Source organism: Platalea leucorodia (genome assembly GCF_965183815.1).
Source record: "Platalea leucorodia genome assembly, chromosome: 4".
Lineage (NCBI taxonomy): Eukaryota > Metazoa > Chordata > Aves > Pelecaniformes > Threskiornithidae > Platalea > Platalea leucorodia.
This window is the reverse complement of record NC_138826.1, coordinates 17139114-17209118: the sequence shown is the minus strand read 5'-3', so window position 1 is coordinate 17209118 and position 70005 is coordinate 17139114. Positions and strand designations below refer to the sequence as shown.

General features: G+C 43.2%; 1 protein-coding gene across 1 annotated transcript; it reads left to right on the top strand.

Moving 5' to 3' along the window:
* Window positions 1-32791: 32791 nt before the first annotated feature.
* ENTPD1 (ectonucleoside triphosphate diphosphohydrolase 1) lies at window positions 32792-67966 on the top strand. Its single transcript, XM_082309093.1, has 10 exons — window positions 32792-32863; window positions 57231-57364; window positions 57754-57871; window positions 58881-59031; window positions 59896-60055; window positions 60689-60925; window positions 61463-61723; window positions 62803-62922; window positions 63121-63258; window positions 63414-67966. The coding sequence occupies exons 1-10, from the start codon at window positions 32848-32850 to the stop codon at window positions 63618-63620; spliced, it is 1542 nt and encodes a 513-aa protein (XP_082165219.1). The 5' UTR covers window positions 32792-32847; the 3' UTR covers window positions 63621-67966.
* The last annotated feature ends 2039 nt before the right edge of the window (window positions 67967-70005 follow it).

Sequence of the window (70005 nt, the reverse complement as noted above, 5' to 3'; positions counted from 1 at the left end):
TGCCTGAATTCCCATGGCTGCTGTTGCAGGCATCTAAAACTGCATGTAGAATTATCTTAAAAAGTCAATAGTAGCTTTATAGATAGTATAAGCTGAATTAGCATTGCAGTTACATTTGACTTCTGAATCCAAACCGTTGAATGACAGCGCCTTTAAGTGCTTGACTGAAAAGCAGCTAGAAGTTCAGGAGAGATTCAGCCAGAGTGCTGAAGAAGTATAACTACCTCCCCTGCTCTGCATTGTCCCCTACAACTGCGGCATAGCCAGTAAGTCTATGTATATATTCTTTACTCCATCCTCTGGTTGTTAGATTAATATGAACCAATTGGAGAGAAAATGATGGAAAATTGAAAATACTAAAGACCCAGTGGGAGAAAGGGAGTTGATACATGGAAGGCAGTCACAAGATATGATTCTGAAGTAGAGGGGCAGAGAGATAAAAAGGAGAAACTCCTACAGGATATGGCCCCAGAATGCCCCTGTCACTTCCAGATTCTTTATTTGTTCTTCACTCCCGCCCTTGCTTTTAGCAAATTGGCATTTGACACTATATTGCCATCTTCATTGGCTTCTCCAGTTCTTCTGGGCAGTCTTCCTTACTCTTCTTATTTCCAAGTTGCATAGGGAATAATTGTTTGCCTCCTTTCAGCTGTGCACAAGCAACAAGTGAAAATAAAGGGACAGTGAGTAACTTTTGCTTATCACTTGGAAAAGCCAACTGCACACAAATGATTGACAGTAGTCACTGAGAGAGAGCATTTTGTGGAATAAAGTGATGTGCTATCTGTCTTTGTATTAATCTGGATGCCTGTCTACAATAGCCCTAGTTTTATGATACTTTTTAAATCTCCCTAAAATACTTAGATCATGAAAGAGAAGAAAACGCAAAATTTTCACACATTAGGATTATTTTTCATGTTAAGATTGATTAATACTGCAGAGAGTGTGGCTTGAGTGAAAAGTCGCAAGAGCGGTTTTTTTATGGGGCAAATTAGAAAGAAGGAATAAAACCCAGCAGCAGCAAAACTCCAGGTCTAACTGGGGAATTGATTTATGAAAGTGGACCAATGCATGTGTCTGCATCCTATTATAACGGGCACCCTCTTATTGGCTGACAAGCTGGCTCTTGGCATACCAGCTAGCTTGTTTCTAAACCCTAGGCACATTTGATCTTGCCTAGCATGGACATAAACCATGCAGAGTCTCCTTGGGCAAGTAAGCAAAGTTAGATTTACTTGGTCCATGGAAAGTAGCTGTCTTGTCATGTTTTCTTTGCAGAGACAGGCATGCAGGGGCCATCTGTGGTGACAGTGCTATGTTAGCAATTGGATGGATGTTAAGTTTCTACTGTTGATGTATCTAGCAATAGTTCAAAGTGAAATACTGGATTCCAGTTATGCTCTGATGTTCTGATCAATACAGTTGTCACATGTGCCAGGTAATACAAATAATAGCTGAAAATGTCACTTTCTCACTGAAACACTCGGGAAGTTGCTCCAATCTGTACAACATCTTTCTCAAGTATTATGCTCTGAGATGTTTTTGTCTAAGACATTGTTCAACAGCAGAAGGTCATATTGTTAAAATAAGTAGAATGAATTTAAGATTCACCAGAAATGAAAATCTGCTTCTCTGGTGTAGCAAAATGAGCTGTAAGTGAAAATTCACAATTAAACATTGCTTATATATGTATAGGGTATTGCATGAGAGTGTTTAAAATGATCCTGAATAAATCTGTATGACAAACAGGTTCATTTTTTTAAAAAATATTTCAAATTAGCATGGCAAGATTTCAGACTGTATTAGCAACAACTCAGTGATATATTTCAATATCCTGAATAATATACAAGTTAACATGTGAAAATAACTGTCCTCGAAATACGCTGGAAGGTCATAAGCTAGGTCAAAGAAATCCATTGTTGCAGCCATTTTAATTTTTTTTAGTATTGGTACTTCTAACCACAAAAGGAGTAAAGACTAGCAATATGCTGCTAATACTTAAGTATATGAATACTGTCTAATTGTTAGAGACATTTGCTGTTCTAGATTGAGGTCTGTATTTCTCACCAAGTTCTCTGCATTATCAATTTCATAAATATCGAAGACTTAGAGTAACTTACATAACCTATAATAGGATTATTGTATATGTTTATCTGTTGTTGTTTTCACTCTGTGCTTTTTAAATAGATTAGTATGTATCTTGGATTAGCTGGGAAAGAAGTTAACTGGCAGAGATGTTAACGTTATACAGTTTTCCTGGAAAATTAATTTCAGATTTATAACAACTGGGTGTTTAGGATGGCAATAGAATTCTAGGAGCTACCTTCATGAACGAGTGTCAGATGTCCTACTTCCAACCAGCATAACACTGAACTGCAAGGTTTCAGCAATGTACAGAAATTGATGTAGTAATAAACACTCACAGAATAGGTTTTAATAAATGAATGTGTTCATGTGACTGCTTAAATATAGCACTCGTTACAAGCTCTGCTCATATTTATTGAAAAAATCTATAGGAAGTGTGCCACACAGGCTATTTTCTAGTAAGAAAGGCAATGGATTAAATAACTTATCTCCACCTTGCTCCTAAACATGCTTTTAGATAGCTGACTCTTAAAAGTCCAGTAGATCAGTGGTGTTTGAGTCATGGTTAATGATTACTGCCATTTGTAATTATCCAAATTAATTAGAAATTTGTGGGGTGGTTAATGGTTGTTTATATGTGTATATAGGCTTTTTTACTTAAACCTTTTGCTTTGTACATCCCAGTTCTGCTATCTGTGCAGCTGAACCTCTATATACATCTGCAGAATTTTGTCCTCTTGTACCAAACTACAGGTCTCTCAAATCTGAGACCTTTACTGGCTTTTTAAGGTGTATGTCAACACTGCAAGGTCCTCCCACACCCAATTCCACAGGGATCACCTTCTGCCACACCAGTTTGTGTTTGACAGTCACCAGTCAAAGCCCACCCATGTGGCTACACCAGAACAGCAAAGAGCAGAGGGGTGCTCAGTTTTCATGCAATTTAGAGAATGGATGTGTTTAAGTCAAAGAGGTAGGCAACCTTCAGAGTCTGCAAATGATGAATGAAACCTCAAAGGCACCTTAACAAAGGTTTTGACTTTGCAGGAAGGTGCAAACAGCTTTCACATGGCTGACACTGATGGCTTGGGTGGTCTTCCATCTCCCAGCTGAGACCTGACAGCTGCCTGGGTGAGCACTTCAGGTCACCAAGTTTCTAAAGGGCACCCACAAGTGGGGGTTGAAAGCAGATACAGTGCTCCTGCAGCATCGGTACCATACTTCACTATGACACAGACCAGGCTAAGTTGTTTCTATAGCCCGTAGCAAAATGGAGCCACAGCTTTGTTTGGGCACTATCAAAATAGATATGATTAATATAAATAGCTGAAAATAGAGAAAGTTGGACAGAATATGCTGGTTCAGATTAAGAAAGTAGCAACTTGATTTGAAAAGACAAGTCAAATCATATCTTTCTGATGCCAGCTTAAATTATCGTTCCTTATGAAAGTTAACAGAGCTAGAATCTTCTAGCTCTTAACCTGGAGGAGAGTCTCCCCACATAGTTCCTGATGTCTGTGAGCTTTGCTCAAGCATTCTCATGTTGTAGAAACTATCCAGGATCCAACTCATCTGCCCGTGGCTTACTTCCATGCAGCCTCTGGCATGGGAGAATGAGGGACATCTCGCTATATGTCACTGAACACATGCTCAAGGCTGTGAGGGAGAAATAATAGCCCTGCGGTAGCAGATTAGGCTTAATCATATCCATCTATCTCTCCTTGTTGAATACTTTGCAGCGTGCCTCTGAGATCTATGACAGAGAATCAGCCCCTTGGTTTGCAACTAATTTTCTTTGCAGTTGCAAGGGCTTGTTTGTTTGGGGGAAAGAAGGGAGGGAATATACCCCAGTGATGGCTTGTTTTCCATGCAAATTATGAATTAGAACCATAGATTATTCCTGTTTTGACTGTTCTTATGCATGCCTGTAAATCTCCAGAGAAAGTATAATTTTCCTTGGGACACTTAGTCACTAAACAACTACTTGTCAGTTGAGTCCGAGGTCTGTAATTCCTTGCTGAATTGCTAAGTGTCCTGTAACAGGAGATTTACAAACTAACCATTTTGAGCAGTTCAACAGGATGAAAGACTAGGAAGGAGAAAATCAGTTTTCAAAGCAGTTTAGTTTTTTTACAATTTAGGAAGCTTTTGCATTTGAAACAAACTGGCACAAATTAATGTAATTAAAATTACTCAATAGAAATGCATGTATTAGCAAATGATAGTCACAGCTTTAAACTGTACAGCCACACAAAAATGTGAATGTTCTCAAAGTTCAGTGTCCTGGGCTCAGCTGCACACTTTTGTACCTGCCAAGGCTGAAGTCAGAGGAGTTATTCTGACTGAGATGTGGAACTGAGCTCAAAGTCAGCAGGAATTCAGTCTAAGAGGAAATCACAAGCGGGGCTTTGAAAGCATGTGGCATTTTTCAATAAAACATGTCTTTCAGATTTTTTCCACTAATACAGATTTAACTAATCTTCCCCTGTGGTAAGTGTGTGACTGCTTCAGGATCTTCCTCTTCTTTAAGTACGTACTGCTTTAGCTTTATTCTATGACAGTCATTAGAATTACCTGGAGTTGTGTCATGAAGAGCAGCCTTTAAGAACCCTACTTACAAAGTCTGAATAGACATTGAAATTATGTATATAGGCAGGTGATTTTTTCATAATTAGAAAAAAGCCTGCTAGAGAAATAAAATGCTTTCATTTAATTCAAATATTCCCTTTCATCATGACTCAATACCCAACAACATGTTTAATCAACGTGATCTAATTTCATTCAAGTACTGTACACCTTTTTAAGTACTGGCACATTGTTCATCTCTGTATTCATTTGAGGTGAGATGTGCAGATTTGATAGGGAGTTGGGGGGAAAAATGGAAGCTGGCTTTTAAATTTTCTTTCTGTGAGAAGCTTCTCCATATGCCATTCACTGTTTTTGAAAACAAGTTTTTGCAGGCTTTTGAGGGGAACCTCACTTCTCAGATTTGACTTACTTCATTAATGGCAATTTGAGTTATGCTGTGATATCCAGCAGAATGCGCCTTAATAATACCTCAGGAAAAATTAACTTTTTTTTTAAAACAATTGAGCAGAAGGGGAGGAATGAGAAGGGAAGGCAAGAGTACCCCCAGGACAGGAGCAGTGCTGGGGACAGGCTCCCGGCGGGGAGGGTGCCGCGTTCCCCGAGGGCCAGCGCGCCTTACCTGCAGCCGGGGCCGCGGCCCCTCCGCGGCGGACGGAGCGCGGCGGCCGCCTCCGTGCAGCCTCGCAGCCGGCCGAGGACTGCGGGGGCGCTGGGCCGCGGGTTCGAGCCCGCCCACGGCCGGGGTGGGCGGCAGGGGGAGAAGACCCCCCCGCTCCTGCTAGCTGAAGCCCCCATAGGTGCCTCTAAGCAGCATTGTCCCTTCTCTGCCACTCCTCCTTTGCTCACTCTCACTTGCACTCCTTTACAGTTTCTAGTGTGTTTGGGGGAAAGGATGCTGGAGAGAGAAGTGGTGAGGGATCCCTGCCGGACAAAAACCAGTGGCAGCACTTCCCACCACTTCTTTTTTTGCCATGCCTCTGTAACAAAGCTTGCATAAAACTTCCTGCTTATTGCCTTGTTTTCCTTCTTGCAATTGTCACATCCCAGCTACCCTGGGTAGAAACATCCACCTTCATTCTCTATTTGATGTGCAAATGTTCTGGGCATCTTTAGGTAATACTGTTCAAGTCTTTCTAGGAGTGACTGGAAGAAAAATATTAGTTTTGCAGATGTTACTCTCCTGTTTGACCTTTCACTTCAGGAGCTGTCTGCAGCTTGCAGATAAATGAAAGTACCACTTTCTCTGGGGAAACACCATTCCACACAACACATGAAGAAAACCACTTAGGGAATATGATTCCCAACCCAGGCTGTGTTAGGGGAAGCAACTTCTGACAGAGTTTAAGATCTGCTGTCAGAAATCATTGTCTGTAGCTAAGATACAAGGAAAAGGAAAAAAATCCTTCCTGACAGGGTCACTATCACGAGTAATAAAATATAGTATTGCTGGTCCAAGCTGTGGAGGAGGAGAAAGAAGATGATTTTGACAATTTGTTTCAACTATTAATGCTGCTTTTTGGAATGAAATAGTTGACAACTGTTGAGGAAGGCAAAGGCTGAGAGGTGCCAACCCTGCATCTTCTAGCAGTAAGGACCCTCAGATTTTGCTTCCTAGCACATGCTAGTCTCAGTTCATGTCAGAAGTAAGCATGTGTTGTTTGCTTTTTCATAGAATCATAGAATAGTTTCGGTTGGAAGGGACCTTTAAAGGCCATCTAGTCCAACCCTCCCTGCAATGAGCAGGGACATCTTCAGCTAGATCAGGTTGCTCAGAGCCCCATCCAACCTGACCTTGAATGTTCCCAGGGATGGGGCATCTACTGCCTCTCTGGGAAACCTGTTCCAGTGTTTCACCACCCCCGTTGTAAAAAATTTCTTCCTTATATCTAGTCTGAATCTACCCTCTCTTAGTTTAAAACCAATACCTCTTGTCATTTTTCTTAACTTTATCTTTAAATTAGTTACTGATATGGTGTTGTAAGAGGTTATTTTAACATCATATGCCTGCTGTGACTCCACTGGAAGCTCCCCCCAGGCTACAGAACATGGGAAGGTCTGAGGCCCAAAATAGGAGATGAAAAACAGATCTCTCTGTGACAAAAAATGGAACATGTTTCCCTACTGTGGTGTGCCTTTCTGCTACTGTTATTGCCTAAAGCTCTTCTTTGTTACTGCATCTGTGGGCAGGAGAAATTAGAGAAATGTAAAATCCCATATTCCCTGCAAATGCTGAATGTTGATCCAGTTATAAGTCAAGAATACATGCTGAGTGTGTCTGCTCTGGGGTACTTCCCCCCCCATATCTTGTTTGAACAGTCTGTCTAACTGTGTAATATGTATAGTGTTTATCTTTCATTATCAGCCAAGCAGAAAGAAGCTTGAAACCCAGTGGAAAAAAGTCCCTGATTGTTTCTATTGCAGAACAGCTGCAAGTGGGAGAATCGGCAAGTTTGGTCTCATGTGGCATTTCATAGCATTAGAACTGAGAAAACAACTTTAAAGACAATTCTGCCAACTGGCATAGAAACAATGCTGATGTTTACTTATTATTCCAAATAGTACTCCAAGCACAGGTTATATCTAATGGGCAGTATCAGAAATCCTTAAATTTCTAAGGATCTCTTTCTACCTACTTCTTAAAACCTATTTCAAGTTTCCACTAATTGCAAGTCATAATTTTAAAAGAATGAAAATATTCTGTCTGAAAACTCAAAGCATCAGTGTGCTGTTGCCTGTTTCAGTTCACAGTGCTCAAATGGAGAACTCTGAAAAATGTCTTAAGAAACTGGGAATTCAGGACCTGTCTGAATTTCAAGGCTTCGAGACAGTTGAGATGCATTTGAAAATCTTGGGCAGTGTGCATCCTTCTCTCCGCACAAGAGCCCTGAGCAATGGCAGTCGCTGGGACTCCAGATCCCCTGAAATGGCACCTGGGCCATGGGCAGTGTCTGTTGGAGACAAGCAAGTAAAGGACAGTGCTAAAAATTAATTACCATGACCTGAAATATTAAGGCTGCCAGTAAAACATGTTGTTATAAAACTAAATCTTATGCTGGTTTCTGCTTCTAAAGCTTATACTGGTCCTTCAGAGTGCCTATGGTTCTCATTTTATTTTCTGTTGAGGCTATTGCATCCTCAGAAAGGGCTGTAGTAGTTTATCAGCAGCTGGCTAATGTGAGTCTGTGCCCGTGCACAGAAGCAGACCTGTCCCCCCGAGAGCCAGCTCCTGCCAAGCCCTTGTGCCCTTTGCACTCCCTGCAGCAGTGGGACCTCTGAGGCACTGAACCTGCCACCTGCCCTTGAGCCAGTCCCAGAAGGGGACAGCTCAATTATTAACCCAAAGCTTAAGTCTTTGAATAGAGCCATTCATCGATGGAAAATCAGCTGACTCCATCCTCAAGGCTGGTAAAGAGTAATGAAATTGTTTCAGAGAACAGCTTGCAGAAAAGACTCCTTGAACACACAAAATCTGGATGCCTGCGGTAAGAAATTATTTAACTCCTCTGTGCATTTATCCCTCTGCATCGGTATTGGAGCCCGTGTTGGGTAAGTTGGTTTTTTAGTAGATTTACCTTGCAGTTTGTAACCTCAGAGGGTTGTTACAACATCTGCAGCACTGATTGAACGACGTTGTAATCTGTAATGACTTTCAATAGCTGTAATGCCCTGAATAATAGAAAACATAGTGAACTTCTGGTATCCCAGGGATTCCTTGAGATATATTAAATTCTGATCAGCAGGCTGGCTGTGAGATTTTACGTGCTTGAACTGCTTGCCCAATAACACATAACTCTTATAAATAAGCCAATATTAGCATTATCACTTAAGTATCACATTGATACATAAAATACTTGGCAATGTGGTGTATCATAAACCAAAATGTCCCCATTTTTAATTTTATTACATTGACGTTTAACAGGCATTATTTTGGACATATAAATGTAAGTGCAAATGCTTGGCATACTGACCAAACAAGTTCTGAATAAAGGCAGTATTGAGTGAGGACCTGAAAATGAGACCAAATAATGCAATTTTGTATTTAAGCTAAATGCAAAGCCAAAAGTGAGAAAATACCCACTGATCTATAGATTTTTATTTAAATTTTCCCATTTTAATGAGGTAACAGGTAATACTGATGGTGAGGACTTTCAAAATCTGCTAATTGGAGAGTATCGATTTGAAATTACTATAAACAATTCTATTTCATTATTCAGTGTCCCAGTGAATGTAATGGAAAGGATGAAAATAACACCATAAAATGTGCTCCATCTTTAGAATTCTTTAGGAAAAAAAGTTTTCTGATTACTATAAATTATGTGGGAAGTAGAACACGAGGTAGTGTTGTAATACCTGGTAAGGTATATTCTCAAATAGGAATGCTTGTCCCTGACAATTTACATTCTTATACCTACTACAGACTGCATGAATAGTTACATTTTAAATTATTATAATAATACTCAATGACCTGAGGGCTACATATTCTGCAACCATTCCAGATTATCTGAGTGGAAAATAATGAAAACATAAGATGGCTCAAATTTAAGAGTTCATATCTTCCCTTTTTGTATCTTGGTGCCCACAATGAATTCTTTGAACATTACGTGTAGCAAGAGTCATACTTACATAAAACAAAATCATTTTTTATTAGTATTGGATGTCTTCATTTTGTTTTGGAACCATCTTGGTTTGAAATTTTTCTCCTCTTGGTAAGCTTTTACTTGCCAGGTGAACTTCTTATTTCACTACTTGCTGCTTTTTTTTTTTTTTTTTTTTTTTTTTACTGAAGTCACTGAGGCTTAATGGGTTATTTTAATGTTCATCTGACCTCTTGTAGGATTACTCATATGCTGAAATCAAAGCATGTTCTTACTGAAATTGCAGCCTCCTACCCCACCTCTGTCTGGAGTGCTATGGCTCTGTTACCTTGAGAGATGCTGCTACAGGCAGCCAGGGTGCATTTGCACCTGAACATCATCTGCTCGAATCACTGCTTTTGGGCACTATGCTAACCTTTACTCTTCCCACGTAGTGACAAAGCACTCTAGGGTGAAACCTTCCCAGGAGCAAGGCGCCTTCATCTGAAACCACTTTCTTTAAAGGTTGTTTTGAGAAGCACATATTTTTGGCTGTATCACTTGTCAGTTAATTCATAACAGCAAGGTTACATTTGTCATAGCTTTGTTAGCTCTTGCTACATGATTTAATATGTCCAGGTGCTGGCTTTAATGAAGTACTTATGTTTCCATTATGCCTGGAATAATGTCAATACTCAAGAATTACATTAAATTAATGAGAAAACTGAGATGAAGAGAGTGGATGTGATTATCTCAGGTAATTGATTTTCTTTGTACGATGCTGTCAATGCCTGAAAGGCCAGGTGGATTAACCGATTCTGTCAAAAACAGGCAAACTTGTGCTAGTCATGCATCACATACAATTTTCCAGTTTATTATCAGTAGGACAGTGGAAATGTGTAAGCCTCTGGCTGGGATGTCTCCTGCTGTTTTGAAAGACTTGGTATCATAGGTTTTCTGTTAAAAAAAAATTAAATGCTCACTTTTCATCATGAGCAGAATGTACCTGTTCAGCTATCAACAACAAAAAGCCTCCAAGAAGTGTGCTACTGAGACATCAAGAAGCAGTTTTCACAATCCCCATTAGCCCATGGAGCTGTACGGACATTAATGATATGCATTGTGAGCTCTCTGGCCTGGCCACGGGGTAAGAAAGATAAACAGGCTGGCGTATAGTTAGCCTCAATTGTAGCAGGGCTGGGAAGAGCTGTGAGGCACCAGGCTCACTCTAACTGTACAGTCAGACAAATTTGCTGAGTTGCTGTTGTGTAGTCCTAGAGGTAAAGCCAAATTGCTAGCAGAAGGTTGACTTGTCCTCACCAAAGAGAAGCTGGAGTGGTTACTGGGCCTTTCCTACACTTCCTCATGAAAGAAGTGGTCATTGGAAAAGTGCCACTTTCTGCACTTTCTCCTGTGCATGGTCAGTCTACCTAAAGGTGCTACCAGTGTTCATGAATGTAATGACCATCTTTTTATCATCAACACTGCACGAGGCATACTAAAAACTGTAAGAATACATTAGAGTTTCATTTCTTAAGCCCTACCTGCTATGTGATATGAGCAAGACTAAAACAACTGATGACATAATACTGAAACTCTACTTTCAAGGAAAAGATTTTTTTTTTTTTTTTTTCCCCCCCCCAGCCCAAATAGGATTGCACTTTGCTGTGAAACATGTACCACATGGCTTCATCTGTTTATGGTTTGGTTTATTCCACTACACTCTATATCAATGGCATTAGAGAGCCAAAGTTTAGGGAGACCTTGTGTAAAAAAAAAAAAAAAAAAAAAAACAGTACTATTAATGTACTCTTAACTGTTTTAAAAGCATAAAAGCATACTGAGGAAACTATTAAGACAAATTTTGTTTCTATAGTTGTCTGTGCGCTACCCCATAATCTAACTCCTACTTGTGTTGTTAAATGTAGACCTTAATGTGCTATTTATTATTAATGCTTAGTAGCTATGTATAAACACAAAAAGGATTCACCAATATTTCTTTTAAGAATTAGTTATGAATACAGAGAAAGTGTTTCTTATGGGTGCTTGTCAGGCTTTCACTTACTGTAAAATTATGAAAGGAGAATAATAGCAAGGCATAATAACCTCTTAAGTGTCACTTGGATTATGATCTCTTAAATTTATCAAATTAAAATGTAATGTTCACTTAAGTCTGTCTTATGAATACACTGTGTATGAACCCCCATTATGTAGAAATACTAACCCATAAGGAGTATTCAGGACGATAGCTGGTGAAGTTAAACTTTCCACAAGCTCATTTTAAGTAGGTGATGGCAACGTTATTTTTTGGTTGGGAACACCTCTTTGTAAGGCTGTCAATTTAGAGCAAAATTTCCAGAAAAAAATAATTTTTACTTGGAGTAACCATGGTCTCAGAAAACTATCTGCCTTTTTCTAGGAGCTTTGCTAGGGGAAAACTGGAAGTGTCCAGGCAAAGTTGGTGATGGACATTTTTCACCAGCTGCCTCGGTAGTCCTTTGGAGGACACAAGCAATCCATTCAGCATTAAATGGCTGCTACAGTTTGCAGTAAGCAGAGTGATATAGTCCAGGCAGAGTTAGAGGAACATAATGGGTGGAAAAATCTCCAGTGAGACCTGTCTTCACAAGACAAAACATAACACTTTTCATTTTTACCACTGGTGCATATTTAAATCCCTGCATTCCTGTAGGTATTTAGATTGATAGTTTCAGATCCCTATAAAGAAATGGGTATCCTGATGTTCTGGCCTTCCTCAGGCTGACTCACTTGTGTAACGGGTAGAGGTCATGTGCCTCAATGTCTGCGACTTTGTAATTGCAGATTGTAGAGCTAGTTGGCAAGAGAATGGGATAAATACAGAATATCGGACTAGGTTTCCAGTCCTACGCCTAAATATCCATGTTCTTAAAAACTTCACGAGAGGCTACCAGATTGCTGTCAGAGGTTAATGTATCTGAACTTTGCGTCATGAAAGAGGATTTCCTCATGTTCCAGTTTAAGTCAGGAATAAAACTTTACTCTGGTAACAGTGGACCTTATTTTCACAGAAAGTGTGTTATCTGTATTATTCTCAGGGTAAAGAGTTTTAAATTGAAAAAAAAAAAAAAAAACCACACAAAAACAAGAAGTGTGCAATTATGCTCAAATCATTTTTCATTTTCCTCAGGAGTGCATGCGGAGTTGTTTTCGTTCCAAAGAGATAATATCTGTCTGATCTATTAAACTCAAAGAAAAAAAATAATTCTGAGAACAGAAAATGCCAAAGGCAGTTTAAAGAGTTATATCTATACATGACATACGAAAATCTCCTAGTGAAAGTTAATGCAAGTCAACATCTGTGATCTTAATACAGTGATCTTAAATGCCACGTTGATTCAAAGTCACACAGTAATTGATTAAATGGGAATTAATTATCTGCAATGTCTCTTTTAATGAACTCAGCAAAGAATTTGGTTCAAAACTACTAAATGAACAGTTCTTGGGATGTGAAATGCTGAGGCTCAGAGCCTCAAAATAACACTGTTTTTTAAAAGTTTGTGTTTTTAGTGTATTCCAAATGCTAAACTTTTTTTAGCTTAGTTTTTATTATTTTGCTTTTTGTTATTCTATAACACTGCTTCTGTCCTGCATTCTTCTTCTCTTCTGCTCTCTAAGTACATTGTACTAAATATTTGGAATTTAGACTAGAAATCATCCTTCAATACTTCAAGTTATGCACTTATTATTAATCTCTTGGTCTGATTTACATTACTCTATGATAAAGCAGAGTAATACAGTTGTATGCAGTGAACTTTACAATCTCATTCCCAGGCCACGGGAGTACTGTGGCTCTGCATTGAAGGGGGAGCTTGAAAAACCAACGTAGCTGGGCAAAATGTTCTACCCTTGGGTCTGGGCTGACAGTAAACAGCTGGAAAATAGGCATTGTCTGTAATATTTAACTTCTGAGGAGCAAGACTATGAAAACAGAGTTCCTGTATTTGGCCCGTGGCTGCAATCTCTGGTGTCTAAAAAGGTGCCTGTGCTGGTGGTTTTTCCTGTGACTGGGGTGTCATCAACTTTCCCCTGAGCCTGGGCTCTTTAAGGGCCAGATAAGGTTAAGTTCAGGATTCTGCCTTTCTTCTCGGGAGACGGTAGATGGTCTGATCTAGACTAAAATAGATGATCTTTCCATGTTTATTTACATGAAACTTTGGACAATTCAATATATTTGAGACTAATTATCTATCAAACCTGAGAAATTAATAAACACATTCAAAAGTAATTAGTTGGGAACTTAAAAATGAAAAAGTAGAAAAAGTTATTACACTTTGTACAGCTAAAATTTAAAACAAGGGTAACTTTCTAATAGTTTTAGTTAATCAGTTCTGCAATAGATGTTCTTCTGTTGTTTAGTTACTGAAATATATATCCACTAAAAACATTTTGAGTAGCTATGAATGTAGAAACTTGAAATTTTGCCTCCTGGAGGTGAAACAGAATATGGAATACTGTCTGCTTTTTATGAATAAAAATTACTTAAATGAGTGCATCTACTGCCATCATGTAAAATAGAAAATTTTAAGGAAAGCATCATTTACAGTATATTAATATATTTTAGGTTTACAGTATAATACAAACATCAAATTGGAGGCGTTTGCCCCAAGCTGCACTGCTAGTTTACTCTGTTCTGCCCATATTCTTATGGGCTCTTATTTTTCTGATCAATTTGGAAGACGGAGATACAAAAAGAAAATTAAAATGTGAGTTTAGATGAAAAAAAATTAATATCACACTTTTGTTCATAGATTACACCTCTTTGACACTGCTACATATCTGCCTATGTCTTACTGAAGAGTCTCTAACGTTCATTACAGAGCAAAGCAGACCTAAGCATGAGCAGGAAATCAAGTCTGTGCAGGTGCTATTTTGTGCCCTGAAATTTAATAATTGATCAGAGAAATATACAGACTGCAGGGAGGAAAAAGGATCTGGGCTTGAAATAAGTGAAAGCTCTTCCTTAACCTTTCTGAAATTGCAGGTTCTGTACTTCTTTACAGATGTTGTCACTTACTTAAGTGAATGAGAAATCGCAGTTGATTCCAAGATTAATACTTTTTAATTAAAAACATGTGCTCTGCTGAACTGATTCAAGAGTTATCTTAAAAGTAACATTATATATGGTATTTAAAACACAGAGGATAATGATTTCTGAAGTGTACATATGTCAGCAAAACATCTAGTGTAATATTTTAATATCAAATATATACTATACAATATTGGTTGTCCTGGATGTACGTGTTTCCATATGTTTATACCATGGAAGAAGAAGAATCAGTCAGTTCTGACTTGCTTTCAATCACTGTATCTATGAAAAAGACTTATCAAAGCTGTTCGTTAGTAAGTAAGACAGGCTACTTACCACTGTAGTTGCTCATCAGTTCATCGGTACCTATTGTCTTCCCATATTCAAGAGGAGCCTGAGCAGAGCACAGCAAACTTTACTGATGCAGGTACTTCATCTTTTTATTTCCTAAAAGTGCAATGCTGTTCATGGTAGTGACACACACAGTGGATGGGAGATGGGTTTATTACTGAAAAGAAATTCAAGATCATTTGATCCTTTGCCTTTTGAAAGGAGGAAAATGTTTGTATTAATGATGATTTGCTGTTCCTGCTGAGGGTGGCAGTGTGGTACCATCCTCAAAGGCAGGGAAACCCTCTTCTGCCTCAGCAGCCTTTCTGATTTTGTAGGGCAAACGTGCATTCAGCCTGCAGTCTCCTAGCCTAGGATGTGGGCTCACGCTGGTCACAGACCAATATCACAAGGCCTGATTCAGGTGAGGTGCACACAGCAGTAACAGTAATTAACAATTTTTTTAAAAATTATTCATGAGAAAGATTGGCCAAAGCAAGTTGTGTGGGGATTATCATTACCAGGGATGATAATTCCAACTCCAGGAAAAGATAAATTGTTTTAGCTTTTAAGGTAAATGCCTTTCCTGAGGAGCTGGTGGGTATAAGGTTTTTGCTGACTTGGTAGCCATGAAGAGTCCAAGGCCAGCATGCTGGCACACGTAACCGGCTCATGTAATGTATACGGTTTATATAAAACACTGCCACACCTTTGTTTAAAATGGTTGATATAACCTGCAGGAGCAGGACAGATAAGCTACTGACGCAAAGTTGTTTACTAACTATGGACTGATGTTGAAAATATGTGGAGTAATGTAAAAATTGAATCTTTCTTTACAGTATTGACTGATGATGAGTTCAGTTTATAGCCAATGTTGCTTACAGGAGCTTTGTATTAGTATTTCCTTGTAGCTGTGTTTACATATTTCTTATCTAATCAGCTCTCTATTAAATGAATAATTCTGCTTGTTTGAATGTTGATGGGTGTTCGTGTAGTTCAGAGTGGGATTCCTGTCTTTGTAAACACTATAGGAAGCTCCGGCTTAGTTATGCAGTACAAGCAGTTAACTTGTTGTTAAAACTTTCTTTAACTTGGAATGCAAAAAATTGAAATTAACCTTTCTGCCTGTATTAATGAAAAGACTGCCAAACCTAGGGGAAAACTAATTCCATAGTTGAGATTTTAGTAGATATAACTTGAAATGAAACTACTAATTACAGGAGCTCCACCACAAAACTCATTTTATTAGAGAGTAATTTCCTTTCATGATAGCATCTCTATGATGTCATAAAATTAGGCTCTTTTCTAATATATTCTTGTGAAAGTTCACATTGAATGAAACAGTGCATTTGCATTTGTTTATTTTGAAGGGACTTGAGACAATTATTAATATTAAAAATAGGGAAATTATTGTAATAAACTTGAGAAGGCAAAATACAACACCCTGAGTGTTCAGGGCCTTGTATAGGCCATTTTATTCAGGGATTTAATGTAAGTGAAAATTCAAAGTAGCAGAACTGCAGCCTGGAAATACACCAAGAATTTTAATGCCTGCAAGGAAACTTACTAATGAAAGTCAGGGGAGCTATTTATTTGCTTAAATACTGTCAATTAAACATTAATTGAATTTTAAACAACTGCTGCTAAACCTTACATAGATATTTGCTTCAAGTTACATAGATTTTTTTAAGACTTTTGCCAAACTGGTCTAGTTTCATTACTGTGATAAAGATTTTTCTAAATATGAATTGAATTCAAACCCACAAGCAGTACATTACTACTGTATGTAAAGGTAAATACAGCATACTGGTGTAAAAAAAAAAAAAAGGAAGCTATATAGTAAAAATCTTCACAGGCTGAAGAGAACAGACTAGGAATAATAACATTAAAAAGAAATACTTGCATGTAATTAATATTTGCTTATATTGTTAGCTTTAAACCAGGTCTTTAGCAATATTTCTACATTTGTACACTACATAAGCAAAGTGTTGCAAGTGCCAATGCTGTTTATGCTGGCCAAGTTGTGTTTAAGCATGGGAATTATTGATACACCACATGCAGTCAAAAGACTGAAGATCTCAAAGCCTTCCCATTATGGTACTGCCAGAGTTGTGCCCAGTGCCACCATGCTGGGAGAGCTCTCTACTGGACGTTGGAGGGTTGCTAGCACTTCAGGAACAAGACTGAAATTACTTGCTGGAGCAAATGTTTTGATAAAACCTTACATTATTTAAATTAACATATTGCTAAAACAATTTTTTTGTTAAGCCAAAAAAATATGGCTGAAAAATTAATTTATGTGGAGTATTTATGATTTTAACTGACATGCTCAATGTCACTCAATGTCACCATGGCACTCTAAATCAGTGCCTCAATATTGACAGTCTCATATGAATATCTCTGGAGACTGTTACTTTAAATGAACTATGTTATTGTATTCAATCTGCAGTGTTCATATTCTAGTCTCTAGAAGGGAAAAAAGTTGAGAACTATGAACACTTACGTTCCTGTTTCTGCAGTGTGACGTAAATGCACATAGTTCAGTTTGATTACTTTTTCTATAGAGAACTAGTATTTGGCATTAAATACATGAGCTAAACAAATCTTGCAGCACACTGAGGGGTAAGTTAGTATTCAACTACCAACATGTTTTTTAAATATCTCAAAATACTGGGTTTCACTCTACTTAGAAATGCTTTACTTGGAAAAGTTTCTGCTAACCACCTCTCTCAAAGCCTTAAGTCACTCCAGATATTTAAGTTTGGATAGGTCAGGAAGCAGTTTCACCTGCAACAGCTTTTTGTTTACTTTTTACCTTCATCTCCTTAAAGAAAATAGGGTCATAGTTGCAGTAATATTCTTGAAATATTTCTAATTCGTTTGCATCTGCAGCTATATTTGCTTTACTTTCCATTCATTTGCTGTGGGAAGGGGGGGGGAAGCATCTACCACTTAGTTTCCTTTCAAATCAAACAGTGAGGCTTTTAAGCTTAAGAAGTAATTATATTTTTGAGGTACTTGAGGATAGTACAGTAAATAAGTAATTTCCAGTGTGTGACATAAAAGCAATAAGCCTTTTAGGAACTATCAAATGCAGCTCTGAAATGTGATAACAGTGAGAAATTCTATTGCAAATAAAAAGATTTTACAGGGTCGTGTAAACTTCATAGAATCCATGCAGGTTGCTTTCCACAAGTAAATCAAAGAAGGTGAAGCAAGTTTGTGTTTTGATTCCCTTTTATTTTACTGCTTAATTTCCACATTTGGACAACACCAAGCCCAATGTCACCCCTCCAGTTGGCCAGTTTTAACCTGCATCAACTTTAAGCGCTGAACTTCAGTGCAGGTTATTGCAGTGAACTAGACTGAAGCAGAGGCAGACCCAGAGTGTTTCCATAGCTCCCCCAGGGCCAAATCTAACTCAAAAAAGCCATGTAAAGGGGCAAGAGAGTCACGTCATCCCTGATGCTGCTGTGCTGGTGCTTACCGTGGTGATCAGCACTGAGGAAACTCTTGTTGCTTTGTCATGGGACTTACAGCAAGACTATATCAGATAGTGTTTACACATCAAAACATGTAGAGAATATTTATACAGGACAGTTCCTTTGGAAGCATGCAATGGCACAGACTAAGACAGACAAAATGTCTGGGTAGATCTCTCCCATGTGTTTCTGACCATTTGCAGTGCTTGTTTGGGCAGCCTGCAGGGCAGCCTTCAGCCCAGGAGGGTTTTGCAGCATGGAGCTGCCCAAGGACATGGACCAAACTGCTCCTGAGATGCTTTATGCTGTGTCAAGTCTGGGACTATACCCACATTGCACAAAACAAAGAGCTGTAACTGTCTATTAACCCACGGATGCTCATTGACCAAAGATGAGGTCTGGCTAGAGTCATTGGTTAGCAAGGGATACAGTGCTTGCAGTGGGTGAGCTGTACAACACTTGCATGCCCTCATCACTATAGCTCATATGGCTATGTTGCGTAGTTGCACTTACAGCTCTTTAGTGCGGACACTTGCACAGCCTTGGGCAAGCCCCGGTCTCTGAGTTTCCCCAAGAAGTGATTTAAATTCTGAAGGAACATTTTTTCCTTTCCAAGAAATTGCATAAATGCCACTCTGACAAAAACAAAGAATATTTTAGTGATGGTGAGGCCTTAAATGGCTGTGGATAACTGAAGGAGGTACGGGCAATCCTGGAAAGTGCTATGCTTTAGAGATGCTTCTCAAATACCATCCCACCTCCTCCTCAGTCTGAAAAAAAGACCACAGGCCTGATAGAGGCTTGTGCTCATGTCACAAGAAATTACAATATTCCTCTGCACCATCTGAGCCATGCTTTTTGTTTTCTGTGTGGTGGCACTCAAGGAGATGACTTGGCTGCCATTTGTTTCAAGTTTCCAACTCTAGCCTGAATGAGCAGTATTATTTTACTTTTGTGCTGGATTTTGGCCGAAGTCCCAAATTGCTGTTTTTTGTTTTGTTTTTTTTTTTTGTTTTTTTTTTTTGAATTGTGGTTGAGGGAGTAAGATCAGGACACAGTGAGAAGCGCCTGAGGGACGGCATTTGGATGCTTGGTATTAGGATTTAGTGTTGCAGGATTTCTTTGGTTGCTTGTCTGCTCCTTCATTTTTTCTTTTCATAGTCATGTGAACAGTTCCTTAGAGGGTAAGGTAGGTTTATAGATTTCCTTATTAAAAGGGCAATTAAGGGAAGGACTCAAGGAAGATGGTTTATTCAAGAGTTGCTTTGCTGATGGATTCATGGGGATGCTAAAGGTACAGAAGACTACATGGAAAGGGATACTGAAATGAGAGCAGGACAGTAAAAAAGGGATTGTGAGCAGAACTGAGTGAGTCTGGAGAGGTGATAGTCATTACTGGTGAGGGAACCTGTCCTTCCCTCTGATAAATTAATGGTAGGGGTGAAGTTGCCTTTATTAAATAAAACTTAAGGGGTGGATCATAAATATTCAACTTCCATTACGAAGAGGTAATGAAAATTACTTGGAAGACTTCTAGTAGAATGCTCATTTATTGGGACACTTGTACAGATGTGTGTTTATATAAATAATTTTAATGTTACGTGCTGCATTTTGCCATTCCTGTGCCCCAGGATTTCCAGACAGTCAGCTGGAAATAGGGTCAATCTGCAGAACTTTCAGATCCACACCTTGGGGTGAAAAAAGGATGAGGAAAAAGGTGAAAGAATATAAGAATCAACAGCTGCAATTGTCTCCTTCATATAAAGAATTAATTACTAGTGAGGATAAGAACAATATTCTATAGTTTAAACAAGTGCAATTATTGGAACATTATCAAATACTCTAAAAACTAAGTAAAGATGGGAAAGGCTAGCTTTCTGCAGGTGACCAATACCATTTCATCAAAGTAGCTTTTAAATGTATTTTATGTAAATCTTGCTATATAAGAAATGGAAGCAAACAACACTTCATAAATGAATGCATTATGCAGTAGATCTTCAGCTTGCCATAGCTGTCCATTGCTCCTATCATTATCATGTTTTGAAAGATAAGTATATTAAATATGTGCAAAATGCTTGCCATGTGTCAGTTATTGGCAGTCATTTAGAGCAGTGATGACAGACTGCTACATAAATTATGCAATGCTTTGATTAGTATACTGTAAATGCTGTCGTCTTTAGCTTATAGTCTTAGACTACATCTGGGAACAATTTAAAGCAACGTTATTACTGTTTTTCTGAAGTATAACACGTCTTTATGCTTTAAACTTAGTTTAGCAGCATTTCATTTGGAATTTCTTACACACAAAGGCACACCAACTGTAACAAATTGGAGGTGCCCAAATCCTCTCCAGAGAAAAGAAACAGATTAAAAACTAAAATGAAAAAGCCTTATGTAAAAATATGAAAAGAGAAAATATTTTTATTAAAAGGAGGACTACTAGGAAGTGAGAGAAGGGTGTAGTTAAAAGGGAAAGAGCAACCAGTAGATGGAGGAAGGGAGTAAAGGAAAGTGAAACATTGAAAAATGAAAGAAAAATTAATGCTGAGGCAGGAGCTGAAGGATGGCAATGGGAACTATGGTAAGAAAAGACTAACAGCTTGAGGTTGGCACTGTTCGTGTTTGTACATGCTAATGTAGCCCCCTGTCAGTTATTCCAGGAGTTCTGTAAGTTTAAATGAGAGGTTGCTTTGGGAAAATGCATTTTCCTATTTCATACTGCTAGGCAGGCCTGTGTCACAGTGGTAGGTAATGCTTTTCCCTGAATTCCAGACTATTCTTTAAAACAGAGTATAAAAAAAAAATAATGAAAAGCAGCCAGAGCAAAAGAGAAGCAGAATAGACTGGGGCTAATCTACCAGCACTCAGAGGAAAAAAACATTTTTCCCTGCCACAAAAAAACCCTATTGTTCCTATGTTAAGTATTTCATTTTTGCCTGCATTTAAACCAAGCTGTCTTAAAGTCCATTTTCTTACAATGGTAAAGCCTGTGCCAGTTACTGTGGCAATGTACAGTGGCACAGCTCCAGAGAGAAGCCAACCTGTCCCTTTTCCAGGGCTGTTCAGCTTTTTTTCAGCCTGCTTACATTGATTTTGGTGGAGGAGAGTGCGACCTGCCCTTTGCAGCTGGGAAGTCTCACCACGCATTCAGCACCTAAGAGTTGATGTTTCCCAGAAATAAGCCCATGAGAAATCTGAGCATCTGGGGAAATGTTGCATATTAATGACCGATATCCACATATGTCTTTCTGGTATATCTTATTAATGAATCTTCAGTGTATACGCTTTCATATAGGCTTTGTCACTAAGTGTTGAAACTCAAAATTTCATTTGCTCTGAGCTAGGAAACTTTTGTGTGCATGGGTTTCTTTTCATAGCTAACAAAAGTTAGGCAAGCATCACTATGTGGTACATTTCCCTGGTAGGGCATCAAGTCAGGGAGATTCTCTCCACCAATATTAGAAGAATTTCTCCTTTATTTAGCAGAAATGAAGCTGCTATTAATATAAGCAAGCTGTTATTAACAGATAACTACTCACATGGTACTTTCAATTATTTCCTCCTACAGTCACACATGCTTACACATTTGCACTCATTACCCAGCAAGGTTATAGAGAGGGCTGGCATGCTACTGTGTTTGCTCCAGCACACCAGCTTGGCATATTCATAAGAGAAGAAACCAAGAAAGGAGCATGGGGGGGCTGTCAGTACACAAACATGATTTAACAGGACCAAATAATGTGGATTTTTGATCCCATAACACTCTTGCTGAGACTATTTTTGCCTGTGACTAGAGCCTGAGGACTTTTAAGTTATGAGGAGTGTTCCAACAAACATGGGACCCCAGAGAAATTACTGTCATCTTCAGTTCAAGCTCAGACTGTCACTTGGGATTTCTGCTCTGAATATTGCAAATTAAATTTAAAACAGTGGATGGTTGCCTTGAAAGCAAGTGGAAAACTCCATTTTTGTTGAGTCAAGCTCCATTTGTAAAGACGGTATGCTTAAAGTTCCTGTACATCTTTGCATGTCTGTGTAGTTTCTTTATTTGGTCATATGGAGTACAAATCTGAAAAAAAAAAAAATGTTCCAAAGTAATATAGTTTAATACTACTGTAGTTTAGCCCATAAGAGGACGAAACATCTGAAATCTCCAAAGTGTACTGACCTGGTATATTTTTACACTGTGTGGTATTGTTGCTTGGAGAAGTTCCTTGATGCTAAAAATAATCATTTCTACACTGTTTTCTATCTCCAAGGCTACAAAATCTTTTTAACCTAGGCATAATTAAGATTATACCTACAGGATATATTTTTAGCATGTTAGATTTTCTGTGATGTAATGTTGTTTGAGTAGACACAGCTGAGTTCAGAGGAAGTCTGCTCCATGTAAGAGTGAACAGAAGTGAAATCAGTAACTGAATAGGCAGTTGTTTCCTCTTGCAGCTTTCAGTGTTGGTTCAAAAATTTTGCCTAATTACCCACAGGTCTTTAAAGACCAGCTATCAATTTAGAGAAAGAAGCTCCATGTGAGCATTAAATAAAAAATTTGAAATCTGAGTTAAGTAGTTGGAAATTTGATAATCCCTAACAGGTTTGAAACTAGAATTATTCCTTGAATTAGGTTTTTAGACTATCTTGTTGCTTCAAAGTCTTTTAAGTAGTAGACTGAACACCACAAAATGAATGGAACTGATGTGTCTCTCAGTTCAGATAGTTTCACAGAAGGCTAAAAACATGATTTTTTTTTTTTTTTTTTGCATGTTGTATTTTAATGTTTAACTATTTAATTCCGTAAGGGCTAGGTCACATGAAGGCCTGATGAAAGCCTCTGATCCAGATAACAGAACTGCTATCCCAAAAGTATGACAGTAAGACTTTGGCACATGTCAGATAATTGTTCTGCAGAGTTTTTAAATTAATATCTGCTCGCAAATTGCTCTTTTGATTGTCAGCCGTTATCCATCCCTCGCAGGGCCTTGCTGGGTGCAGCGGGGCTCGGGCTGCCCAGCGTGCAGCGCTGGCGAGGGCTGAGCTGGGAGGCGGCAGCTGATGCCCTGCCTCTCGCTCCACATCCCTTCATCAGCGGGGCTGCCCAGGTCGTGCTCCAGCTGTGCCACCCTCCTTACCTGAGTGGCACCCAGGGCTGCCAATAATGGTATAAGCTTTTTGCTTCGTGAATGCAATTACTGCCATAGAATGAAATATCTGCTGGAAATATCACCAGCAGGATCTGAATAGGTTGTTAATTCCTTATTCCAAGTGTAGCTAGCATGCTTGGGAAAGACTAGCACCATACAAATAGGGTCTTGTCTGCGAATGAGAACTGATTTCAGAGCCTTCTAATTTGTAACTAAGCTAGTGAAGGTACCTAATTTGTGAGTGCTAGAAAGTGGGTAGTGCAGGAGCATTTGAAATGTGATAGTTTCCTTGGAAGAGAAACTCTCGTGCAGGAATTCCTTAAAACGACAGTCCGGTGTATTTGTCTAGTCCTTCATGAATCTTTTCAGTTGGGAATATTTTTCAGACCTAAATCTTTCCTTCTCTATACCTATTCACAGAATTTCATCCCCCTTGTAATTTTCTTTTTCTAAAGACTGCTTGGAGGAAATACTGAAATAACTATTTTGTATATACTGAAATAACTGAAAAACTGAAATAACTATTGTAGAAAAAGGTTTATTAAATAAAACAAATTCTATTAAATTAGTTATCTATTGGTGCTCTCATAGGCAGGCAGGTTGAAGGTTTGAAGAATTAATGATTTAATGACAGAATGAGAGATACTGAGATACTTAACTTCAGAAAAATACTTTCCATTTGAAAAGACTCAGCCATCTGATGATGCTGAGAGATGTAGAAAGGCTGTTCCTAGAACCAAGACTGTTGGATAAGAATATACTTATACATTTAAGTAGGTGAAGACACTGTTGAGAAGATTATACAGGAAAACACTGACAATACAAATGACAGTTTAAACTGGACGCCAAGTTGGAGATGTGTTCACGGAAAAAATGGATGAAGGACGCTTCCTGCATGCTAAATGATTAAAGCATACATTTCAGTATGTAGGACAGCTCAAGGAGAAAAAGGTAAACATGATTTGAAATTATATAGGCATACTTAGTAAGGGGGCAGATCTGTACCTTCATTACAGATATAGACTGGATAAGGAACACATTGTTGAAGTTAATCACTTGGAGTTGGTGGTGGAAAAGTCCACTGAGAGAAACAGGAGGATTGGAAAGCCATTTCTATGATGTAGTTGATACACATGAATCTATAGACCCCAGGCTGATTCTCCTTTGTTAATATATGCACAAATTCTGTATTTCATAAAATTACAAGTTAGTTTCCCAGTTTAGACTTGAGTGTGAAGCTTGATGCAGCTGGAAATAATCAGATGTAACCTTTTTCCCAAATTTATAAATCAATGCAAATACAAAAAAATTGTTTTGCTTTAAACATAGTTGCTTAATTCTTTCTGCTAATTCCAAGAGAATTGAAATGGGATGAAGAAGACCTTATATAAAGCAAAAATACTAGAACTTGTGGAATTAATAAATCTCAATCACCAGTAAACTAAGGTATAACACTTTCTAAAATTTGGGATGACTTTGAAGTCTCTGTCCTTTTTCTCCCCATTTTTGTCAGTCTGTTGAAGTGCAAAACTAAAAAAGAGAACATGAAACCTCCCAGAGACTAAATAAAGATGACCACACTGAAATACTTGTATCCAAAGTCATGTAAGGCATAAATAAATTCACACGGAGAAAAATCTCATAGGGAGAATCTGAAAGCAAGTCTGAAAATATCTGAGAACTCACATCTCTATAGATAGTTCTCCATGGTGCTCACGGACATGCATAAAGTCAGTGCAGGCATGTACTGAAATGGAGTGGGGTGTAAAGAAGGCAGCAGGTTTTTACAGTTGCAAAGATTTAGTGGTTTCCCTTTTGGTAAAGGGTAGTAAATAGTCCGACACAAAGTGGTGCTTAATTATTTCCCAAAGCAAAGCTTACTTTCCGTAGCTCTGTTGAAAGGGAGAACATGGTATGCTTCTAGAACATAGCAAAGCAGGTGGGCTGAATTATCATGGGTATATTTATGGCGATGGTTAACAAACATATGCAAATTAGATGCTTGGGATTTTAAAGATATCTCCCTTTCCATCACTGTCTTCAGATAGTCCCTCTGGATGGATGCAGTCAACTTCTCTTCTGCTATTGACTGAGTGACATCTGACGGACAATGTGTCTATGCTGCCACTGGTTTTCTTCTGCGGATGCTCACTTATTAAAGAACAAATCACTTAACAGAGGGTGAGTGGGTAGTGGGTAGTCAGGCTGAATTCAGACATTGAAAAAAGTCTTTATTTTAAAGTTATTCTTTTTCATTTTATGCATTTTTTCCACATTCTGTCTACTTTTATTCTTTTGAAGAAATATTAAAATTGAGTGACTTAATCTGATCTAAATACATACAGTTCTTTTTTGAAAGTAGCTGCTTTGGGGTGATTTGTATGTTTATTTTTGTCTTAGCTACCAGTGTGTTGCATGATAAATTAAGATTTAACAGAACAAAAATTAATTTTGGTCATAAAACCATACAGAGGATCTAGAAATAAAACTGTCTCCTTTCTTCAGTCTTAAGATAGCAATTATTCAAGGCCTATATGCACATTGTTAATTTATTTTTCTTATTTTCTTTCTGTAATTTACTAAGGTTGGGAGGTACTTTGAAGTTCTGTTTGTTAGACAGAACAACTGGTATTCATTATCTTCCCTTATCAGTTCATGATATACTTACTACTGATTTTTCTGATACTACTTTCTTCTGTATCTTTTTCTTGTTATATCCTCTATAGAGCTTTGAGGATATTTTTTCTGTGTTTTTCTTTTTTTTTTTTTTTTTTTCTTTTTAGTGGAATCTCTTTTCACAAGCCTCACTTATTTCACTTTACAGGACTCCTTTCTTTTCTTGGTATTGGTGGCCCCATAACACACAAAGTGAGGTTTAAGAGATAAAGGTGGCTGTTCGCTGCTCCTGAGAGCTCTGTCCTGTGTAGCCAGGTGATGCTCTGTGGGAGCATCAGAAAGTTGGGAATTTTTGGTAAGCCGTTATTAGGGATTGTCTGCTACTCCTGTCAGATAAAACAATAAGAAGGTACTGAAAGATGCAAACCATAAGAATAAAATATCAAAGGAATCAGAAATACTACCAGCACTAGTGTGTTTGCTAAAAAACAGTAATAGTTTTGCCTAGCTCTATTCCCAGTTGCTTGGAAGGAAAAACAAGAGCTCTGTTGCCAGCAGGGGAGTACCGATGTGCTGTATAAATATCGACGATCTAATCGATATTTAATGATCTGAGAAGCAGATGTACAGGGAAGGACGTTGCCTATGTTTGGGACTGTGATGGTTTTATTAAAATTACCAAGCAAATTGGAGAGCCTCTGGAATTTGGTTTAGAATATTTACAGCTGACATGGGTAAAATATCAGGTGCATGAAATAACCCGAGCAGAAAGAGCAACTGGTCTTTTGTTAACTAGGTACTTGGATGATGAATGATATGACATGTTAACTTTTTAGTATATACTTTTTTACACTAAGTTGTATAGCTTATGGAAACTAATTGATTTTGCTTTTAGTACATTAATGTATCTCTGTAAAGTTAAATAAAGGTAGTGATAGAATCTTTAATGATACTATAAGGTAACAGCATTGTAAGTATGTTGAACCTATAGAACATGGTATTGCAACCCTGTTATGGAGTTACACCTAACATAATTTGCTAATGAATATGTAAACTAGGTTGGCGTTTTAAGGTGTCAGAGAATGGGCCTTTGGTACTGCTCCTTTCAAATGACATTTCAACGTTGCTTCCGTTATTCTGAGGCTGAGTGTGAGAACTTGTTTGCATGTTTTGCTGAAGTTTTGTGGATTTTTTAACAATAGGGTGTTAACTGGTTTCATTTATTTTGTAAAAAAACAATTTGTCTTCAATAGCCATTGTCATGATTTAACCCCAGCCAGCACCATACAGCTGCTTGCTCACTCCCCCTGCAGCAGGACGGGGAAGAGAATCAGAAGGGTAAAAGTGAGGAAACTCAAGAATTGAGATAAAGACAGTTTAATAGGTAAAGCAAAAGCTGCGCACGCAAGCAAAATGAAACAAGTGAATTCATTCACTACTTCCCATCAGCAGGCGGGTGTTCGGCCATCTCCAGGAAAGCAGGGCTCCATCATGCGTAACGGTTACTGGGGAAGACAAAACGCCATAACTCCAAACATCCCCCCCTTCCTTCTTCTTCCCCCAGCTTCATATGCTGAGCATGACATCATATGGTATGGAATAGCCCTTTGCTCAGTTGGGGTCAGCTGTCCCGGCTGTGTCCCCTCCCAGCTTCTTCTGCACCCCCAGTCTCCTCGCTGGTGCGGTGGGGTGAGAAGCAGAAAAGGCCTTGACTCCGTGTAAGCGCTGCTCAGCAATAACAAAAACATCCCTGTATTCTCAACACTGTTTTCAGCACAAAACCAAAACATAGCCCCATACTAGCTACTATGAAGAAAATTAACTCTATCCCAGCCAAAACCAGAACAGCCATTACTGTTTAGAGGAACAAACCTAACAAATTAACTACAAAACTGATTCACCTGTATAAACAAAAACAGGAACTTTTTTTGGCCAGTTTCAATGATCATCATTGCCTCTGTTATCAGTTTTTTAGTGATCATGCAAAACCAGTAAATAATTAACAGGTTGCTCTGCAGATATGTCATCTGAGCACTATGATCCCTATACCACAAAAATAATAGGGATGGGCAAAGGCTGTGAAACTTTAACATGAATGGAGGAGAAAACATCCAGCAGAGATGACAGGGTAGTGGTTAAGTAACAGACAAGCTAGATAGTTTTATCCGTTGCACTTCAAAACAAAATAGTGTCAGGGTCTCTGAGGAAATTACATTAAAGTGGAAGGGGAACCAGCAATACAGACATGGTCTGATGCAAGAAGCAGCAAAGAAATGAAAGGGACTTATATTGGAGCTGATCGATAGAGGAGATAGTAATGTTTACTGATGACTATAAAAAGGTGGAGAAGAAATGCAGTAAAAAAGGTGTTATCTTAGAGGTGATATGCAAGTTTTGGGTGACAAGATCTGTGAATATTGGTATAGAAACAGCATAGTGGCATCCTCTGAGAAGAGGGTTAGAAATATTTAAACCAAGATAAGGAAGTAAGACGAAGGAATGGAACTTAAGTCATTTTTATAGATAATGCATTTCATGAGTTTAAGGCTAAGGAGCAATATTTGTCTGCAGCAAGACGAAGATGAAGGTCATCTCATCTTTTTACCTAAATACCAAAAGTAATTTTTCCTTTTCGAGAGAATTGCATTCTTTAGAAATAACATTCAGTGCACACAGACAAATATTGTATAGCTTGTTGCTTGTTTGTCTGTTTCTTTACGAGTCATCCAAGAAGTTTGCTTTTCACAAAGGAAGTGTATCTAAATTAAGCATTTGAACTTCAGCTATTGCAGAGGAACCTGGAGATGCGGGGAGGACTTGGCCTACTGTGTTGTGAAAACTGTCAAGTCTGAGGTGATTGCAATGTGGGATGAGTGGGCCAAGGAGCTGAAAGCTGTTAAAAAAAAAAAAAAAAAAAATCTGGCACTATTGGCACTTTTGGTTATTTGCCTTTTTCTAATGCCTGGCCCCTCTTCTCTGCCTTTCTTTCCAGAAGGAAGCTGTCCTAATCACTTGGATCAACTTCCCTGTGTAGGGAACTTTGCTCCTTCTGGTCTCAGCAATTTACCATGTTCACTGTCTTTCTGGAGACCTTCACTGTTTATCATCTGTTGCAGAGATACTGGGGATGGAGGGCTGGTACCTGCTGCCCCCCCTCCCAGGGCTGTGGGCTGGTAGGTGGTGACATGAACCAGCACACTGGGACTAAATATCTAGGAAAGCCTGAGGAATATTCAGCCTATCTCTGTTAAGGCCAATGTTTACACACAGTTTCTTGAAGCTGCTACACTTCTCTGTTGTTTAAACATACAGAGAGTGATATGTCGTCATCTAAATGTATACGCCCTAAGCAAAGACAGACATGGATGACTTCGATATTGCTTTTGAGATTGGTGATGGGAAGGCCTGTTTCTGTTTAAAATATTTCAGATGTTTTCATACCAATCCTTTCTGTGGAAACAAGCTACTTATGTTTCTAATGCCTGTAGGTTCATTCCCAGGCTCCCCAACTCTTTTTTCCTATGGCTGTTTCCTTCCCCCATCCCAAAGCTGAGAGGTTCTGGCCCTGGATTCCAGCATTATTGCCTCAGTTCTTTGTCTCCTGTTTGCTGGAAGTGGAGCTAACCTGTCCCAGTGCTCGCTCACTCTTGCTCCTTTTCTGATTTCCAAAGGCAGCATACCTCATCTGCAAAACAGCAAATTCTAGACATCTATGAAGTTTTGTGTTTTTAGACACACGCAAACACACGCATGACTTGTGTAAACTTAGAGGAGCAAGATGATTGAGGCTAAGCTCTTACTATGGCTAGGAAGAAGATGGATATTTAAGATACATTTTGTTCCTCCAAATTTGCACAGGATGCTTGTTTTTGTCCTAGAAGAGTGGTACTCCTCTGCTGTTTTGCTATTCTTACCCCCTGCTCAAGATGTGTGGAAACTACATCCTGAGCTCTCTGGTTTCCTCTTTTTTTTTTTTTTTTTTTTTTTTTTTTATTTCTGTGTTTTCAAGCTTCCTCCTCACACTGTCTGGAGCCTTATCTGAGTACAAATGCCTGCCTCCGGGGCTGCTTTGTTTTGTTTTGTTTTCTTATGGAAGTGACTGCTACGCAGATCCAATCCGCTGTTGCCTTTTGCAGGTTTGTGGATTGCAGGCAGAGGTTTGCCCAAAGGCAGGAGTATCAGCAGGCAGAACGAAACTGCTCTGGCAAATCCGGATCTGACCCTCTGTGGAAGAGGAAGTCTGCATCTCATGTCACATGAAGCTACAAGGTCCACCCTTCCCCTCCTCTGTCACAGCCAAAGGGGGAAAGTTTTTCATCGCTGTCTCTTACACCTAAACTGAATGGCTGCAAAGTAGCGTGCAACATCGTTCTCTGCTCCTCTAGCTGTGGAAACACTTGTTTATCAGTCCATCACTTAAAGTAGATCATCTTCAACTCAGAAGTTTGTTCCCTGCAGCTCTGTGAAGGACCTGGATATTTTTAGGTGTAGAAAACCATAACCATCACAGTTGACTGCAACCCTTCCCCACAGGGCCCTTACGCTCCAGGTGACAACTCCCTCTTGTGTGAAAACACATGTGTTTCATGGTCATTGACTAATAATGTCCCATCCTTCCCCATAAAGGTTTCATCTCTCTCAGTTTAAAGGTGAACTTACCCAGACAAAAAAAAAAAACTGTTACTGACTGACTTGTATGGAAGAGCTTATTGTAGTTTGTTAGGTACATACATAATTTTAAATGACTTGAAATAGGTCAGTCTGAGCATCCATAAGAGGTGTTAGACATGGCGTGGAGTCATGTTTATCTTTCTCTGAGGGGGACCTGTAGATACCTTCCACTTGTTATATTTGGACTCATTAGCCCTTGGGTGAGCTCTTTGATAAGCCCAGCTGAGAGAGCTTCTTGAGTTTTTAACTGTAGAGACAGTGAACCTAAGCACAGCCATTTGAAAATCAGTCCTGAATTCCAACTATATTTTTTAAAAACTACCATTCAGTGGGGTTTAATGCATTTAATGTGTGACATTTTATCTGTAACTGATTTATTTCCTGTGATGACACTCTACCAGTAAGTATTCTTTGCAGAAGTCTGTGTGTGACTGGTACGTAAGCACACATACTTTTATCAGTCTTGTTTAAAAAAAAAAAAATCAGTATTTCTTACTGATAAATCTGTGCAGTTGCTATTTATTACAGTGAAGACTTTTTTTAAAGTTGCATTTATTAACTGAGCATTGTATCAACTACACCCTTATTTTTAAAAGATTTTGTGTCAAGGTGACTGACAAAATTGCTTCTGCCGTGCTAAACTCTTTAAAAATGTTGGCCTGTTATCACTGGAGGTAAGGTCAGTTCTCCCTTACTTGTGCTGCCTGGGCTAATTTTTCTGAATAAGATGACAAACACTTACAGTCCACCCTCAGCTTTATCTGCTGAAACGCTGCTCCCTGGGCTTGTGAACCAAAGCTGACAATCAGAAAGAATTTAACTCACTAAAGCCTTAATTATGTAGATTGTTTTATTTTGTAAATCCCTATTTTCCTGTTCCCAGGAAGATTATAAACAGGAGTGTTGTCTTATCAGATTGCAGTAATACAGACTAGGTCAATGTTTGTCTGTGAAGGAGAAAGAAGTCGTCTTTGTTTGTGATAGAGCTGCAAAAATGGAAGGGATTTGAAACCCCATGTCCAGATGTGGCTCTCCAGGTCCTAGCATCAGGACCCTGCTCTTCTTGCCTCTCCTCAGGGCAAGACCTCTGGGGGTGGGGGGCACAGGGCTGGATGATGTCCAGCTGCAGGGCAGCATGTCCACTTGTCTGGCTGCAAAGAGAAGCCCCAGGAGCAGGAAGGAGAGTTGATAATAGTGACACCTCTGAGAGCAGACTGGGCTCTGGCACAGGCAGGGCATGGCAGCTGGCTGCAGGTGGTGGTGGCCTGTGCTCCAGTGACTTCACCCCCTGGGTGACCAGCGGGGAAGGCATATGGGGAGCGGGAAGAGCCCCGGGGGGCTGGGAAGCTGTTGGCCACCGCTCTGAGAAGGAAGTGAAAGAGCCAGGGTGGCTGGCAACTTCCTTTGGAGTGGGAGGCTGACAGATCCAAGGCGGGAGCGTGGGGGGACACGTGGTGCCTGGAAAGGGCCTGAGTGCCAGAGGCCATACAGAAAATTTGCTGAGATTCCTCCAGCGCTGTCCTGTATTTCTTATTTGCGTGGAGTCAACCTGGGAGGAGCACAGGGGCTCAGGAGGGATAAAAGGCAAGGGTGAGGGGTGTCCCTTCAGGCCTTCCTGGCAAGTAGTCAAAAATTGGCTTTTTCCTGAAGATCCCCAGGAGATGCAGCCAGAGGTGCAAGCTGATTCTATGGGGCAGGTAGGCACAGGAGTTAACTCTGCAATAACTGCTGACAAGTTATCTCCTTTCATGGTTTGGTTTTGGTTTGGTTTTTTCTGTGGGCTCGACCTCATATCTGAAAACAAAGGTTATCTCTTCTCAGGACGGTTCTTCTCTTCGTGTACCTCACTGGCATGAAGGGTATCTGCTCAGTCTTCTGCAACTTAAAAAAACCCTGACAAAATACTTTCTCTCCGCAGCCAAAATGACATCTGCCCCCCGGAGCCGGCGATGCAATCCTGCCTCAGCCCACGGCCCCAGCGGAGCCAGCGGCCGCCGTTCCCTCGGGTAGCCCCCGGGCTCGCACCGCTCCCCCCGGCCGGGCGGGACCCTCCGACCCGGCGGAGGAGCCCAAGGCGCTGGTAACGTGGCAAATCTGAGGTAATCTGTGCTTTAAGGAAAGCAGGAGGTCAGCCTGCAAGTTAGATGGATTGAGTCATGTAGAGTTAAACTAACCCCTCCCACAGCCATGGACCACTAAAGCGCCCATTTTCATGAGCACCTCTCACTAAGGCAGCGCGGAGCGGCAGAGGCTGAGAAAGGAAGAGGGGGAGGGAGCGAGCACCGGCACTGATGGACGAGCCAAAGGGTAAGGACAGAAGCGAACCGCAGATCTCCAACAGCAGCCCTGACCCCCCGGGGAGCGGGGGGAGGCAGGGCTCGGCGGGGCGCTCCGGGGGAGGCTGTGCCTGTTCCTGAGGAGCTCCTGCAGCTTTGCCAGTCAGGAGGGAGCTGCGGCTGCGGCATCCCCGGGCGACGCGTCCCTCCCTCCGCGCCCGCGGAGCGCTGCCGGCGGTGGGCGAAGGCTCCGCGGCGGGGGCTCGCTTGGGTGGCTGCAGCCTTGCCGCAGTCCTCCCCCGGCTGGCATCAGCTTCAAAGCCTTTGGACTCCTGGACGTTTCTGAAGGGACAATGTCCACTCGTCGGCGGGGGTGCCCGGGCGGGGGGTCGCGGCTGCTCGGGGGAGGCTGCGGGTGGCCGCGGGTCCCCGGGCGGCGCGGCGGGGCGGGCGGGAGCGGAGGCTCCGTGCCGGCGCCTGGCAGAAGTTTGGCCGCGTCAGTGCGAGGGATTCCCTCCCTCGCCCCGCAGGGGAAGAGCCGGCGGTCGCTCCCCGGCTGCAGCCCGCGCTGCCCGCGGGGCCGGGGCCGAGCTCCCGCGGCGCCGAGAACCGCGCTCAAAGGACGAAAGGGGGAGGGAAAAAAGAAAAAAAAAAAAAAAAGAAAAAAAAAAAAGAGCAAAAACTCAGTGGAAGTATTGGCTGTTAGGAAACGGCGGCGGAAAGCGACCGCTCTGAGGTTGGAAGAATTGCTGTGCCGGGTACGAGGGGCTCTGGGTGCGTGGGCTCGGGGCCAGAAGCGGCTCGGGAGAGCGCAAGGGAGAGGGGGATTCCCCGCTTGGCACCCGGGCAGCCCTCTCGCCTAAACTGCGGTCCTCGGCATCGGGGGAGGGACTCGGCATTAGCTGGAGACGCTTATTGCACAGTAATTTGTCTACGAGATACGTGTGTTGTACCAGGGTTTGCCTTTTATAATCGGCTGGCATGGTTCATGTAGCAGCACTAGTCACACTTAACGCTTGGCAGAAACATTTCCTAGTTTAGTATCAGCTTTTGTCTATCTATCTGGGTGTCTTGCCCTCTATTTACAGCAACTTCTGCAATACGGTCCATCTCTCCATACTGCTGACAGTACTGGGCTCTGCGTGGGGCTTTTAAACACAAAGCAGGAACTCGGACAAAGAGGCAAGAAGCAGTAAACTGTAAAAAGACCTGGGCAGAAACTTAGCCTTTAAATTGAGCGAGAAGCTTAGGGATCATAGTTTCCACTATTTTGATAGCTTCTTGTTCAGTGCCAGGTGGAAGTCTTTCATTTATCATTGTTATGACAATAGGGAATCAAAATGGGATTTCTTTGGGGGTTTTTCTTGGAATAAATACAATGGTAAACTAGACCTCTCCAAGTTTTTAACGTCATAGAATGTAATGAATGGCATTTGAGTGGAAGAAGCATTTTCTCAGTCTGACGTACATCAAAATTTAAAGCAAACACTGGCAGAAGGAGAAGGTTAACTCATTAGTGAATGCAGTCACATGTGAAGCTGGAAATTTAGAAATAATTTGCCTCTGCTGAGGAGGGAGATAAGAATAGCTTTGAAACCAGTCTTTAAAAAGTTTCATTCCAAAAATGAAATGTAATGCATGAACAGAGATGCCTTTTCTAGTGAGGTGAGGAATCACAGGGAAGAAACTTAGATGATGAGAACTGATTTAGCAAAGAGGACCAAATGAGCCTTCTTTTAGAAAGTGGGATTTTAAAGAGACAGAAGGAAACTGAAGAGAACTGACAGTGCTCGAGCTGATTGCAGAAGAGGTGGTGATGGTATCAGACTAGGCCGACCTGCAGAAAATGCAAGTCGTCTTGCAAGTGCCTAATGAAAATTGGTGCAATGAATAGCAAGAAACCACATTTCATGTGTGTGGGAGAAGAAAACACGAGGCAGTGCTTTTGAAAACGCCTCTCGCAGTATCTCTTCCAGAGGCAGCAACACGGGGGAGTCCAGGACAGGCAGTATCTATCCGCTAGTAGGAAAGTTTCCACCTTGCAATGAGGCATGAATGCACGCCAAGGGCACATCCTTTCATCAGAAAGGAATTATTAGGGAGTGTTTCAGTGGGAGACCTGTTTCCTGGGAGTCTTGTCCACACGGACTGTAACAAACAGGTTTGAAATGCTACTCTTCGGTTTTAGGAAGCCCATATTTTAAATACTGATACTGTCAACTCTGCCTTGAAATTTGGATCAATATGCTAACATGCTCAAGGAAGAAATTCTGCTTGGGCTGCTACAGAGCAACAGATTATGTCAGTGATCAGTATGAACAACAGCTTGGGGAGAAAGCATGACGTAGTCTGAAAAATATACGTTACTGAAAAATACATGTGTGGGGCTTCAGTCTGGGGAAAGCATGACGCTGATCTCATGCAGACAGCAGTAAAAAGCATTCAACATTCTAAAATATATAGATTTTAACATAAAAGGTACTGAACTGGACAAGAGGTAGCAACTCTGGTTTGGAGGTCTATATACAGGATGAGTTAATCATTGCTGTTGGGTGACTGCTCTCTATGGACCAGTGATTGTTCCAGCATGGAATGGTAATAAAGCAAAATCTGATGGAAAAAAAGTAAAGGAATGTGAATGAAGATTGCGAATTTAAGGATACATACCAACCAGCACTCCAAAAACAAGAATGAGGATGACTTTGGCTAGTTCATTCAGGCAGTGAAGGTGGCAAATAGGAGTTAACACAAGTTAATTGAAAGGAAGTGGAGAAAGAGGAAATGGAGAACATCTGAGAGAAAATACAGGCTGTGAATTGTGGAAGATTATTTAGAGAAAGTGAAGATGTCAGGGGAAAATCTAAAGTTAGCAGGACCAAGCACAATTCAAAGGAGGCGTTCTGCATGTCTTTGGAACAAAATAATGTATATCTAGCAATTGCATAATCATTATGGAGGTGGAGAAGGTAAGATTTTAATGATGATGCAGAGAAAAAAAAAAAAAAAACCACAGAAGTGTTGGTTAAATAATTCCAAATTTGGGGGAAAAAAAATTCTGATATGAAGGAATGTTTCATGGAATTATTATAGCTAAGTAGCCTGGTTTGTAGATTAATATTTTTGGGGGAAACAAAGTTTTATAACAATTCAAAATTCAATGTGCCAAATACTTACTGAGGAGATCTATGCTGAGTGATGTTAATTACCAACAAAATAGCGTGGAACACTAGGGATATCCCAGGCAATGGGAAGGATGCTATTGTTGACCCTATATCCCAGCAGTATGACGGTGGGTAGCCTAGAGAACTATTGCCAATTTAGTTTGACACTAGTTCTATCTAAATTACTGGATAGATCTCCTCAATAATCAAGTTTTAATAGCCTGTTTGATCGTGTTCTTTTGTTTTTGTAAAGGATAAGGCTTATCAAAGTAGCTTTCAGAATAACGTTGTAGAAATGGATAGCACTGTCAAAATGGATAATGGGAATGAATACATTGAAAAGGAAATTACTCATCCCAGATGGAAGCAAGCCTGTGAGTTCACATGGTCCCCTCAAGCGAGCATATTAATCTGCCTCCTAGAACGGAGATAGTCCCAGCTGCAAGAGTCTGCAGCAAGAACTTCAAGGAATATGTTCCTTTTGGTTTTGGGACTTGGCTAGAGAATGCATTTATAAAGGAGGGGAGGGAGGAGTATTTCAAGTACTGATAGACCTTTTCATTTGTCCTTGCTTTCTTGAAGGCTTTTTTTGTTACAAGTAGGTCAGCTGACTTACGAAATAGATGTCAAACAAGCTGATGTGATTCTCATTTGGAAAAAACAGGCTGCGTTTTGTCTTATGCATATTATCATTATTAACATCCTCTTCTTGATTTATTTCTTCAAATGAGGCTGGAGGCTCATTGAAGGTCTAGGAGAAAAACAAGATTCTTGAAAACTGAGTGAATATTGAATAAATCTGGGCTGTAACTTAAGGGACTTCTAGAGCCTGACTTCCCTGATGGTCAGGAACCACCTCACGAAAGGGGAACTGGAAGAACTAATCATCTCCCTGGTCAGTACTTGATAGCCACAGGGTGGATTATGAGTGTAGGACTGGGAAGGCAACTGGTCCTTTATCTGATCTGTTTTCCAACCAATTATTTGTGCTTGTCTTATTTTTCAGAGATGACAAATGTGGTTGAAAACAGTAAATAGGAATATCTCCCATATTTAAACTTCTTCACAGCAATAGATGCATTTCTGATGTTGTTTTGATTACAAAAGTCTCTCTATGACTCTCCAGCAAAGAATGAACTAATGGGTTAAGACCTGGATAACAACAGACCTCAAAAATAGTTATCAAAGGAAATCATCATTAAACAGCTGTGTTTTCAAAGGTATTGTGCAAGAGGCCTGATGGCATTAGACATTTTCAATAATGATCTAAAAAGTGTAAAATCATTGCTGATTTACAGATGGAATTTGTCAGCACTAGGAGGACCAGGACAAATACTAATTAAGTCAGAGGAAAAAGTCAAAGGAAGCCAAAAGTGGTTGGAAACATAAAGAGCAAATAATGGGCTTCAAGTCAAGCTTGTATGCAACTAACAAGCTAATGCAACTTTGGGAGGAAAATTGGACATTCAAATCCTGAATAGACTAGAAAGATTTCCAGACAATATTGTCCAGAAAAAATATGCAGAGGTGTGTGTATGTATGTATATGACAGCCATAACTTGTAGTTTTTCTGCTTTATAAAACAATTTTTTTTTTTGTTTGGGAGAAAGTTGTCCCCTAGTCAACCTTATTGTGACCACTGCAACCTCTGTTTGCCTCTTGACTTGTAATTACCAGAAATACATAGAAAACCCTCAAGGAATTTCTAGAGGAGAAAGACTAAATTTAAGAGGCTGGACACCTGAAAAGGGAAGGGTTACAACAGCTGTAGTAATTGATAATCCTTTTGACCTTTCCTAAGTTGTATAACTGGCTTAGTATGATGCCAAAATATCAAGCTTGGTCACATTCCTTCTTTTCCTAAGACATCTTTGCACCTTTAGCACCTGTGGGGTTGGGAGCAACTAGCAAACCTGACTTTGGGGTTAACACCCCCTGGCTAGGTATTTTGTACCCTTTTACTAGCCCAGTGTTCAATGACAGTGTTCCATGGAGCTGGATCTCTTTGAAATGTGTTAAGATAGGCGTCAGGTTCTCAGCTTGGAAACAATCTGTTCAAAGTGGTTAGGATATGGTTAAGGACAGAAGTGTTTAGGCTGAACTTTGGGGTGAAGTGAATAATACTGAGATGACTTCGGGGAGCTAACCCATAAGGGATATTGCTTGAGACCAATCAAACTTAAATTGTAAAATTCCAGATCATCTTCACAAAAGAAGCAACCCTGTTGGTTTTGTGAAAGATGAGTTAGATGATATCATTTCTTAAATTGTATTTTCTTATGGTGTTGTCAGCTAGATGTGAGAACTGGCTTTGTCTCTTAGCTCAGTGGAAGCTTCCCTTCCCTGAGCAGAGCTGAAGTTTTATGGCAGGCACTTCCATCAGCATTTCCTAGCCGCAGAGCTCTTGCCAGTACACTTGCATGGGGAGCAGCAGAGCCTAAGGGTGCACTTCTACAGCCGGCATAATTTGACATAAATCTGTGCTGCTGAAAGAGAAGAGAAAAGGCACCTGTCCTTGTCTCTAGCCTTGTTCTTTTTTTCTGCAATAACTTTCAGCTTGTCTGGCTTGAAAGCCACCACCAGCCAAAGTGAGAGAACAGAAGGAGGCAAGGATAAAAGTCACTCAGATTACAGTTATTGGGGAGGGGGGGTTCACTGTAAGACAAGGAGAGACAAAAACAGCCCTGTGCTCTGAAACAGTGCTGCATTAGCAGTACAAATTAAGAAATGAGTTAAGGGAAAAAGTGTGAGAGACCAGATGGAAGGGAACAGAGTCGCCTAAGTGCACACTGAATAAATTCATCTGCTCACGTCCTCTCATGTGCTCACTCCCCCCAAATGCGACTGGAAAGATCAGTTTCCCAGCCTGCTCTTTGGGCTCCTTGTCCCTCTGTCCCTTGTGCTGTGCTGGCTGTCCACGTTCAAGGGCGATGCAGGCAGTGTAGCAGTCACTGCTGTCAGTACTGTGCCAGTGCTTAGCCATGGCCAGCAATGCTACAACTCAGCCTGTTACAGTTCTTGTCTGAACCTTTTTGGGCTTTTATTGGTCCCAGCTTGGGAAGAGCTTTCTGTGAGGATCTGCAGAGCTGCTTCACTGTTTGCCTTCAAATTGCCTTTCAAATTCTCCTTGTAATGTCAACATACTTTGTAGGCAGTGATTAAGCTTCTGGTATGAGGAGACACGTGCCCATCAGTCTGACCTGCACTGTCCCATGCTCCCTTGTGACCTTCATCCAGCAGTACACTACATCTCTTCTGATCAAAAAGTAACCCTTACAGGGTGGCTGAATGGTTTACAGGCTGGGACTTGCACCTTTGAGCGAACATTTTTATTTTACATAAGTAGAAGTTAAAGGCTCTTAGTCTGATTTGTGTTCTCCCCTTTGTTTCTGATCTTCCTGAGAATCTTTGGCCTTATCATATATGGTGGTGAATGCCAGACCCCTCTTGGGGGAGAGGATGAAAAGGAAATTGACCTATTTTTACAAAGGAATGAGAAATAGCTTGTTTTTTCATTAACTATCTCCAATCTTTCAGCCAAAGCTCAAACCACCACTGGCCTTTGAGCTCTGTGTGCTGCTTGGAAAAGGTGAATCAGCAGCTCAGGGCGTAGAAACCACTTCAACCCCTCAGCCGATTCACAGCGCTTTCGCACTTGGCTCAGAGGGCTCTCGAGACAGGAGGAACTGCCGGTACAGCTGCCGCGGTTTTTACCGTTAACTAATAGTGACTCTGCAGCTGGGGGCAGGGGAGGCAGCAGCCTCTGCACCTTCCTCCCTGGGCTATAGCTAGAAGGGGGAGACTCCTTCAAAAGTGAGGGATGGAGGGAATTTGGAGTCTCTGCAGCACAGCTGATGGGATGGAAATGTCCATGATGCATGGCAAAGCCCTTGGAGCAGGCACACAGCAGGAGGGAAGATGGAGCTCCTGTATGGAGTGTGGGCTCAGTGGTGGGGACAGGTGGGATTTGTTCCTCGGCTGAAAACTGTCCCTCCCTCCTACCTGCTCTTTGCCAGAATGGCAGTGGACAGCTCTTGCCAGGGAGAACATCTGCTCTTGGCCAAGATCAGCCCTTAGCTGCTGGCTGCAGCTGCTATGTGGGAAACACACTGGAAATCTACAATTTTGCCTTGAATTGAATGTGCCCAATAAGTTGATCTGCAGCTTCTATATATTTAGTCGTCTTTTCCAGAAATAGTATAGGAAGCTTACTGTTTGTCAGCTTTGAGACTGCAGTAAAAACAAAACCAGACGAAGCTGAAAAGAACTTCATTCTGGTAAAACTAGTGGTCAGGTTCTTGTTTACAAGACTTAGAAATACTGTTGTGACAAAAAAGCATGAAGGCCATAAAGAAAAGAAGAAAAGAATGTTCCAGCAGTGTTGTTTAGGTTTTATTCTGTCATTAACCAGAGATTATTAAGACCTTATTTTGAAATCAATCAGTTGCAGGTTTAAAGATGAGTTTAGCAAGTGGTTTTAACACATGAAGTTGGGCTGAGCTATGACTACCCTGCCTGATGAAAAGGCCAGTCAGACCACCAGTCCTTTCGCATGCTGCGCTTGTGACTGTGTCAGCCTGACCAGCGAATTTAACCCATCTGAAGAGCAGCCTGATAAAAAAAATATATATGCAAAAATTAGAAAAGGAATCTGCACTTCTGCAAGTGCAAGGTAGAACTATGGCAAAAGGCAGAGGTAGGATAGTCCCTTTTTTTGGCAGAGCAAATAGATGAGTTAAGCCAACTGGGAAACTAAGCCTTTGCACTTCATCTTAAAAATAGTGTTTTACAACAGAACCTGGCCCTGTGCTATGAAGTCCTTGTTAAAGACAATAATTTTACAGTTGCTTTTTGGGTTACAAAGCATGTCTCGGCTCCAAAGGCTAGTAATTTCTCTACCAATTTAAGGACCTTTTAGCGTTGTGGCCACTTGGTGTCTGTGAGAATGCTAACTGGATCCCATAAACCTTGCTGGGAATAGATGCCCTTCTGTAAATAGGGATCTTGGAGAGCCTCTTCTGCCCATTTACTTCTCGGGAGACTGCAACCATAAATTTACATTGTAATCTACTGCAAACCACATCGCTAGATTTTTTTTTTGTTGTGGTATAGTGGTTCATCTTTACATTTACTAGCATTTCATAGAGATTATATATAACACAGCACAACTGCTGTTAGGTAGTTTCTAACTCCTTTATAAAAGTAATAAACAACTCTACTGGTTTCTCCTACCTCCGCCCCTGGAGTCAGACTGCAGGAAGGAAACACGGGGAATTGCCTTCTTTCCTGCTTAAGGGGCTCCACTGCCTGTGTTCCTCTATTTCAGCATGTTTCTCCTAACCTAAAGGACGTTTTCCATATTTCCCATGTTTTTAAAGTTGTAGCAGAACTACATAGATCTTGTACTATGAGTCGTGTGTGCATCTTACTAGATCAATAATCTCTGAGTTGCTATTAATCTAGCAGAACATGAGAGAATAGATCAAAATGACAGAAGATGAATTTAAGAGTAAGTGTAGCCGAAGCATGCTGCTCCTTCCCTGGACCCTGGGAACTCTGCCTCTCTGCAGGAGGGAGCGTGCTGTGAGCCCTGGTTCATGAGAGTTTCCCAGACAAGCAGACGACGATGTAGTCGATGGGACAGAGCATCAGGCTAGCTATTTGCTGCTCTCTTGTGCTTTTTCATCATCTGGGAAAATGGGGGTGCTAGTCTCTGTAAACTGCTTGGCAGTATATGAATGGAAAGCACTGTGACAAATTTAAATGTTATGATTTGTTATTAGGGAAAGGCTGAGGTTCAACAGACATAGAAGTATGATGGTCGGCTCCAGCTTTACCTGTTTGGTATTAGTTCCCTGTATGTTCTGGGTAGACAGCACTGCTGAGAGCTGGAGTCAGCTGTGAAAGCCACAGACTTAAGGGGAGCCTGGGAATAGTGGGAAAGAAGTGAGACAGATCCTGGCCTCAGTGAGAGAAGGCTGGACTCATAAGGCTGTGACATGAGCATGAGAAAATGTGTGCACACAAAAGCCTCCTTGTGAGTGTTGTGGTTCTGCTAGGGGATAATTGCAGCTATCCTGTCTCACCAGGAGCTTTAAGGGGGAAGCTGAGGTTAATGCCAGCTTTGCCCTGCAAGCCTGGGTATAGGAACACCACCAGGTCTGCACTACACTAGTGACAATGGTCTCACCCCGTGCTGTCACAGGGAGCTGCTCAGCATGTGACAGCCTGAAAACTACTCCAGCTCTAACATTGTCAGTGAGATCTTGGGTGTAAACTGTTTAAAATCCCTCATGGTGAGTCTGGTAGTGACACCCAGGGACAGGCTGCATTGTTCTTCTCTTGGATTTCAGCGTCCTCTAATTTCCAACAGACTGCCACTGGTGCTGCGCTCGTGTGTGCTGTGCCGTGAGCTCCAAGCAGGAGACCCGGCTGCATCCAAGCAGCGGAGCTGCATGCAGGAGCAGACCCCAGACCAGCCCTAAAATCTGCTTCCTTAGCTGTTATTAGGGTCTCCCATAACCTAACCAAGCCAAGGAGACTTTTTCACAGCCACAACGATGGCCTGTGAAGCGAAGGTCTAGGCAGACCGTCCATAAGGCAGGCATGCAGCTGAAGAAGCAGAAACACTAAGACTGGCCTGAAGGAAACACAAATGGAAGTGTGTGTGTGAGAGGACTAAAAGAAGCAACAGAGCAAGGGTTAAAAGAATGGTCTGTATTGATAACCAAGGATGTGACTGACTGCACTAAAACTGGGTAAATACTGACAAATGTGTTGCTTGTGACAAGCCCAGCAGCCTGCACTCTGATAAGGGCTTGCATGGTCAGCTTGTCAGCAGAAGGCATGGGTGCTGATAAAGCCCCTGTGCAGATGACTCCCTGGGAAAAAAAACTGTGCTCCAACAACAGAAGGATGACAGCAAGGTCACAGCACATCCATGTGCAAGTCCTCCTCCTCCTCTTCCAGCAGGAAGGTAGACAGTGGGAGCTAAGGTACCCAAAATGAGGAAAAGAAGGCACTAGGCAGCCACCTGTGCTAGGACTCTCAGGGGATAAAGTAAGCAAGATTTCAAGGCAAAGGGATTGCACTGTAGTAACCGTTAGGTCCTAAAGATGGTACAAGACCGGCTCAAAAATTTGTAGCTTGACACTGAAGAGGAACCCAAGAGATAGAGGACTTGGCATCTGGCACACTTAGTCCCATCTCACACAGGACCCTGCCAGAGCGCCTGGGCGAGTTCGGTGCCTGTGAGTATGGGGGGAGTGAATGTGGGTGAGAAAATGAGCGTGACTGAAATGATTTTTTGAAACAAGTATCATCTTCCTGTTCCATAACATCTTGCACTGTTGCTACATTAATTTCCTGTATCATAGCTACGTTAAAAATTACTCTATTATTAAATGAGGAAAAGATGTAAAACCCTTGTTTATAACTGCTAAGCTCAGCAGTGTTTAAGAAGTTTTTGGTTTTGCGTGATCAGTGGTGCAAAAATGTAATCAGGTCCAAACTGAGCTGAGAGGCTCTGAGGGCTGATAAGTATTGGGCAAAAATATCCGACAAAACAAAACAGGAGGGTAAGGAAAGTTGTCGGATGCTTTCAGCGATGGAAAGTGCAAAGCTGAAACTACTCACCAGCCTTTTGCCTTCACTATTCCCACCCAAAGTTGACTTCCCATGTGTCTGTGTAAAGGGTGAACAGGTCATGGCCCAGGAGGAGACCCACTGCTGAGAGTCAGCTGAACAAGAGTGGTGTGGGAGCCCAGCCAGTTTATAAATGGACTTTAAAGCTTGGGCTCCCACATCTGCTCTGAGATGGCCCCACAGACTTCTCTTTGCAAAGTTACTGTACAGCTCCTATTTCTCCTTCAGGCTGCTAGCCCTCATTTCCACACTTCACATCTCTTTAAGTGAGCCCCATCTCTTTGGGATCAAATCCTGCTTTCAATTAGCATTATTGTCATTACAAGTATCTGAAGTTTGAGTTATTTTTCTCATGTTTGTCTTTTTCCAAGTTTTATTGTTTCCTGTGTAGGATGGTGGTTTCCATAGATACCTTGGACATTATTTATCTATCCTCCCTGGATGTGCAGTCCCTCCCAATGAATTACAGTGCAATTTGCCACTTCTGCTTGAGGCCTTTGCTCCTTCATCCATATTGGTGCTATACTGAGCATTTTAATGCTGCTGTTCTAATGTCTTGTCATCTTGATGTGTTGCCTTGTGCTCTTATGCAGCTTTCAATCCACATGATAGAACTCTTATCCCAGCCAGTTTTAAATTAAAAAATGGTACATTGCATGTCTATTTTAGGATTTTGTACTGATAATTGTTGGAAACTTTAGCTCAGCTTTTCTCTGCTATGGGTAACTGTTAAACAAAACAGTGTTTTGTTATTTTTTGTTCTCCTTCTCCCCTTGAGAAATGTTATCAAAGGAAAAAGTCTGGCAAAGTATTCAGGATTGGTATGGTCCTATCTGAGAGCTCAGCTAGCACTGACTGGCATTGTTTGAGACAGCTCTCATGAGTTTTCTCTCTCTATCCTGTTTCTACGTTGTCCCAGAGGAAAGCCTGTGTCCTGGATTGCAGAGGTAAATGTTAATGTGAGTCACCAGTTGGTATTTAGTCGTGAGAAAGTCGACCACTATCAGTCTTCCTAAATGCTAGCAGAAGCCAAGAAAAATCTAGACGCAGCATAAGTTAGCGCTTTCTTCAGGACTATTCTGCCCTTATCGGGCTATTTGCTGCACAAGTGGGGCTGTTCTGCTGATTCAGCATCAGAAGAAGTGATGCCAGGGCAGCTCCAGGCCACACTTAAGGAATTACAAAGGAGACCATTAGAGTCACAAGTTTTCTCTTTAGCTGATTTATAAACGGATTTGTCGTCTTTCTTGCTACTTTGTCCCAGAGCTGTTAATAAATAACCTTTTCAATGCCCCTGCTCCTGCAGGAGACATGAGGAAACAAGTCTGTGCTCATGTGAACTTAGCGCTGCAGCTGGGCTGGGGATCCTGTGGCTAGAAGGTGGGCTTGAGCTTGGGACCTCCTGTAGCCAGAGGGAGAACAGTGCTCAGAGAGGCAGGGAAATGCAGCGGTGGCAGGGAAGCAGCAGACCTGTAGCTGCTTTTTGCATGGGACCAGGTTTGCTGGCCATTCCTGCTGCTGAGGGGCTGTGCTCATCTTAACAGAGCCAGCCAGTGGCTCTTCTCCATGCTGTAAATCTGTCCCCTTTGCTGGAGTGGCCGTGTCACAAGCTTGTGGCTTCTTCAGCTGAAGTAACCTCCATTTTGTTGGCTTTTGACAGTGGAGAGCGTTGATTTCTCTGTCCCGGTAAGCATCTTTGGACACACAGGCTAGAGCACGGAGCAGAAAGCTGGAGGCAAGTGTTAGAGAAGAGCTTGGGACTTCCCTGCTTGCACCTCCTCGCCAGGAATGGAGAGTGGCTCGTGCCATGCTCTTACTCCTCTGGGGGCGATGCAGTGAGAAGTCAGAGCTGTAATGTCCGTTTGCTGGGGCCACTCCTGGGTGCAGCCTCTGCAGATGCCTGGGGGCTGCTCAGCCACCCAGAGGTGACGGTGGTTTAACGCCTCTGCAGCAGCCCTTGCATGTAACGCGCGCAGACAGGGCAGCTCGGGCGCTTGTCAGAAGGATGGGTTGCTGTGACCGTCCCTTGTCCTTGTTACCACTCTGTGCCCATGCTGCCTTATCCAAAATATTTCATGTCTGTATTTTCAACTATTTGAAGCAAGGAGTGTTGGGGGAGGGGAGTAATGAAGATATACAAATTGAAGGCTGAACTACGGTTTGATTTTAAATGGGTTTCCTTTCCTGAGCCTAATTCTCCCTGGGATTCACTGCACGTCCTGGTAATAAGTAATCCGAACTTTAGAGATTAACGACATCCTGTGCCAGCCCATTCATCCAGCAAAACTCCTTTGCTGTTTTGTTCCACGTCTGCATGAGACTCCAGTCCTTGCAAGGTGCTCTTCTGACCATGAGAATTTAGATTCATATTTAACTTTTACTTTTCATTACCTTTGTAACCTCAAGTATTTCTTCTCTCACACTCGGGAACTTTGTCAAGGCCTGTGCCCCGCAACAGGCTTTGGTCCCATGTTCCTTCCCACTGGTTGTCCTGAAAAATACCACAGGGTAATTTGTTTCCTGCTATTTGAAATGGAAATTGTAGCAGCGTGTGGAACAGAGCATGATATTCATGCCAAATATCATGACCTGAATTCTCCTCATGGTTTGTGGGAATCCTAGTTATTAAAGCTGACCTCTCAGAAATCAGTATATTTTTCCGCAAAGCCTAGACAGTGGATGCACTCCTCAGCAGGAGACAGAAACTATCCCAGCTGTTCCCTGTCCTGTGCTCTGCAATGAGGAACAAAGATACCAGCGCTGACAGCTGGCGGTAAGGGGGCAAATCTGGAAGTGTTTAACTAGAGAGCTATCTTTTTTATGCGTGCAGGCTTAACCTTGACTTACTGAAAGGAGGCAGCGGGGTTGCTGCCCTGCCTGGGTAGCAAGGGGCCTTTCGCTTCATCTGCTAGAATTAATTGCAAAGGGAAGGTGCTCACAGTTTCCTCTGCTGCAGTTGAGTACTATGAGTACATGTTAAGGGAGGGAAAACTCACTGGGTATCCTGCAGGCCTGAGATATGCTCCTCTAAAAGAGCAAACACCTGTGCTGGAAATCACACTTGCAAGTGTTGGCATAATCCAGGTGTAGGCAAAATTCCAGGCACAGATAAGCACTGCAGCAGTCCCTAGCGTATGCACTCGCCACGGGCCTGCCGGGGAATGGGCATCATCTGTCCCTTTGCATACATGGCCTCATCGTCCAGGGCCTTTGCAGTGGCTCTGCTGATGCTGCACCAGCCTGGAACAGTGCGCGTCTGCAGTCGGCCTCCAATGGTCTTCAGTCCTGAGTGGGAAGTGAAACTTCAGGAGAAAAGCTGGTTGCTTTGCTGAGCAGAAATACTCGGGAAGTTTGGGTCCCTGGCAGCTGCTCTGTTTGCTCACATGTGGCACTTTGGGCAGCCATGTTGTTTTTTGGAAGCTGGGGAAGCGAGCCCCTGAAAGCAGTAGTGTTGCTCAACACACAAGGTGATCCCAGGAATCTGCGATTCAGAGAAAAACGTCCTTGAGACGTGGCGAGGGGCTTGCCGGCCTCGGCCCCTTCGAGTCAGGAGAGGTTGTCAGTGGAGGGGGCATAGAGGGAAACTGGTGGCTACTGGGAAGGCGTATTTTGACACTGCTGTAAGCGCTGGGTGCAGGGCGCGCTGTGGGTGGTGAGGGGTTTGGATGTGTTTCCTCTGCGGTCGTTCCCGCCGCTAGAACCTCCTGTTGCGGGTAGCAGTATTTACAGTGCTCAGGACTTTGTGTTTTCCAGGAAGTTTCTTAACTTGCTGACCCAAAGTGGGTATTGAAGGGAGGGGAATTGTTGTTCTGGAGGCTATTTCCTCTCTTTTGCCATGACAAATTCTACATCCTCCTGGTGTGGGTGGCAGATGGGGCACATGGAAGGGTGGGCTCTACTGGGTTGGTGATGTGGCTTGTCCTGACTTCGTCTCGGACAGAGTTAATTTTCTTCCCAGTAGCTGGCATAGTGCTGTGTTTTGAATTTAATATGATTTATAACGTTGATAAGACTGATGTTTTACTTCTTGCTAAGCAGTGCTTACACTAGTCAAGGACTTTTTCAGCTTCCCATGCTCTGCCAGGTGCACAAGAAGCTGGGAGGCCAAGACAGCTGATCCAAACTGGCCAAAGGGCTATTCCATACCGTATGATGTCATGCTCAGTGTATAAATGGGGAGGAGTTGGCCAGGGGGCAGCGATCACTGCTTGGGGACTGGCTGGGCATCGGGCAAGCAGGTTGTGAGTGGTTGCATCACTTGTTCTTCCTGAGTTTTGTTGCTCTCTCTCTTTCATTGTTTTCCTTTTCATTACATTATTGTTATTGTTGCTATTATTATTTTCAATTATTAAACTGTTCTTATCTCAGCCCACGAGTTTTCTCACTCTTGCTCCTCCGATTCCCTCCCCCATCCCACCGGGGGCGGGAGGGTGAGCGAGCGGCTGTGTGGTGCTTGGTTGCCAACGGGGGTTAAACCACGACAGACTCATACATCACCAATCTTCCTATTGCTGTCTTTAACAGCAACAACAATAATTAAATAGTTATACACAATAGCTGCCTGAGGTTGAACTGGGAACAAGCGACCAAAGCATGTGAAAATTAGTGCCCATTACCAGCCAGGATGCCAGAGACAGAGAAGTGTGTGACTGTCTATATAGGGATGAGGAAAGCTGATACAATGGTGGATTTTAGTGCATGACAGGGTAATTCCTCAAAACCAAGGGTGACTATCTCATAATTTGCAATGCATTACTTCCAGCACAAAGGAAATGTATATTGAAATGTGTATTACTGATAGAGAAAGAAGCATTGCTATGAGAGTTACAAGTTATTATAAAAGTAATGCGTGCTTATTCTGTGTCAACAAATAACATCTAGTAGCTCTTAAAAGAAATGATTTCCCAAATTTAAAAATATTTGAGCTGAATCAGCGGAGTATTTAAAATAGACAAATAGGCATGCTAATCAGAAGCAGCCTATTCACTTCTTAGTCTATTCCCCCGAAGCTTTAATCCAACAGTTGAAAGTTATGCTAATTTGAAAAATAATAACATCTCTAAAAGCTGCATATTTAGGGGGGGGAAGAAAGCTGCAATTAATGCAAATTTAAAGTTGGGAAGTGTAGAAGGTGGTCAAAAGAAGCATAAGGAAAAAATTATGGTCAGACATTTAAGAAGAGCAAAGAAGAATTTAAGGATATTGAGCACAAAAGGAAGCCTAGCAGCACCATTGGACCATTGCAAGTCAGCATATTAGAACTATCAATAATAACAAAACAGAAAAAGTGTCAGTGCTTGATGCTTCTTTTTTTCCTGAAAGAAAAACAAATGTCTTCACATCATGTGATAGCCAAGTATATTCAAGCAATGACTTACGTGATAAGCTGGGGGCAGGGGGGAGGGGGAAGCCATCTTGAACTCAATGGATATTTTCTGATGGAACTTCAAGCTTTGTGGGTAATGGCAATAAATCTTCTCCAGTTAAAATATAGCTTTGATGGGCTGGTAGCAAATTAATACCAGAAGTTGCCTGGTAGGAGACTGATGTAACTGATAACAGTTGTTCCTTCTGATTTGAAAACCTCTTTGATGTGTGAATCCTAAAGAAATGAGTATAAATAGGGTACAGGCTTAGAAGCCCAGTAAACACCATATAAATGTGAAAGTTAACTGTCTAAAGGTCATTGTGTCAGTGGTATCCTGCCACTTGTTGGTTGTATTTGAGAATATTGAGTATCTTGGTCTGACTGCTGGGATGTAAGCCAGAAGAATATCTTCCCGTAGAGAGACTATTTAACGAACAGGCATTGGGAAAGCTTTGGTGGGGACGGTGTATAGTAACAGGGAGAGGGGCTATGATGCAGGGATGGGAGGTGGTGCAAGTGCCTTGCAGAGCATCTGGGGAGGCTGAGCAGCGCACCCAGCACTGCCAGGCACCGTGGGAAGGTCTCGAACAGGGGAATCTCCTTTGTGCACAGGGTGAATGGGGGATTTGTTGGTGGGGCAGCCCAGGTCGCAGGGGCTCCTGCCTGGAACCCCTCAGACATCACCCCTCCAGCAGTAAATCCGCACCACAGGGCCAATGTAAGCAGGGCCATGGGACTGCCCCGAGCACAAAGCCTCTCTGTGCCGCTGCTGGCTGCGCGGGCGGCTGCGGAAGGGAAAGAAGGGGCCTGTGGGCTGCTCGCTCCTTTGTGTCCATCTCTTGCTGCTGCAGCTTGGCTTTTGCAGCCTCTAGCAGCCGCCAGCTCTCCAGGATTGCCACGTGCTTTTCTTTTTTCCAGGAAAACAGGGCTCCTCTAATGTGTCTTGTGCAATTTCCCAGGGTTGTATCCCAGTCACAACTTTAAAAGCAGTAAAAGTATGAGGTGCTCCCACCCCAAGCAATGTTATACATATGGATAGCATATAGCAGGGTGGTTGTCGTGGCTGAATTATGTCTGAATGCAACCTGGAGCTTTGTTGGGGGAAGGAGGGAACAGATTTATTCAAATACATCTGTATCCCATGAGGAGCACATACACATTGCATTGATCTTTGCTAACAGCATGGCTTATGAGTGCCTCGCCCTCTCTTTACTAACTCCCTGCCTTCTGAACCAAGGAAACGGAGCTGGGAGACAGTCCAGGAGCCACTCCTGCCCTGAGGCAGGATCAGCTACAGCAGTGCTGGCAGATAGAGACTTCATTTGTCTGAAGACAGCTAATGTGTCTCCCTTGCTCTTCTCTTTCTAAACTAAACAACCCAATTCCTTCAGTCTTCCTCATAGGTCAAGTTTTTAGACTTCTGATCTTTCTTCTTGTTCTCTTCTGGAGTTTCTCCAAGTGGTCTACATCTTTCCTGAAAGACAGTGTCCAAAACTGGGCATAGAACTTCACAGGAGGGTTTATCAGCATTAGATGGAGGGAAGGATTACTGCAAACTGCTATTGCTGCAAGAACATTTTATCTGGAAGTGCTTCTTAACTGATTGCTCACCACACTGTCTTTGGGTGGTGGCTATTTTCTGAATGTCATATTTGCTCTTGTCCTTACTTAAGCTAGGCGTTTTCCCCAGGCTATTTATCAAATTTATTTTGAATTCCAGTTCTATGTCAGCGTGCTTTTGCTCCCAACTTGGTCTTATCACAGATATAGGCGCACTCTTTACTCCATCTTTCAGCTCACTAACGCACATCTGTCTGTGCATGTGGCACAGACTAGTTCAAGCACTCTGCCTGGCTGCATAGCCTAGATCCATAGGAGTCTGCTGGCGTTTGAGATGTGTAGGGCTGTGTTATTTCAAAGTGTCAAATATCTCTGAAAAACGGCATCCAAACAAACAAATGTATTGCGTTGTTTGGATTATCAGTTTTGCTGACATTTCAGTGTTTGTACTTCAGCATTTAGAAGTATTTAATCTGGAAAAACATAATCCAGTAAATGTGCGTTTATAATTTTATCTAGCACCACAAAGAGGGCCAGAGATCATACCAGTATTTAGGCCACAATCTTTGCCATATGAATAATTAAATCTTGGAGCAGAGCCTCCCACACTGTTCCATGTAACAGCTGTAAAAAGTGGTGTAAAATCCTGGTCTGGAGCTTGAATTCTAATTTTCAACATGTTCAGTGTCTTGCTCTGATATTTTGAAATAAAACCCCTTAAACCAAAAAGAAATTCACTTACTGCATATGCACTTGTATGTATATTCTAAGACAAACCTGAGCCTCTCGCCAGCGTAAGAGACTTTTCCAATATGTTGGCCTGAAACAGGTGGTTTACATTACTTTGCAGGAAAATCTTCCTAGGTAACTTGGACAAGAGCAGGTTTGATTGAAAAAAGCAGATAAAGAATGAGTAAGAAGTCAGATGGGGACTGAGAAAATTTCAGAAAAGGGTTGATAAATGAAGCAGTGTGGCTCTTCTGAGTGTTTTTGGACTCAGATGTTTGGTTGCATGGAGTCTGAAGACAGGAGTGCCTTTTCAGGTACTGTGCCTCAAAACCTGATCCAAGTTCAGCATCCTCACAGAGTGTGCAATTCAGCCTGATAAACTTCATGACTACTGAAATCTCATTTTTCCTCAGCAAGAGGATAATGTGCATCCCCCCCTATCCACCTTGAAGCACAGCAGCACTGACTGCTCCTATTCCTCCTCCCTGCCATCACTGCTGGCAGAACTTCATAGACGTGAATTCCTGCAGTTAATAACTGTGCACAGACTGCATTGCCAGAGCCCCTGTCTACTGGGCTCTCTGCTGACCTGGATGATGTTTGTCTGCAAGCACCTGCCCTGACAGATGCTCCTTCTGCCCAAGCTGCCCACCCCATGCCACAGAGCTGGTCACAGGTGCTGGATGCATTCAGACTGCTGAGGGATTCAGGCACCCTTCAGCCATGGGCTCCTGTGCTCTTTCAGCTGGCAGGCAGGCAGGCAAGTTGTTGCTCCTCGCTTTAAAAATACAGTGGCATCTGACTCATTTCAATCCATACTGTTCCCAGTTTCTCAGTCTTCGAGTATGCCTGTGTCCCTTTGTGATGGGTCATAATTCAGTGGCTTCTCAGCACTGCCCTGTGTCTCTCTGATATGTTTAGGTTCAGGAGCTCTGCAGACTATATTCACATTTGATGGGCTATGTGATTTCATGAGCATCCAGCAGCTCTCCCCCAAGACTGGACATGTGCTTAGGAAACCAGTTATTGGAGAGACTCCCAACAGACTGCAGCAGCAACGTGGGCGATGAGCAGTAGAGGTAGCTGCCAGCTGATGGGCAGGATTCGTAAGACGCCGTCTTATTCTCTGTTGTCACTCCAAGCCTCGTGGGCAGCAGGCAACGTGTCTTTGGAACTCCCTTTGCTTACAACGTGTAGCAGGGCTAATTTAATTAAATGTGATCAAATGTGGGTTTGCTGGGATTGCATAGAATTGCTGGGTTAACTTAGCACTGGCTGTGATTGTAGATGATCATGTGTCTGAGATAGTACATGTCCCCACCTCGCTTCATTTAGGCTGGGACGGTATCATCTCCTGGTGTAATGGGTACATTACTGTGCAAGGCTAGAAAAATAAAAGCAGATTATTCTGTATGCAGAGACTGTTGAGGGAGATGGACAAGGCTGGAAAGACAAAAATCGAGAAAGGATCATTGCTTATAAGTTGGTTAAGAGCATAAATTGCAGGAGGATTGAAAGTTACAGAAGTTTTGAGACAGCGGTGGAGCAAAGACAGAGGGAATAGACTGGCAATAAATAAATTAAGGCTGAAAATGAGAATGTTTCTGACCATACAAAGGTGTGCTGAGAGCATAAAGGTGACTGTGGGAACCATCTCTGTCAGTGTGGCACTTGTGCGGCGGAAGAATGATGGCCTTGCAGTACAGCTTCTTGTGATCCCTTCTGTAACAGGCTGAGCGTGAGCATCCAAAGGAAAGAGCAAACATCAACTTTAGCTGTTGTGCTAAGCCAGAGCTTACAACAGTATTTGTATTTATTAGAGATGGTGGGTCACAGTGAGGTTATCTGAACTTAGCATGGCTTTGGACTGTGCACAGCATCTCTCCTTTTCTGCTTGACAATTCTAATTTCAGTCCTTAAGCCAGCCTTAGCCTCTCCTTATTGCGTCTCTAAAAGCAGCTGATTGCCTGATGCCTTTTAACATTTGTTGCTAAGTCTTGTTTGGTAAGAAGGAAGTTGGGAGGTGGGCAACCTTGGCTGTGAGTGACATCTCCTGGCGTGCGGAGCTGCAAGTGACTTAGCGTGATGTTGGCTGGAGGAGCAGTTTCCTATTTGTCTTGAGGCTGTGGAAGACACTGGGGATAATCCTGCTTCCTTGCCCTCACACAGAGCTACCTCCTACGCTGGTGTGGTCCTTCCTGGGTTATTCACCGAGAGCAACAGGGTTTCTGCAGCAAAACTGCTGTTAGCTGGAGTGGCTGCCAACGTCATTCTCAGTTGATAGCTAACTCAGAGACAGAAAGGATATTAGATCTGTTTATGTTCTGGGACCTGCACCAATCACTGGATGGAACCAATGGTAGCCCCTACAAAAAAACAAAGAGACCAAAATTAGAAACAGACAGAGATGCCTGAGCAACTGGGCTGTGCTCCAACATCTGGAGAGTGCTTAATGCCTGTGCAGCCAGGCAGGGCTCCAGCACCAGCCGGCTCTGAGCTTTAGGGTGGGGAAGAAGAAAAGCAGTGTCATTTCTATGCCTGCTTATGGCCTTACGTGATGTTTTTATCACCACTTACAGCGGGCAGTATGGGAGAAAGAGTAGAGATCTGTCTCTATTTTGGTTCTGGCTGGGCACAGAGACAGAAGATCATGCCTGCTTAATCTTTAGCTGAGGAAAACTGCTAGTGGAAGAAAAGTCCTGGGGTCTGGCCATCAGAGGTGCTGGCGGGTCAGGTGCTGCCCCACCTGGTGGAGACTGCGGAGTGTTTGCACGGCATTCAGCGACACGAACGTGGGGTGCAAAGGAGCTGGAGAAGTCTAGGGAATAAGTTAATTCTTTAGCCACTGCGGAACCTGCAGTTATGCCTAGACCTGATGGAGGTAACAGTGAAGTGTGCAGAAAAGGGAACTTGTTCAAGTACCTCACCTTTCTAAGCAAATGGCAGGTGAGTTTTGTTTTAATTACATTGAATTCTTTATCTAGATTTGCAATTATGTGGTTTGGTTTTGTTTTTTTTTTTAAATAAACAAGTATTCAAGTCTGTACATTTTGAGTGCTCTTTGGATGGTTATTGCTTTGCTAGGCTACTTTCTCGATTATGCTTATCATTTTGTACCTTTTCTTGTCTGAAACATTCCAACAAAATGCTGCTTGATAGCATTAGAGTTCACACAGATGGATGCTCTGGTATGGGATGCAGCAATGAAATCACATATCTACAACTCTCAGAGTCCTGAAAAGTGCTCATGATAATGAGTTAAAATTCAGGCAAAAGACATGTTCAGGGTTAAGGAAATAATGTGCCTTGGAAAAAAATGACTAATCTCAGGTTGCAGGTGGGATGCAGACAATGATCGTTATGCTTCTGCCTACAGACAAGGGATTTCTACAGCTGTTTATTGGGATGGTCCATTACAGTGAGAAAATTGTTCTTGCTTTGCTGCTACTTGCAGAGTGTGGCTGCTGAAAAGACAGAGCAGACAGACAATACCCATCACAACGGGAAGTTTGAAAATCTTAGAAATGATGCAAAGTCACCCATCCTTCGTTCCTATGACAGTAAACACCCAACAAAGCCGTTAGCGGCTGCCTCTAGGCAAGATCTCAGAGCAAGGGTGGCAATAATTACATGGATGTGCTGTGCAACTGTCAGCAGCAGTTTCAGTTTTCAAGCATGCTATCTTTGTATCTATACTGTACAGCTAATTTTACATTATAGCATCTGGTTTTATTCATTTTTCTAGTGTTAAAATAATTTTTGTTCAACAGACATGCTCAGTGCTATCACAACCTGAGCCAACTACCCTCTCCAATAAGAAGAAAAGTCTCCCAGCTGTCATGCTCTGCTGTTTCTAATCACTTCAAGCCATGAGTTCTAGGGCCTTTTTGAATAAAGCTGTATAAAATTCGTTCTTACCTCCTGCTGTCTGGTATGCGCACTAGACTATTTTTTTAAGCTGCATTCTTGGAGATATTGGCAAGCATGCTGTGCCTCTAACAGGCACTCACAAAATGCAAGCATAACAAGCTTCCAAATTTCACAGTTAGCCTCAGCAGATTTACACATGAGCGCGATGAGAGGGAGCACAGAGCTCCAGGTCAGCATTAGGTTTCCAATGGACCTGCCTGCGGGGAGATCTTCCAAACAAGTTCTCTTGGCACTTTTAGATTCTGTTTTCTCTAGGTAGGCGGGAAGACATTATTTGTCTACAGTTAGAGATTTCCAGAGGTGCGTTGCTTCTTTTCACTTGGGCTAACTTCTGAAAATAACTCTAGGATTTGGAGTCATTTGTAAGGTTGGGTAACACTTTGTGTAGTTCTGGCACCTGGGACCACCCTTCATGTGAAACCGGAGTGGTTCACTGACCCTGTTCAGAACTTGAATGCTTTTCTTATTTGTATGCATGATGTGGGGTGCCAGGATGGATTTGGAGAATTGACCCAGTGTCACCTGAGGGCTGGAGAATGACCTCTGGAACTCCAGTTGTGGCATGCAGATGCAGAGCAGGTTCAGTCACCTTACCTCCTTGGAGCATTAAGATAGTTGATGTGGTTGCCTGCACAGAGGTATTGTCACCCTGGATGACCTGTAATGTACTTCTAAACATCTCCTGGAGTATTTGTGTATAAGAAGAGAAATTAGTACCCATGTGAGCAGTCAGACAATTCGTGCTTTTGAGTATGGAGCATCAGTGTGGATAGAAATGGATTTCATGTTGTAGTGGGAGCAGGTATGTCCCCTAGAGTGCTGAAGCTATTTGTTAGTTGTCAGCGTTGAATTTACAGCTAGATTATAAATCTGGAAAATGCTTTTGCTGATACCCTTTCTAGAGCTTCATGTTGTAAGATGGTATTTTCTTAAACAATACCAAAACTGTCTGAGCCTAAGTTGTGAAGTGAGATTTCCAGCATGGGATATATGAAGGAGAATCTAAAGCAGGAAAATATAAAAGACAGCATCATGTTAGCCACCAACAAATGCAGATGTATGTATATTGGTTCTGAAAACTCAAATGCCGTATTGGTTGTGAATGATTTCCATCAGCCATACATGGGGTTTTTTTACAGAATTCTACTGCTAACCATGTATTTTAAGTTACAAAAATCTTAATTTGTTAGATAGGTCATACCAAATATATCAGTAACAGTAAAGGAATCAGACTGGTACAAATTTTGCAAAAAGTGTGTGACTTTTAACCATATTATGCCAATTCTGCAAATACAGGCTATTCATAATTTACCAGTCTTGTGAGAAGTGGCATCAAAAATCTCTATAGATTTCTTAAACACCCGGTGGAGTGCAGATCATATTTTCTATATAGCGTTTCTGAGGTGCAGGACAGCATTGCTTGAACTGACTGCCACATACTGAAATGTTAGTGTTAGACTTCCTAAATGCATTACCAGTGATGAGGATGTTGGAAATTGTTATAAACGTTGTAAACAAACTGAAGCACAAAGTATACTAGGACAAAATGTCGCAGGGGTTAAAGCTTTGGGTTCCACAAGGTTACACTGTTTATATATTAGCAGTCTGTTCTTTCAGCTTCTCAGGGATTATTAAGCCAAATGCAGAGCTATAGAAGAAGTTGGTGTTTGCCCCATACTGATGCTTTTGCTATACAGTTGCTCGGCCACCTGCAGGTATCTGCAGGCTAACCATAAGCTGCATCTTGAAGTCCTCCTTCGTCACCACTTGGCACAGGGCAGCCCATGGAGATGTGGCACGGCCCATGACAGCAGATCTGCAGGACACCATTGCTGACCTCTGCCTCTAAGAAATCCTGCACGAGGACATGGAGCAGGAGATGGTAGCAGGGATGGGCAAAGGCAGATGCTTCATAGTGGAAAGGGGCTGCAGGAATGTGCCTGAAGACGTTTAGAGTGTGAGGTAAGCTGGGCTAATGGGATACTAACATCCTTTTTCTGCTCTAGTCACAGGTACCAAACCAAAGATGTCCTGGACAAGAAAGATTCTACTCATCCTGGGATTCCTCTCTACTTTGGCTGTAATTGCTTTAATTGCTGTAGCAGTGACCCAAAACAAGCCACTTCCGAAGAATATTAAGGTATTATGAGCTGGGACTCTTTCAGGAAAACAAGCCAAGCTGGGGGGTTAGGCATGCATAGTGCTCTAGGACAAGTCGCTGCCCTTGCTGGGTCTGAGTAACCTCTCTTTCTGGCTCCATGCACCTCAACACCTCATTTTACGTCTTCGCGGTAAAAACAGATATGGCTTCACAGGGGATCATCTCCTAAGTAATCAGTCCCAATTTTGCTGCTTCTCTGCTCTTGTATTCTTTAATGGAAACTTTGCACTGAAGCACTACTGAGTAATGACACAGCATGTCCCCACAGCTGCCAGACAGGCTGTTCATTTCTGGTCGCCCCGCGTGTGGAGACCAGTGCACGCTGGTTCGGTGCCTCAGGTGCAATGACGGCTCTGTTTTGCCTACAGTATGGGATTGTGCTGGATGCGGGGTCATCCCACACTAACCTGTATGTGTACGAGTGGCCAGCAGAGAAGGAGAACGACACTGGGGTGGTGCAGCAGGTGGAGGTGTGTAAAGTCGAAGGTAAGAGGAGAAAAGGGAGCTGTGGAAGGGGCACAGGATGAAGAAGAGATAATGTGACCAAAGGGTGGGGGAGGAGAAACCTGGAGGAAGAGGCCAATAGTAAAAACAGTGATACATCTGTGAGCTAATGTATATCCCACCGCCCCCCATGGGGAGCTGTATGTGCCTGACCTTCCTGGGAGGAAAGCTGGATCCACTGCTTCCTTTGTTTTTAGGATGCTTGGAAGTAAGTGCTTTTTGGAAAGAACTACGCTGAAGAATGCACTTAAATAAAACATCTGCATGCACGATTGCTGAAGGGAGGAGAGGTGCTGTCAGAGCCTGCCTGGGGTCTTTTCAGGCCTGTCTGCAGCGCAGGGAAGAGCCACGCTGTTACCAAGCTGTTGCAATAGCTGCTCAGCACTGCAGCATGCCATACCACGAGCAGCATGCTGAGCATACGGCAGCCTGGAGCAAACACAGAGCGGGCTTCACTGCTGCCCATGCAGGCACTGGTCCTGGGGCAGGCCATTCACCAGGGGACACACGGCAGGGAGGGACGATGAATTTTTCTTTGGGTTAGCATGAAAGGGGATAGCTGCAAAATGCTCAGTGCTGTAGTGTGAGCATACAATACACAAACAAATGACAGCATCTTCCCCTGGAGGACCCAGTGTAGTGAAGGGTCAGGGATTTTTCGGTGCAGATCTGGGGTACACCCAGGCAGAAGCAGAGATGAGTCTGCAGATGTCCTGGACATACTAAGCAAATGATCTGTCTCACTGGGGCCCTCATTGCCAGTTCATAGCCTGCTTTGCAGAGAGTGGGTGTCAGATGCTGGGCACTGTGGTCGTCCCCGCGTGCATCAGGCTTAGTTGGTACTGTAGGATTTCTAAAACTCTTTAGAAATGAGGTGGTTGAATCTGATGTTGCTGCCTGTAATAGTGATATGGTTTAACACGACTTCTCATGACAGCACTCTGGGGTTATGCTTGGAGTTTGAGCAATGAAGTATCCTTATTTCTTGCAGGCCCTGGGATCTCAGGTTACTCCCGTGCCACAGAGAAGGCAGGTCCCTCTCTGGAAGAGTGCCTACGACAAGCAGAAGAGGTGATTCCCTCAAAGCAGCACCAAGAGACACCCGTCTACCTCGGAGCAACTGCCGGCATGCGGCTTCTCAGGTACTGCAGTGCTTGTCCCCTTCTCCTGCAGCACTCTGCCATGGATGCTCAGTGGGGGCCTCTTGGGCAAAGTCCCTGGAAATGCTGCCAGCTCACACTTTGCCCAGATACCCCCTTCTGCCACTGGCCTCTCTGAGCCCCGAGTCTCCCTGGGCTATTCCCCTACTTGCCCAGCAGGTCTACTTCCACTCACTCCAACCTTCCATCATCTCCAGCACCCACATGCAGCACAGACACACCAGGAGGGTAGCAGTGCCCAAGCTGATGCTCAGGGGATGCTCAGACACCCCCTGCAGTCTGGTATTAGGCCTGGCCCAGGATTTTTGAGCCCAACCATGTTGCGACTCCCCACATACCTTGACTTAGCCCAAGACCATCAGAGCTAAGGTAACTTTATAATCATATCCTCCTTTAATTCCAATTTGTGATTTTCATGGGGTGCCCCAGACCTCTTGCCTGGCTGGGACAGGGAGCTGATCTTATGTATGTATTCCCTGGGAAATCTCCCTGGTGATATCAGAGGGCATGGATTTCTTCTGTAATGGTGATGGCAAAGAGTGAGAGGAATCTCCACAATGCAGTCCCTACCAGGGCACATCCTCCAGGACAAGAAAGCTCTGGTCTCTGCTCCAGGTACACCTGTCAGCTGCGGGATCTGTAAGTGTCAGAGCTGGTGGCAGCTGTGCTGTCAGGGTGTGACAGAGAGGGACGTGGCCAGTTAGAGCTGGATGTACCCATGTGAATGACTGTTCTGTTATAATTAACATCTGGTGGGGAGTTCCAGCCTGCCTACTCAGAATAAAGCCCATAGGCTGCAGAGAGCTGTCAGCCAGAGTCACTCCATCCTTTCTTCCATTCATCCAGCTTGGAGAATAAAAGTGCAGCTGACAAAGTCTTGTCCTCAGTAGAGAAGACGCTACGCTCAGCTCCCTTCAACTTCCAGGGTGCCAGAATCATCAGTGGTCAGGAAGAAGGAGCCTATGGATGGATCACCATTAACTACCTGCTGGGCAATTTCAAGCAGGTACTGTATCAACAGCAAGTCCGTATTTGAATCATGGGCTTACAGCACTTTGTAAATCATGCCTTGCAGGAGGGTGTCACAGGCACTATCTTCCCTTGTAAGCCATTTACTAGAGATCGGGAAGCTGCACATCTTGCCTCAGGAATTACTGTGAGTACATCCTGATGCCAATAAGTATCAGGATGTACCACTGTAGTCAGGCTTAAAGCATTGAAATAAAGCACTAACATCTTTGATAACTTCACTTGGGTACAGCATCCTCCTTACTTTCTGATCTAAAATATTTCTGTGCCTGCAAAGTTTGACAATGATTCTTTACTATTGAGTGTATAAATCATCTGGAAGCTGAAACAGTAAGTTGACTGTTTTTTCTTGTAATAATTATATTAGATTTCATATTCTTAGTCCTCCTGCAAACACTCAGACATGATCCATCTTCTGCTTTTCCAAGCCTGCATCTTTCTTGTATCTTGTTCCAGCTCTTATCTCATGCCCCCCGTCCAGGTCTTCCTGCCTTTCCTGTGTTCTGTGCTTCTGCTTCTCTCCTCATATGTCTTTCTCTTTTTTTTTGCTCCCAAATAAATTTTCTCCATGCCTGATGTACCTGTTTTACTTTGAATTTTCTTTTTTAAGTCTGGCTGGACAAAATTTCTACATTCCCTGAAATCCATAAGTGAGACATCAGGAGCACTAGACCTCGGAGGAGCCTCAACACAGATTACCTTTGTACCAAATCAACTCTCTTCTGAGTCCCCAGATAATCTGCTCTACTTTCGTCTCTATGGCAAGGATTACCTAGTGTACACGCACAGCTTTCTCTGCTATGGGAAGGACCAGGCTCTGCAACAGAAACTGGCCAGGGACCTACAGGCAAGTACATCTGTAATTGCAGGTGGAGGTCCTGGACCCTCCCAGCTTTGACATACTGGTGCCGTAGAAGTTGCTGTGTCCCAGCTAAATGTCTCATCCCTTAGTCTGGGTTTGGGAAATGCCATTATCCTCCATAAAGACTGGGAGGATGCCCAAAGAGATGACAGTCAACATGTTCAAAAGTACTACCAATTTTGATATGCCTTGATTCTTGGGCATGAGAAAGCAGGAGTACTGTGCTTAACTGAAGTACTCAGGGGAGGTGATGTTTCACCACCTCTGAGAATCCCAAATCAACAGCAGCTTCACAAAATGTGGCTGAAAGTAATTTGCCCAGAGTCCTTCAGGGAGGCTGTGGCAGTACCCACATCTCCCAAATCACAGCCAGTGCCTTAAACCATCCTCATCACTTTGACCCGATGTGTGTATCTTGGTGTGATGTACTGTGACAAGTGCCTTGTGGCCACCCTTCCTTGTGGCTCTTTCCCAGAGTGTTACTCTAGAGTGAAGTGTAACTTGGGTTGATTTTACTTTCAGACTGTGGAGAGCAGCAGCCTCCTTGATCCGTGCTTTCACCAGGGGTATCAGAGGACTATAAATATAAGTGACCTCTTCAAAAACCCTTGTACATCAGCCGAGAAAAAACAATTCCCTTTCAGCCAGCTGTACGTACAGGGAGAGGGAGATTATCAAAAGTGCCGAAGAAACATCCAGAAACTCTTTAACAAAACCAATTGTCCTTACTCCAGTTGCTCCTTCAATGGGATATACCTACCTCCATTACAAGGGGATTTTGGGGTAAGTCTTCACATTCTTCAACTCTCTATAACCCGGAACATCAGAAGAGCAGAAACTCAGAGTCATACTAGAGTGTATTTTCCATGACTGGGGCAAGAAATCATTTACAAGATGGCTTTTTGCACATGTAACTACAAAAGTAGTGCTGCACTTGCTGTGAGGACAGCATGTGTAAGAGCTACCCCAGTAAATACTGACCTACCAGTACTGTGCTGCTCCCATTCTAACCCATCTCCTGTAGGCATCTCCTTGGGGTGCTCCATTTACTAATTCATTTTTCAAGCAGTCCTTCCTGACGGCCAGCACCAGAGGCAGGAGAGCCTACTGCAGGCCGTGCATGATACACTGGTCCTGCAAACCTTGTCTGCTGAGGTCAATGGTGGTACCAGATCTGAAATTCATCCAGAAATGTGTAAGCGCTACTGAAACCAATCAGTCAGCTCACCTGTCTGCCTGCCAGACATGATGAGCAGACAGTGCATGCTCTGAACACATGTCACGTGTGACACCACACTGAACATCAGTCCTAGAGCTGCAAGACTTCAGCGGCTGTGAGGCTTTCTGGGGGAACTGTTAATATTCCCTTGCCCTGTTCATAAACTGCGCCCTACCTATCAGCTATTGGTCATGGTCAGAGATGGGTTTTCTGAACTTTGGATTATATGCTGGGGCTGTGTACAGTCCTTTCAGACCATCACCTCTGCTGTTTGTGGCGATATTGGCTGCACGCTCATCTCATTCATTTGCCAAAATGGGATCACGGTTATGATGGCAAGCAGTGTTCACCACGTGCCACTCTGGCACCAGTGCATAGAGGGAAGGGATTTACTGAAGTTCTTGAGGATACCGTGGTCAGTGAAGTTCCTACCTCCACCTGCCTTTTGGGGTCCTTACCTCCAATCAGCTCTGAGAGGTGTGTCTCAAAATGACATCGCTCTTGAAAATATACCTACTTTTGTGTGTGTGATGTTGCTTCGTGTATTTCTCTATCTGTAAATAAAACCATTTTCTTTTGTGGGATTTCTGCTGTCCTGCTCATGCTGAGGCCCAGTCCAGTTAAAATATTCTTTCTCCTTCAGGCTTTTTCTGCTTTCTACTTTGTGATGAACTTTTTGAACCTGACCAGTGAACAAAGCCCCGTTGCCCTGGACGAAGTGGCCAGCGCCATCGAGAGCTTCTGCGCCCGGCCTTGGCACGAGGTGAGCAGTGCTTGTGGCAGTGGGCTGGGGCTGCCAGGTGGCAAGAGCTGCTGATATTTTTCTGTAGGACAAATGGTTGGGGGTAACTTCCAAGGCAAGAGGAGGAAGATCCCCCCAGCACCTGCAGTGGATGCTCAGGTGCAAGCTGGAGCCACGGGAAGCCGTGTTTAACAGCCTGGTGACTTCCTCCTTCCCTAGGTGAAGACAGCATATCACCAAATAAAAGAAAAGTACCTGAGCGAATATTGCTTCTCTGGAGCCTACATCCTCTCTCTCCTGGAAAATGGCTACGAATTCACTGAAAAGAACTGGCAAAGGATCCACTTCCTTGGCAAGGTGTGTTTCATGGCAGGGAGGGCTCTACCCCAGCAGTTAACTGCAACCTCTGCTGCACAGCCTGGCCCTTTTTCCCCAGAGGTGCCACTGCCCCAGCAATGGCACAAGCAGCCCCTGCACCTCCCAGCACTGATTCTGCTCCTCTCCCGTTTCAGATCGGCAGCAGCGATGCAGGCTGGACCCTGGGCTACATGCTGAACCTGACCAACATGATCCCCGCAGAGGAGCCCGCTGTGCCCCCGCTTTCCCACGGCAGCTACGTGGGGCTGATGGTGCTGTGCTCCCTCGTGCTGGTGTTAGTGCTCCTGTTTGCCTGGCTTCTCTTCCACAAGCCCAAGTGCCTGCAGAAGGGAATTGTTTAGGAAAAGCCTTGGGGTGAGAGGGGCCATGTCACCCTGGCCACTCAGGGCTAAGAGACCCCAGCAGAGCAGGCTGTACTGCAGAGCCCCCCTCGCCTCTCATTGAAGCTACTGACTGTGTACAACAAGGGCATTTATTCCTTCTGACTCACACTTGCACTGACAGATGGTGGGACATCAGACTCGCCACCGCTCTCTGCCAAGGACAGACAAGCAGGTGTCCCCTCCTTGAATGGGTCGTACTTTCATTCAATGAAACTTCGCTGCTTGTTGTTTTTTGCCTTGTGCACAACATTATAAAGAGAAAAATGGCAGCAATCTTTGGGAGCCGGTGCTCCTGCAAGGGTAATCTCAGGGTCACATATCCCACTGAGCTCTTGGGAGCAATCACACACAGGGTGATCCTGTTCCTCCTCTGCTGAAGCCGTTCCCGAGAGCCCTTCCTGCACCAGCACACCTCCACTCGCCTCCCCGTGCCCTGAGCCCTCGCAGCCCTACAGCCGCGTACGGCCACCTGCACCCGGCTGATCCCTGAAGGCTGGCCAGGCTCCCAAATGCCACTCTGGGAAAAGAAGGGATGAGGATGAAGAAACTGAGTGTGCTGGTGGTCATCAGCCCTTAGCTGGGCTCTGGTGGCTGTCTGCTCCTTTCGCAGGTGGCAAGAAGCCTCTTTCCCACGTCTTCCTGATGTTGTTGCTGGACCAAAGCTGGCTCACTGTTACACTGAGCCATTCCCATGTCCCTAGGGTACATCAAGACATGAGTTCCCAGCCAAGCATTGCTGATTTTTGTAGGAACAGCTCATACTGGCCGAGGATCCTTGACCAGTAGCAAGTGCTTATGCCTACAGGGACTCTGGTGTGATCAGTGTGCCTACAGGTATACACCCACTAAAGCAATCCACTGTCACTGTGCTGATCATACAGCAGCCTCTGATCTAGGGAAAATGTTTATTAGGTCATGTTCCTTTATAAATAGACAGCTGGCAGCAGTTAACCAGCATAAGCATGCACAAATTGAACCACTCTTTCCACCAGCAAAATCAGTGAAAATTTGCCTTTCCTTCCCTCATGGCTTAGGCTTATCCCATGACCATAAGACCCAGGGCTTGTGAGTGCACATACTGCAGCCCATCTTCTAGCACACAACTAGGGCAATGCCACTGATCGGGTTTATGAATCACTTTCTTTCATTTTGCATTCCTTGGCCCAAAAAAAAGAGAGGTAAGTCAGAAATCCATTTTTATAAAAACACTTGGAACCACTGGTGCCTGTCCACCTCGCACAAAATCTCAGAAATCTCCTCCTAATGACCTGTAAGTGCTGGAGGCCAAAAGAAAGCAGATATTGTGGAGAGAAGGGCATGGCAAACACACACCTTCGCCTGTTTCCCAAGCAAAGCTGTAGAAGGCGCAGAGGGGATCAGGATGTGCAACTCCAATAAAGCCTGCTCCTTTAGGCAAGCACAGACAGAGAGCTCGGGGTTTTCATGCTCTCCCAGCCTGTCCCTCTGCACAGTGCAGGCTGGAAAATGTCCCCCTCTTATTTCTACTTCGTGCCTGCAAGTAGGAGCTGTAACATATTGAAGGACCTGAAGGTAAGGGAAAAATGTACCCTGTCTTGTGGTAAGAACTCTGGGCAGTTCATTGTTCTTCCAAAAATCTGTGTCTTATTTTTGCTCTGAATTAGCTGGCTTCAGCTTCTGTTGGGTCTTGTTCTGCCCATTTCAGAAAGACTGAGTAACTCCCTGCTATCAAAATCCCTTTTTCCGTGTTGGTGCTTGCAAGTCATCATTGTATCATATTAAATAGATTGATCTTCAATCTGTAAAGTGCTCTGTGCTGACCTCACTTGTAGCTCTTGAATCCATTTCTTTGAAAATTTTTACATCTTTCTGAAATTTGGACACCAAAGTTTCCAGCAGCAAGTGGTAGTAAAGTAGCTAATAGTGTATATAAAAGTACTACCCTCTGTTTTTGATCTATACTCTATGTTCCCCATTTGTATATCTCAGGGCCAGGTCTGCTCACTTAAGAGAAAGTTTTGGGGCTGTTTTGCCCAGTTGGACTATTGCAACTTGGCCTTTTCTTCCAGTCATTGCATTCCAGAACGGCCACTGTCTCACACTGTACATTACCGTCTCTTAACATGAGCCGCTTTGCCTTCCATGTGGCTCCACTGAAACACGTACTATTCAAAGAATATCCCCCCAAGCAAGTAATCCAGATGAACGCGCAAATGGCGCTTCCCCACACTGTTTGTCCATTGACCAGTTTTTGTTTTATCTGCAAATACATTGAGATGTTGGAATTCATCTAGAGATGGAGTCTTCCTTCTGTTGTTTTCAGCAAAGATAGGTAGGTGAGACATAAAAACAGTAGTTTTTGGTCATGGCTGGAAGGCATGAAGGAGAAGCGTGCGATCAGAGCCACTTCAGCTCCCCAGTCAGCCCCACTTGCAACACACCCCATCCTGTGCCACCTTCCTTGCATACAGAGTCTTTGTAGCAGAGCAGGTGCCCTGGAGAAGCTCCCCGCGTGCGCTGGTGCATCCTTCCTCCCCATGAACAGCATGGAAACCTGCGGAATGGTAATTCCTCTCCTGGGACCCCCTCAGGGATCTTGCAGCTGCTTAGTTGTGTCCATGATGCTGAAACCAGCAGATCCATTGGGACATTTCAGAAATTGATGCAGAAACTCCATGTGGAAGCTGGTGTGGAGAGAAAGCCTGTGCCAGTCTGCTTTTCTGGTCCCTGCTAAGGGTTTATGCCAAAGGAAAAGGTCAAATACAGAACTTGGGAGATGAGCTTTAGCAATGTTTTGTATCTTTATTGCAAGTCCCATAGTATTAATTTTATTAGCTCTTGATTCTGGAGTCAGGTGATCAGCTGGTGTCTTTGCTTACTCCCTCCTGCCTGCCTTCTCTTGGTTTTTTGGTTTGGGTTTTGGTTTTTTTTAAAGCTGTAAATGTGACTTGAGTGCAACCTAAAGGCCCCAAACTAAGATAAATACAAATTATGTTACATTGTTTTAAAACCTGATGATGTTTAGACCACATTTACCAGTCAATATCTCCAGAACTAGAATTTCTGAGATGACAGCAGATGTGCCATTTAAAAATCACTTGAGCAGACTGAGGCTCCAGGAACTGGTCGACTGAAGGCATCCTATCAGGGTGAGACTTCTGCATATCAGTGGCTGCACTTGAACCTTCCCAGAAAAGCATATGATTTTTTCTCCCCATTTCTCCTGCTTTTGCAGGACTTTACTCATGGAGGCTACTCAAAATCCTTGGTCAAAGAGTTCAAGTTTAATGTACATTCACTTTGCTTCTGTGCTGCATCTGACCCAGCTGTATTCAGCTCAAATGTGTGTTCCAGAGCCACTCAATGCGTATGTGAAGACCATGAATGATAGCGGGGGGAATTTCCAAATATGCCAGTAATAATATGGTATCACTTCTCTTGTTAATGCAGTTGATCTGCCTCACTGATAATTACCTGTGCCTTATTTTTAATTCAATAGCTTCTGGCTTTAATTTCCAGCCACTGGCTCCTGTACAGTTTTGCTCTTCTGGGTTAAAGCATCTTTTAACACCACATGTTCTTGTCTTGCAAATGTTTATTCACCGATCAGCTCTGCTGGGCTGCTGAGACTCCAGACCTTGGTCACTCCCATTTTGCCACAGGAAGCCCTGAGATGTGCTGCAGCAAGGTGGGATGAGTGTCTCTGGTTTGGGTTCAAATGTTGAGTGGTCCATTTTTGGGAAGGTTCCTTGCAGGGGGATTTGATAGCTTTGCAGGGTGCGGGAGCAGTCTGGTCTCTCTGGGACTGATGATTTCCACAAGCTCTCTCATGTTCACCCAAGTGTCAGGTCTGAGGCAAAACTATCAGTGAGGCTGAGATTTTTGGGGGTCAGAAGAGAAAGCCTGGGTGCCTGCAGCACACTCACCTCTTGTAGAAAACCATCAGTCCCCACCACAAGCTCTAAGTAGCCTTCACTCTCCTCCCCGACAGCCAGCTCTCCCCTGTGCACAGGCTACAGCTGATTTCTCTGGCCCTACAGCAAAGCGCAGTGGAGCCTCCACTTGGAAGAAAGCTCTGGGAAGTGGGGCCATCACCTCTGCGGTGAGAGGCTGATTTGCAATGTTGGTGCTGGCCAGGGCTCCCCAGCTTCTCCAAGAGCAGCTCTCAGCTGGACGCATGCCCCCTCCTCGTCATCCCAGTTCTTCCCGTGCTCTGTGCCGGAGGGATGCGCAGGCTCTGCGGGGATGCCGGCTGCATCGCGGGGTTCAGCAGCCTGTTTAGGAGGGGCTGGGAGGGACACACTGAGGACAACAGTCCCTGCCACCCAGGCCACGCGCTTTCTTTTTGCGGCTCAGCCCTAATGAAGTGGATCTTTGTTTTGATGCACGCACAAATCCCTGTATCCTTATCACAATAAAGGCTTCTAAACTGACGCAGAAAAGTTTTGCGCTCTTTTCCAGAAGATGGGAACTCGCCAATAGTGGAATGGAGCTTCTGGTACTAAACATGGAAAAGTCCGGAGATGGGATTTCCTCTCTTGTCAGTTCCCTGCTGTTCTCCTGGGTCGGATCTGAAGTTCCTGGTGGATGGGCAGCATCCCCTCCTGGCAAGGAAAGGCACTGTGGTCCTTCCCAGGCTCCGGGCACCTCACATGGGTGGCCTCGCTCCCGGGAAGGCTGCTACTGCCCAAACCCCATCTTTCCTTGCTTTAGCTTCACCCTGATCTCCCCAAAGCAGCTTGGTCTTCCCTGCCGCACACTGGACGGCTGCAGTCCTCTGTCCTCGTTTTCCCTCTGCCTCCCCCAGGCAGCACCACCGGCTTCGTGCTGGCACTGTAAGCCCCTCAAAGCAGCTGAAGGATGGGGGGCCTGTCCCCCTCGCTTGGGGGCCATGTGGCTGCGTGCCTCTGCTTGCAGCCACAGCTGTAGCTCTGCCAAAGCAAACATACTTGTCACGGCTCATCATTTTTCTTTCAGTGCACACTCTTCCTAGTTTGCTCATTCTTATGGCTTGTAGCTTGAACTTTCCTCAAATTTTCCAGTCTCCCTCTGGTAACAGTATGGCCGGAATTAAAACAAGCACACCAGGTGGAGTCTTTCCACGGCCGGCTCCAGAGGGATTGGCTCCTTGCTGCCTGTGACCCTCAGCCACGGAGCAATGGGGGGGACGGAGCTCATATTCGCATTCCTCTCACTCTCGCCGCTGTGGCACAGCGCGTTCCTGCTCGCCCTCTTTCTCCCACTGCCTCAAGGTCTCTTCATCTTTGAACATCTGGGGGGGGGGGATGGATGATCCATCCCAGATGTATTAGTTGCATTTTCCAAACTAAGTCTTTGTTTACTTCCTGCACTGTTTCTAAGAGCTAATGTCATATATTGTTTGTTTCTGCTTTCATCAGTGTTTTTCAACATATCCAAACTTATTATTGGCTTAAAGCTTCATCAGCATGTTGTTTTCCTAGAATGTAATAAGAGCCACGCTAGGTCAGATCAGCCAGCCAGTGCATTGGCGCTTGCCTCCAGCTGCACGGTGGGTGAGGATTTAGATGGACAGTTAGAGAAAGGGCATGATCCTTCTCTTGTAGTCATCAGGAGCGTAGGAAATTTGTGATCAAGCGATTGCTTCTGGGTCTGCATAATCAATAGCTGTGGATGCCACAGTTCTCTATGAATTCGTGCTATCCTCTTTTGCACTCATTTAACTTTCAGCTTTGACAAGGTAGTTTCATTGTGCCTTGTGTGCAAAACTATTTGCTTTTGTTTGATTTAAACCTGCTGCCTGATAACAGGCTGCCTCCATCCCTATGCTACAGATAACGCTGACTAATTCTCCAGACCTAGTAGTGCGTGAGATGCGTTCTCCGCCCACCGCAGATTTTGCTCATGGCTCCTTTTTAGGATCTAACGGTCTGGCATTTCTTTTTTTTCTGTTGTTTCTCACATCAGTGTTGCTTGTCTCCGTAGGAAAGCGAGTGCTTTTCTCATGAGTCCCTTGGCAGCACTGCAGCTCCAACTCTCCCACTGCTGTCACAGGCCACTGGAAACAGCCTGGCAAGGAAAAGGGGAGGGGGGGGACAGACCAAACATGGGGTTTGTGCTATTTTACTATAGCCCTGCCTAGCACTCTCTGGCTGCCAAGTAACACCAGCTAGCACTGGAAACCTGCCCACCTCCTTCGCATCGCCTTGGTTGCTGAAAGCTGGGGAGAGAGCAGCTCCACGAGAACTCAGCAGCCCTGGGAGCCGCGATGTGAAGGAGGCCAGGGCATTTCTCACCACTGCGTGAGCCGCCAGCTCCGCAAAATACCACCAGACGTGGCTTGCTGTACAGATACGAGCTGTCCCGCCATACCCGTGCTTGCCAT

Coding starts and splice junctions, on each gene's coding strand:
- ENTPD1 (XM_082309093.1), top strand. Junction 59,032..59,895: donor GCCGGCATGCGGCTTCTCAG/GTACTGCAGTGC, acceptor CCATTCATCCAG/CTTGGAGAATAAAAGTGCAG. Junction 62,923..63,120: donor GCGCCCGGCCTTGGCACGAG/GTGAGCAGTGCT, acceptor CTCCTTCCCTAG/GTGAAGACAGCATATCACCA.